We start from the raw sequence: 72,089 nt of genomic DNA on the forward strand, positions 1-72,089 counted from the left end.
TATGACAACACTATTTCACATATGGGCCTGTGTTCCAGCCTCTGTCCTCCACCTACATAACAGGCTTTGTCCATATGACATGCAGTCAGGAGTTGTAATGTAGTGGCCTGTGATTATGTCATGCTCCCATTCCTGCAATCATTCCAGTGCTGTTGTGGCCCCTACACATATTGTGGGGTTGGGTCCATATATATGTGGGCTTCATCTGCACAATACATGTGTGCCCTTCTGCAGTCTGGAGGTCAGTGTATGTAACAGCATTATATGCCCCTGTAAGTCAGTCTATGGGGGGGGGGGTATGCACCATAAATAACCTAGGCTATTACAACATGTGAGGGATATCAGGAGTAAGCTCCCTTAAGGTATATGGATGTACATTACCATACATTTCACCTTGGTAAAATGTTGGCCTACTGCTTCCTGCCATACAGACTGTTCTGTTTGTCAGTGTGATTGTGATGGTTTCAGTTATGCCTTGTTATGTAACAGATACATACCATTGTATCAACTGCAGTCTTTTCCACCTAGGGATTGCATACAGAGTGTAGTTAGAGGCTGCTGGACTATACATCAGCATTACTTACTGTTGATTAATTGTTATCCTGTGGCCAAGTCTGTCTTTACTACTGTACTACTTGAAGACCTTGGCCTGGACAGAAACATATGTTATGCTTTCAGATTACTGTAGTAAATGATCTGTTTGAGAGTTGCATTGATCTGTTTGTATGTATTTCAAAGTCTAAACAGCTATATGACATGGCATATACATCTATAATAGTACACAAATAAACTTTCTCATGTATGCAAACCTGTGTGTGATGTTATATCCTCTGACTTCTCTGTGGGTATATGTTTCAGGCAACAGCTGTCTTTTGTATGGGTGACTCATACACTGTCCATTTGATAAGGTGGCAACTGTAGGAATACCGGCTGTTCAGTATGGTGTATCTTCCTATACATATCTGTGTGTGTTTATGTGTAGTTACATCTCTCTCTCTCTCTCTCTCTATATATATATATATATATATATATATATATATATATATATATGTATCTGCATATATGTGTGTGTGTGTGTATGCATATTAGGAATGTTTATTGCTTCCGCATTGTACATTCCCTATGGTAGCCAGACTATACTGCATGATATGCTATTGATACCAGCCTGATATCATACAGGTGGGATGGATTACTGTTAACGTCTTGTGCCCATGTTGTGTCGGGTCTTGGTTATGGGACTTGCAGCAGTTGGTATTATGTTGCAGGTCAGATCTGCTTGACTGTGGGAGAGGGGGTGATATCAATACATACAAGACGTATTTAGCTTGGGCCCCCTCACCCCCATTAATGGTGTCTATGGTCATATATGTATTTGTTATTTTCTCTTTTATATCTGTAGATATATATCTGTATATACATACATATATACACACACACACACACACACACACACATATATATATATATATATATATATATATATATATATATATATTCCAACAAAAGCAGCAAGCAAATAACTCCAAAAATCCAAAAAGTAAACAAAAGCTGTATCAGTACAAAGAAATTTATTATAATCTAAGCCAATAGTAAGCGCTTTCGTCTCTTATGCAAGAGACTTTTTTCAGACTATGGCTTTACCATAAAAAACATATTCTTTAAATACCACATTAATTAACATTTTAAAACACCATTTAACATTTAAAACCACAGTGACATAAAAAGGAACAGTAACCATGCATACATTAATGCTTCAACCCCTTTCTTTTTAAATACATTACAAACTCTTCCCTGTTAGGTTGGCTAGAATATTGTTGGCAAGTTAAACTAAATGCTTGTTTCCCTCCAGGTTTAAATAACAGGGAAGAGTTTGTAATGTATTTAGAAAGAAAGGGGTTGAAGCATTAATGTATGCATGGTTACTGTGCATTTGTATGTCACTGTGCTTTTAAATGTTAAATGGTGTTTTAAAATGTTAATTAATGTAGTATTTAAAGCATATGTTTTTTTATGGTAAAGCCATAGTCTGAAGAAGTCTCTTGCATACAAGACGAAAGCGCTTACTATTGGCTTGGATTATAATAAATTTCTTCGTACTGACACAGCTTTTGTTTACTTTTTGGATTTTTAGAGTTATTTGCTTGCTGCTTTTGTTGGAGTGTTTGATATTGTTGCAGCGTGTCAGTTATGGAGATTAGTACTGTTCCAGGAACGAGCTTTGCAGCTGTATCAACAGGCTGTGTGGTAAACAATACGCCAAGTGGTTAGTTTATTGTAAATGAAGAAGGGACAGTAAACCCACTCATGAGAAACTATCGCAGAGCTAGTTTCAGTAGTAATTGTGAAGAAGAGATTTTAAATGATTGATTAGCACCTCCGGTTAATCCTTTCAATGTGGAAGGAAGTGTTTTGTGTGAAGGAACAACAAACTCTTCTATTAATATTCAGGAATGTTTTCATTTTTTAGAAAAAGATTTCTTTACATTGAAAAGTCTTCAGTGGGACAATTTATTCTTTGAGAATTGTTTGAAAACAAAACAAGTGCCGAAAGGGCTAAGAATTAAAAATCTACCAGCAGGTAGAGATTTGCCTAAAGTTCTCACAGAGAAATGGCTTGAAATTAATCAAAAGGTGGGGCTTCAGTACATGGAATTGCTTAGTGAAACTATAACATTAAAATCAGTGATTTAACTGCCAAAGTGAAAACTAACTTCAGCGTATTAAAAGACAATACTTTCTTAGAGACTTTTAACAGCAAGATGAGTATTATACAAGAGAATTCACTCAAACTCAATGAAGAGCTATGCCAGAGAAAAACTAAGAAATTTTTCAGAGACTGGAATGAATACGCTGGGGGTGTGGCAGCGGTGTATGGGCTGAAGCTACAAAGTAATAGTGGTATGAAAGAATCCTATGGAGATGGTGCAGTAATAGAGGATGTTAAATTTTTTAAGAAGGTCTGAAAGACTAAATAATAAAACCAATGTGGCTGAAACTTCAAAGACAACTACTGTGAATGAAAGAATGGAACCTAGAGTTGGGCAAGAAATTAAAACAACAGAACAAGCAGTTAGACCAAAAACAAAGGAGGCCAACAAAACCAAACCGACAGTAATGGAACCTCAGCAAAAAGGAAATGTAATAGCGGAAAATAATCAAATTATTGATGTGTATCAAAGAATTGACAATCAAGTGAGATTGTGAGCTCATGTGATGGTAGATGGAAGCAAAGATAAATTTAATTATTCGAATAAACAGCAGCAACGGCCACAGAAAAACTGGTATGGCAGAAAGGGTCCAGGGAAAAACTGGAACAGAAAACAACAATAGTGGAAGACTTAGGTACTGTAAATTTCAAAATGATTAATCTATCCAGTAAAAAACTGTCTTATGGAGATTGTTTTGTGTTAAGTAAAGGGTGGAATTTCGTTCCAGCGCAAAGAGCGAATAAGTTGGTGATGATCAACGAAATTAGAGACTATGTGAGGAAATTTAATTTGAGCATTTTACTTGGTGCACAAATGCAAGGTAATTGTGAAATGCATAAACCGAGTTGCTATAATCCACCGTTAATCAAAGAATTAGAAATGTTCCTTAATGTATGTGAATTTCAGATGCTTGAAATGTTAGATAATGATACGAATTTTAGATATTATAATCTAACAAAAAAAGAAAAGGAATGTTTAGATGCTTTAGTCAAAAATGAAGATGTTTTAATTTTTAAAGCTGACAAGAGTGGTTCAATGGTATTGATGGATAGAAATGAATATGAAAATAAAATGAAAGAAATGTTGTCTGACACAAATTTTTATAGACCTATGAATATGTCAGAAGTAAGAAAGGGATTTTCATTAATTGATTCCTGTGTGGAAGAATGGTTCTACACAGGAAGAATTGATGAGAAAACTAAAATAAATCTATCTAATAACAACCCAAAAATAAGTAGGATCTTTGGTATTCCAAAGATCCATAAAAACCTAGATTCCCCACCATTAAGACCCATAGTGGTGAGTAGAAATAGCAAAACTGAAGAGATGTCAGTGTTTGTTGACAAGCATCTACAGAGGGTAGTACCAAGGGGTAAGACTTATATAAAATATAGTTATGACTGTATAAAAAAACTGGAAGAGATTCAGGTGTTTGATTCACATATACTGGTTACATTAGATATCAATTCTTTGTATACCATGATTCCGAATAAAGAAGGAATGGAGACAGTCAGGGTAGAACTATTAGAATCTAAAGTGTTCTCCCCAAGTACAGTAGGGTTATTAATGGAGATGATTGATTTAGTTTTGAGCCATAATTATTTAGAGTTTTATGATCAAATACATGTCCAAACAAATGGTGTTGTGATGGGTGCTGCTCTAGCCCCTAGTTATGCTAATGTGTTTATGCAAGGTTAGGAAATAGCCAATATTATAGAAAGTGAACATAGTAAACATGTAGTCAAGATGTTAAGATTTATTGACGATGTCCTTGTAGTGTGGGATGGTACAATTAATGAGTTAAATAACTTTTTAAATTACATTAATAATGTTTGTTCCTATATAAAATTTACATATAGTTATAATGCAGATAAAATCAATTTTTTAGATCTGACAATATATAAATATGATAATAAATTAATTTCTAAGATTTATAAGAAAGATTTTCAAAATAATATGTATTTTCATTATTCTAGTTTGCATCCTAAAAGAACTAAAGTTAATATTGTTAAGGGACAACTTAAAAGGATTAGTAATTTAACTAAAGATGATGAATTGTTTGAGCTTGAAGCTTTAGTATGGAGAACATCGATGTCTGTGCAGTGACTGAAACCTGGTTCAAGGCTCCTGAGAACACCTCAGCACTATCAGGTTTTACCTCATATCATGCTTTCCGGCCCCAAAACTTGGACAGAACCACAAAAGGAGGGGGAGTATCCATTTTCATCAAAGATACCCACACCTCCAGGTTAGTGGCAACGCACGAAGCATCGGAGACTATCCAGGTGCAACTAACCATAGGCAAAACCGCCTTACAGTTTGTAGCATGCTACAGACCACCCTCTCAAACTCAGGAACCCCACACAGCCTTCCTGAAGACACTGGAGAGTATGAATGTCTCTCCAAATACCATCATTTTGGGAGACTTCAACTACCCAAACATAGACTGGGAACATTACTCAAGCCCCAACACTCTAGCCCAAAGGTTCTTAGAATTCATAAACTCAAATGCAATGGAACAACTAGTCACCATTCCCACAAGAGGAGACAATATACTAGACCTGATCATCACAAACATGGGGACAAAATGCTCCACACCGAAGTACATCCCTCTTTGGTAAGATCAGACCATAAATTAATCTCACTGGAAATCCACATCCCGCCCACCCCTGCACAAAGACCACAGTGAAGAACTTCTCAAAAGCAAACTTCACACTTCTTAAGACTGAAGTGGTATCTTTCAAGGCCCCTGGGCCAGTGGAAACCACAACCATCACTGCTGAATCCCTTGCAAATGCCTTCTATGGGCACCTTCAAGAATGCATGGATCATGCAATCCCAAATAAAACCAAGACCCATTCCCCCAAAGGCAGGCGACCGGTCTGGTGGACCCCAGCCATAAACAAACTTTACAACAGAAGGAGGAAGCTACTACATGACAGAGCAAAATCCCTAAAAGGAAAGGCATCTCTGATCAGTACTAGCAAAAAACTACGATCACTCATAAAATCATCCAAGGCCAACTTTGAGAGAAAAATCGCAAATGACACAAATGACAATCACAAGGCCTTCTTTAGCTATGTTAGATACCTGGGTGGAAACTCCCAGATATGCTCAGAGTTAGTCCAAAATGACACAAAATACACTGAACCCACTGACATTGCCAACATTCTGGCAGACAGGTTCAGTGCAAATTCTCCCCCAAAAGGAGAAATAACTATCCCAGCAGAGTGTAGCCTCCTAACATCTCAGATGCCCAGGTGAGAGCCGCCTCTCTAAAGCTAAAAACACAGCATCAATGGGACGGATGGTGTCCTGGGCTGTGTGCTACATGAACTCAAGAGGAACTAAACCCACACATAAGGCTGCTGTTTAATCTTAGCCTTACCACAGGATACGTACCCAAAGAGTGGCGACGGCAACAGTGGTCCCACTTCACAAAGGAGGTGCTTCTACGGACCCTGGAAATTACCCCATAAGCCTGACGAGCCTGGTCTGCAAAGCTATGGAGAGGATCATTATGGAACTCATAAACAAAGACATTGGGGACCTACAGACATTGGATCCTACCCAATTTGGCTTTGTCAAGGGCAGATCCTGCCTTCTGAACTTGGTCGACTTTTTGAAACAGTCACTAAGGCCATTGATGAGGGTAAGGCAGTTCACACAGCCTACCTTGACCTTGCAAAAGCCTTTGACACAATACCCCACTCAGGCATCATAGACAAACTCACCAGCTTAAATGTAAACCCATATGTCACAAGATGGGTTGCAAACTGGCTCAAGGACAGAACCCACAGGGTCAGAGTTGCTGGAGCTATGTCAGACTCTAAACCAGTCACAAGCGGTGTCCCACAGGGCTCAGTCCTGGGACCCCTCTTGTTCGGCATTTATTTTTCCGAGGTACAGGCAAACACAGGAGGATTGTGGCTGACAAAGTTCGCAGATGACTGCAAACTGGGCACCATAATTGATACTCCAGCGGACACAAACATCCTTCAGAGAGGCCTCATAGAAATGGATAATTGGTGCCAGAGCCATGGCCTTAAGCTAAACAGCAAAAAATGTATAGTCATACCCTTTGGGAAAAACAAGGTACCGACAAATTACCACATAGGCGGTAATCCATTAAGTACGGAAGAGGTAATCAGGGACCTAGGGACCCAGGTTGACAGTAACCTCTCATTTGACACTCACATTGCCAAAGTGGTTAGGAAGACCTTCTATATTGCCCACCTTATCATGAAGGGCTTCACATCTAGATCAAGAGAGGTCATTGTGCCCTGTACTCTTCTCTTATCAGGCCAATGATTGAGTACAATGCCCCATTTGGGATGTATCTCACCCGACACCTGCAGCAGTTGGAAAGACCCCAAAAGTTCCTCACCAAGAGGATAAAGGGTCTTAAACATATGTCATATGCTGCCCGACTGAAAAAAACTCCAGCTCTATTCAGTCGCATACCGCCTACTCAGAGGTGATCTGTGCCTGATGTACAAGGCCATGTCCAATCCTGAATTAATGGACATGCTCCACCTCAGAAAATCCAAATCCATCAGAGCCACGAGAACAAGTGACTTAAACCTCAACACAGAAATAAATAGAACGTGCTGGAGGGACAGATTCATAACCCAGAGGCTCCCTACACTCTGGAACAGAATCCCAGTCCATGTTAGGCAGAGCCCCTCACTGACTCTATTCAAGAGAAATCTCAACGAGTGGATGGGAGATCGTAGGTTTACCCCGGGGGTCATCTCTTTGTCACTACTAGACAGAGGCATAGTAAACTAAACCCTAAAAGGGTGTAGTATTCTCATACAAAGGGGTGGTGTAAGCCACATACACTCTGGCTAGGCTTATAAATGCCCTAGGGCAGATAGCCTAGTACGAACCTATGAACCTATGAACCTATTTACATTTTTGTAAAAGGATGGAAATAAGAGGATACCCTCAAGATGAAGTACAAAGGTAGTTCACTGATGAATTAATTAAGAGGATTAATATTGAAAATAATGTCAATATGAATGTTGGTGTTAAAACACATTAAAATTATAGTACAGCATTAGCACTACAAAATAGTACAGATTCGGACACTATAAAGAATATAGTGAGGAGAAACTGGGGAATTTTAAAAGGAAATATAGAAATTATGGAGAAAATAGAGAATTAACCCAAGTTTGTACAGAAAAGGGCTAGAAACTTTAAAGATCTTTTTCAAAGTAAACTAAATAAAGTTAAAGAAGCTGAGGTAAGAAAAGGGATGGTTAAATGTTATAATTGTAACTATTGCTAATATTTATTTACTGATAGTAATGAATTATTAGTGGGGAAAACAGTAGTCCAAGCCCCAGGGAGGTTTACTTGTAAATCAAAAAATGTTATTTATTTATTGATGTGTTCAGAATGTAGATCATTTTATGTGGGAAGAACAAAGAGAGAACTATACAAAATAATTTATGAACATAATTATGCTATTAGTAATGGAGATACAAAAAATGCTATGAGCAAACATTATGTTGATAAGAAATGTAAAATTAATTTTAAATGTATAGTTTTGGACACTGTGCATCAAAATATTAAGTCAGTAAATGTTGAAGAAGAACTAGGTTGGCTAGAATATTGTTAGCAAGTTAAACTAAATGCTTGTTTCCCTCCAGGTTTAAATAACAGGGAAGAGTTTGTAATGTATTTAAAAAGAAAGGGGTTGAAGCATTAATGTATGCATGGTTACTGTGCATTTTTATGTCACTGTGCTTTTAAATGTTAAATGATGTTTTAAAATGTTAATTAATGTAGTATTTAAAGCATATGTTTTTTATGGTAAAGCCATAGTCTGAAGAAGTCTCTTGCATAAGAAACGAAAGCGCTTACTATTGGCTTAGATTATAATAAATTTCTTCGTACTGACACAGCTTTTGTTTACTTTTTGGATTTATATATATATATATATATATATATATATATATATATATATATATATATATACATATATACACACACATACTTGCATATATATATTGCTATTTTGCTATATATATATATATATATATATATATATATATATATACATATATATATGTAGACATATATATCTATAGAGTATGCGTGTGTGTGTGTGTATATATATATATATATATATATATATATATATATAGTTATATATCTACTTAGATATAAACACACACACACACACACACACACACACACACACACACACACACACACACACACACACACACACACATACATCTACATGTTTAAATACATTTCCTGTACTGTTGCATGAATGTGCTGGCTGATAGGTTTGTGAAAACATCATGGTTATGTATATCTGACATGGGTTGGTGGTAAATCACTTTGGCTATGGTGCGCAGGGTCCTGTGTTCGAGCATCGCAGAGGCTGTTTATTTTGTTGTTGGGCAGAACAAGGGCCGTTGGATACAGAGTGATTCCAGAACTTTTAAGCAGTTGGAAGCAGGTTTGTGTGGGTTTGTGCAGAGGTAAGCACTGCTAACTTCCAGTTACAGTTTATACACTGATTTAGCTTCTCAATTGCTTAACCTGTCTAGGCATTGCTTACCCCTGTGCAAACAAGGTTAAACCCACTTACTCCTGCTTAAAAGTGCTTACTCCTGCTTATCCCTGCACTAATTTCTTTAAAAGAAATGATAAAGGGTTGATAGGAAAGTGGTGAAAAAGGGGCACAAAGAGGGAAAAACAGTAAGGAAAATAGCTAGGGATGTGCAGGAAGGATGTAGGGAAGGTCCATAGCTGCCCATTTCTTCTACAGCAACAGCTGTGCATATACACTGAATTTGGAGATAGATTTGGACACTCATACCCCTGAGAAAGGGGTGAGTGCAACAATAATATGTTGTTAAGCCGATTAGACCAGATTACATGTAGTGGACACGTGCGCAAAATAGACAGCTATGTATGGGACGAGAATTTTTTTTGGGAACAGATTGCCCTTTTTCTCAGGTGAGAGTGGGATGTTGGGGAGGGATAGCAGGTATATTTGGGGAGGTAGGTTGGGTAGGTTAACAAACAAGACAAAAAAATGCATACAGGGGCAGTATATGACACATGTGGGAGGTAAACACCTTGATGGGGAGGGGTGTTTGGAAATCAGAAGCCCATGAGCCCCCTAGTGGAAACAGTGGGACTGAGGTCCCCACCCATGAGCAGTCACCACTGTGCCTTCACTGCCCCAAAAGTGGCTGTGCTGGGGACTGAGTAGGAGGGCCAGGCCAACCCTCTAGTTGTGACACATGGCCCTCAAGCTGGCATAGCAGATCTCCAAACTCCCTGTGGAGCTTGCTACGTACCATGTCCCAGACCTGGCGATGGGTAACAGTGTCCTGTCTGCACCCACTTCCAGGGTGGTGAGCCCCATCCCCTGAGGTGGTTCCATCTGAAGGTGGTGCAGGACCAATGGATGAGGAGGTCCTGGGTTGGGCCCCAGATGTGCTGATGCCTGGTGCCACTGCCAGCTGAGGTGGGACAGGTTGGTCCGCTGGGACCGGCCTTCCCAAATGTGCTATGGTGTTTAAATTTTATCAACATATGTGGGTTAGTAATAGTCAACACATTCCAGGATTAGGTATAATAGCATGCATAGATATTCCCATTAACCCAAACACCAGATATGGAACAGTTGCATAGCAAACAGAACACATGGATATATGGAACCACAGTGGTCATTACAACAGCATGCAGGTACATTGATGGCAGCATGCCACCAATGTGGGAATATTTCAACATGGCACATGCATAGAAACAAATTTAAGTAATTATCAAACAATTGGACATATGTCCCAACAGTAGATTTAGTGCAGCACATACTGATTGAGTTGTGATTTTGTTTATTGTTGCAGATATGGTGGGGGAGGAAGATCTCAATTAACAACTAGCATATTCCTGTAGTTTGCATTACATTCCTAGTCAGTGCTGTGATCTGTACCTTACAGGTATTAGTACACTACCCTATCACTTTAGTTTGGACAGTGGTATGGATGTAGACAACTATATACATGAACTGAATTTTACCTGCAGTATACACCTCTTACCTGATATACCTGGAGGTATTGTTTGTTAACACTACCTAAATGTTTCTACACATATTCCCAGATTCCAGGTTGATATTATGCACATACCTTTCCATCTCTTATTGCACACACTCTGGCAAGTCTTGAACACATGCAGGTGAACCGGGACATATTTCAACTATTGCCCTCTTAAATATTTAGTGAATTGTACAATGACAGGTTTGTTTTCATTGACATTTTCCAAATATGTACAGGTCTGACAGTTAGTTATATGACATGAAATGCTGCCTACATGTTAGAGATGAGCACACTGATATGTCAGGGGGGCAGGGTAACAGCCGGTAGATATGGGCCGATTAACTGGACATTCTGGACAATTCTGTACACTTGTGGGGTATGATTCTGCACACAGCTTACTACCACTCCCAGGATTCGAACCATAGCTGTGTCTGCTAAAAATAAAACACTGTCCATCACAGTTGAGTGTGCTATATAGATATTGCTGTGCATCTCTTGTCTGATTTCTGTCTATAATTCTCCTGTGGATTTACATTCTGACCTTGTAATTACAAAACTCTTATACAGGATTTCCTAGACAGTTGTATTATGTAGTACAGTGTGGGTGACAGTGATGAGTAATACCTTATTATTCAGAGCAACTGCAACACTAACAATGTCATACAATACCAGAATAAACAGTACCAGTACAGGATATCAGTCTTTTATTTCTAGGCACAGTGCTCGTATCTGACAGACCTGTGGGGACAATGTTTGTTAGCACTACCTGAATGTTGCCACACAAATTACCAGATTGCACATTAGTACTATGCACATACATCTCACTCTGTTACTGTACACACTCTGGTCACAGCTTGACAACATGGGGGTGGTGATGGGACATACCTGGCTAATTACTCTCATAACATTTTGGGGAGTTGCTAGAATGACAGGTTTGTTTTTATAGATGTCTAACAATCAGTTGCATGTCTTGTTTGCTGCCTAAACATCTGGGATCATTCCACTGATTTGCCAGGGGGACAGAGTGACAAGCAGCAGATATGGGCCAATTTACTGAACATTCTGGACATATCTGTACAGTTGTGAGATATAATTCTTTATACAGCCTACTACCACTCCCAGGATTTGAACCATGGCTGTGTGTGCTAAAAATACAGCAGTTCATGTCTCAGTTGAGCATTCTATTTGGATTTTGTTGTCTGTCTTTTCACTGTTTTCTGTCTAACTCTCTCTCAGTTGTACTATATGACCTCTTGGGATTACAACAGTAATATACAGATATTCCTACACATTTTATGTATGTAGCACAGTGTGGGTAACAGTGCTTAATACAACAGTACTATTAAGTGATTGCAACTCTACATTACCATATGATACCAAAGTAAACACATGCAGTCCAGCAGTTAGACCTTTATTGTCAGGCTATTATGCTTTTATTTACATACAACCTATATGAGACTCTTCCTGCCATATTCTCTGGTGTATGCAGTACATACTTTAAACAATACAGGTATTATACAGGTAAATATCTTACTACTACTTTTATATTTATTTCCTATGACAGTACATGCAAGAGTATTACTAACCTGCCTCGCGTTGTAACCACTGCAGTCTACAGGCATGGGCTTCCTGGTTTGCAGCCCACTCATCTGCCACTGTGAAAGACATAAATGGAATATTTAGCCATACCTATCCATAATATACATGAGCTGGCAATTATTAAACAGGTAGTGGACTGATACTTACACATGACTGGGACATCCCCTGTCCTCCTAGCATTTTGTATCCACTGATCCAAGAGATCCTCCTTTCTCCGCTTCAGGTTGGCATAGTGATGACTGACCTGCTCACCAGTTTGAGGTATGCCAGTGGCACTGGTAAGGTCACAGGCAAGACTGTTCCAGGCTTCCAATTTATATTGGGAACCCTGGTACTGGCCCTGCATTAGTCTCTGGTCATAGTCTTTCACAAGAAGTCCTGCCATGACTCTGGACTCCAGGATGCCCCAGCACTTTGCCCAAAAGTGCACAACATCTCCCATATCAGACATAGTGCCTACAGGAGGAAGCTGCAACCAGTTATGAGATGTATTCCCACCTGCTGGGTTTAAATAGGGCTGGTTTCCTGCACTTTGCCATGATTGGACAGTTTTGAAAATGCTAAGCTATGGGAAAACCTGCTTACTTAAGGTTGGCATTGCTTAGAGGGGTATACCAATGGGCAGACTAAGTTAGCAGGCCTACACATTGCTTACACCTCCTAAGCTGGGCTGTGCAATGCTTAGCATTGCTTAATATTGAATTTGCATTATATTTGCTTTTTGGCATTGATTTATTATTTATTACATGTTATATATGTGTTTGGTATCCATGATTCATGAGTATGTACACTGTATGGGTCCTTGTGTTTATTAGGGGATTTCAACACTTTATTGCAATGATACCTCACATCTGGGCTTCCTGCAGTACTCCAGTTCACATATTTATGTTATGTAGTAGGTTATACAACATAAAACTGTATATAGATTCCTTTCACATGTTCTATTTGATTTTCCTATAGTGAGGATCTGTTTGGTGATGCCTCAGTCTTATGTACTGCTGTGATGGCTTAGTGGTTAACTATAGTGTACAGGGTCCTGGATTCAAGACCTGCAAAGGCTGTTTATTTTGTTTCTGACCAGGACAGCGGCTGTTGCATATAGAGTGATTAAGGCACTTTTAAGCAATTGTAAGTGGGTTTGCACAGGTTTGCACGAGGGTAAGCAATGCTAAACTTTGGTTAAATATGCTTACAGAGAGTTAGCCTCAATATTGCCTAACCTGTGTGCGCATTGCTTACTCCCGTGCAAATGGGCTTAACCTAATAGTTCAAATCACTGAAGGTAGATCTTTATTGATCGAACTATTAAAATTTTGAATGTTCATAAAAATAAATTAAAAAAAAAAGAAAATATAAAGGATGTAGGCAGGGGGACAAGCCCCCCTGCACCCCCCACATCCCCCTCTACTTAAATATTCCAACTCCGAGATTTCACTACATTGAAGTAAATGGAAATCTTCCCTTATGGAGATTTCCATTTACCCATTTGATGTTCTGCACTTTCGCTATTCTCGTGTTGACAATGTTGCATTCGACATTGTCGGCTTTTGAGAATATAATATACACCCTGACACCTCACATCTGCATTTAATGCAGTACTCCAGTTCACAAATATATCTTATTTAGTTGGTTATGCAACAAAATAAATTGGTCATAAAGTGATTTGACATGGAAAATGGAATTTATTGGAGTGGGACTCAAACCCGGAATGACTGCTCATAAGGTGAATGCTCTGCCCACTACACTATTGCTGTACTGCTTCATTTGCATATATCTTGCTTTTTATCCTCCTGTGCCATTTAAGCTGCATTAATCGTAGCTAAGAGATGGGCAAACCCACGCACTTACGGTTAAATTTAATCTGTTTCATAAAAAAAATGTCTTTATATTTAATGTTTTAACTATTTCTCTTGTAAACTTGGGGGGGTATTGCTGTTGCTTGGGGTATGCAATCACCTATGAGTGGCCTCACTCATTCTTATTCCTAAACTGCTGTTCTTGATTGCAGGGGCGTGTATATTCTGAGAGCTCTGCTCCCAGACACACTCCCTGCACTTGTACGTGCTCCATGTCTGTTTAGGAGCTCAGGCAGTGTGCCTTCATTGATATGCATGGCGCGCTGCTATCCTGCTCCTAAATGACTGCTTCAGTGCAGGACTAAGCTGGTCCTGCATGGAAGGATAGTGAATCTGGGGAAATGCATGCAGACTAATTTCCAGGAGGAGGTCTAAGGTTTAAGGGAAGTCAGGAATTTTGCAATTTAAGTAATGGAGTAAATGATAATTGATAAAAAGTTAAAGTGTATAGTGCATTAAACATTTTTTTGCTTTGGTTTGTTTATGTGCACCTGTGTCACTGTTTGAGCTGTAATTTAAAAAGAAGTTTATAACAAAAAAAATCTATTACATAGTTCATTTTGAAATGATTGTGACCAGTGCTAGATTAAAATTGGGATAATTCAGGTAGCTGTGCAGGGCTCACACCTTTGTTGGGGGTGGGGGGTGGGGGTGGGTGGTCATGGCCAGCAATGAAATAACTTTATTTTAGAAAGTTGTGTTCTCTCCAGCACTGCTAACTCATTTGCTGAATGTAATAAAAGCTACATAAATATACACTTATTCTTACTTTTAATTAAAAAATAAAGTGCTAAAACAGCCCTGTTTTCACTTCCCTGGGTGAACAGAAAAATGGTTATAACTTTCTAGTACAATAACCAGTGCATCTAATGCAGTCTCCAGTCATGTTGGTAAGTTGCAAGTTTCCACATAAAATATTGAAATGATAGTCAAAATGCATGTAGTTGTGAACAAATGTTTCCGTATAAATTACTATCAATTCACTTCTTAATGCTGTAATTATCTCTGCACTCTCCAAAATAAAGTCAAAAGTGTACAACTCACAAAATAAAGACATAAAATGTCTATGATGGTAGAATGTTGGCATTTTCCCCAACTCCATATTACAGCCATGTCTATTGCATATAACCCCTAGAGGTTGCAGAACTGAATTCCCATAATTTTGGATCTTACAGTTATTTGAAATGCATAACACTTCTCTGTGTCTAAGTGTGTGGGGGTTTAGTTTCTCCATCCAGTCAGTTAAAAAAGTATCTGAACTTGACTCTAAGCATACCTCACAACATTCCTTTTTTCTGCAAATATCTTAGATTTTTTTCTCATTTTTTGCCCTTTTCATGTTTTATTTTGTCTTGTTTTACTGGTTCATCAATGAGAATTAATCAGCCGATGATGCAGATATTAGAGTTTCATACTTATTATTGTTCAGAAAATGCACATTGATGCAAAACCATTTGTTATTTGTATTTTAAGTGAAGTAGAGTACTATTTAAAATAGCTCCTGTTTTTTTGGCCTTTGTTCCCCATTGTTTTTAGCTTTGTACAAATTTTTTTTTGAGCTAAGAAGTTGAGAGGTGCTGCCCCGTGAAATGCATTTCACAGCACAATAGAAAGACAGACGTATATTCTAAGGTAGCTGCCTTTTCTCAGAACTTTTACTTAATAACTTGTATTGCTGACATTTATGCTAGGGTACACTGATATACAAGTTAGTGTTACTGCGATTGATTCGCTGGTTGATTTCCCAGCTAGGATTATATTATTCTTTCCCAGAGTAACCTCGAGTTTTTCATGGGATTTTAGGATTTTTGCCACGTCCAGACATGAAAGGAAATTGCAGCTCACTGGATTGAGTGTATGTCAGAGTGTGTGTGTGTGTGTGTGTGTGTGTGTGTGTGTGTGTGTGTGTGTGTGTGTGTTTAGAGAGCAGGTGAGGTGGGCATAATCTAATTGGTGTACATGTGTGTGTGATAGAGAGAGAAAGACACTGTGTGTGTGTGTGTGTGTGTGTGTGTGTGTGTGTGTGTGTGTGTGTGTGTGTGTGTGTGTGTGTGTATGTGTACATGTGTGTTTGTGTGTGAGTGTGCATTCTAGCATGTGAATTGGCAGGATTGCATTGCACATGCCTGACAGTGATGAACTGAAATACATTACTGTGGCCAGTATTTTATGTGTTTGTTCATTCATTTCATCGTAGTTAGACATCTGAAGTATATGTGATCAGTGAAGTTGCTGCTGTTGGTAAGCATGGACGTCTGTGGATAAAACCGACTCCCACCTGGTGTTATCTGATTACACCTAAATATTCATTGATCTAACTTGGCAATGCTAGTGTGTTCTTGCATAAACCAAGCTGCAATACATCATTGTGTTATTATTATCATTATTATTATTTTATTATAGGTGGGAATCTGATGTGTATGTAGTCAATAAAGTGGATGGAAAAAGCTGTTGTGAGAAGAGATGAGAAATGAGATAGATTGTTGCCAAAGGGCTAATACTTCATATAGACACCACTCCTAATCTCAAGTTGAGGTAGACACTGCTACTTATAAACATTACAGAATGAAAACAAACACATGCAGGGATAGTCTGTTTAAGTGGCATTGACACTACTCACTCTGCCTAACATTCAGTCTTGCACAACATGAGCCCTTGATGCTGCTCAGCTCAGTGTGCTTTGTTTTTATCTATTATTTATATATTTAAGTCAAGAAAAGTTTCTTAACAAATGAGACATGTTGGTGCAATCTAAAGCAGCCACAGGTTTCTGGTTGTTGCCTTCCTATGATTCATCAGGACAGCAACAGGCAGAAAGCCCACCAATATCAAGTGGCAATACATTGTGTAGTGGAAAGTTGTGGACTACCTTTTAAAAGACCAGCAGGAGGTTGCAGTAGCATGGTGAAAGTATTTTTTTTATTGTTACCCACACCCATGGGCATGAAAGAGTACATCTGCACCAGTGAATGGATTAGACAGTAGTTCAAAGAGATGGTCTTTGCTTTCCTTTCATTAATTGTATATCCTTACAGAAACTAGAAATTATTCATAATTCAAACAAGATATTAATGTCTTGTCTGGATAAGAGAGATAACTAGATTATTTGCAGATGTATTGCTTTTTCATCTGTTTCCTGATGGTTTATATCCCTTAATAAGTGAAAGTATTATATGTATTGCTAGCAGTTTTAAATAAGGAGAGAAGGCTGACATATTGGGCATATCTTTCCTGCCACCCTTAATAAGTTTAAGTTATCCAATAACCATCTCCCAGGTTTTTAAATTTATTGATGAGCCTCTGTATGTAGTTAGCATTAATTTTCTCTGGAATGTTTTTTTTACAGTATTTCAGGTTTCCAAACTAATCTGATTAAATGCATTTTCTCCATTAAGTGCTGACAATCAGTATGAATTTGTTTATTTCTAGCCTCCAGTTTTATCAGAATTTTAATAACAAATGCTTTGTCTATTTTTTATGAGCCAGCGTTGCTGTAGATTAAGCCAATTTAAGATACCAGTATTCCTATAAATAGTTTAGTCATGGTTTAAAATTAGTATCAGTCAGTACAGTGAGGGTTTAGTGAAGTTGTTTGGTATTATGAAAACCCACCCTTCTCTAGGATGCAGACATTTTTGCTTCCATAAGTACCTGATTAAACAGAGTAATGAAAACCCTCTGTTAACATTTGCTTCTTTGTTTTCAAAATTCTATAGGTGTGCTATCTTCCCCAGTAGATTTCCATGCATATTTCCTTTGATTATTCTAATTTCTTTTTGTTTTCACTTGCTGGGGTTGAAATGTCCACAGCCTGCTTAAAAACAATTAAATGAGGAGTACACATCATAGTAGCAGTAATTGATGGGCAGTAGGTAGAAGCTGTTTGTGGATGTAAGTAACTTACCCTGTTGTTGTTTGTTCAGTTCAAATAGTTTGTATTTGTAGAAATAGTGTGCATTGGTGTGAAATAATTTGGAATAATTTACTCCCTGACTAATGTCTGTGTGAAATAAATGTGAATTTCTATGCATGTATGTATGTAATTACTATTTATTGATGTATGCCACATTTGGGTCTCTGAGGTGTAACTAGTTAACAATGGGACTATAATTGCTGAGTACAGGCACTGTCTGTAGATTTGAATGTCTGACCCTGCTGTGATGATCAAGTTAAACAATTATTAGTCTGGCTTTGCAGAGGTAGTGTGCATTTGTGTAAAGTAAACTGAAATAAGTTACTATGGCATTTTTGTATCACATTCAGCCATGTACAGTTGACACAGTCAATTGGCTAAAATTAATGAGCACACACATTTGTGCACCATAATGACAGCAGTTCAGGTAGTCTATTGTGGTTAAACTATTATGTAATGGGTAATGTGTTTTATTGGTTAGTAAATTTTGTTTTACTTATTGCTGGAAATGTTCAAGATTTCACAAATTTTAAATAAAAAAAAATTTGCTTTGTTAAACAGTAAAGATAATTAAAAAAACAATATGATTGGTAAGTATACATTTAAAGCAACAAGAAAGGTGAATCCGTAAGAAAATGTACAGTTATGAGAGGTGAAAAAAATGTTGGGAGGTTCATGGTTTGCAAACTGCTCAGGGCACAAGGCATGCTTAATCCACCACTGATTGTGATGAAGCTAGTTTGTATCTCACAGTAATAAAAGTGATACACTGTAGAATGAATACATGATAAAAGTATAGACAATACAGAGTTGCAGAGATGGAATGTTTCTTGGAATATACATTGCTAACAATTCATAAGAGTAATACAATTTTACTCAGATGTTTATGACATGCATCTGTATACACAACTATAAAACATCTTCTTGCAAAGCATACAGGAGGGTAGTAGAGTTAGTGTACAGCCCCATCATGATAATCCCACAGAGACAGCATATTGATTGGAAATTTCTGACTTAAGAGATAAAGAAGCCAAGAGGCAGGAGAGCCTGAAGGTTGTAAAGAAGCTGAAAAGAGGGAGGCAGGACTCTTCTAAGGAAGGAAAGTTGAAAAGTGGGTGGCTTCGCTTGTCTTACATTTGTCTAGGTACCTGTTACATTCCATTTATTTAGAGGTTAAGTATAACTTCCTATTTACTTCCTATTTATATTTACATATTTACAAAGAGTGAGCAGTCATATGAGCATTTCTATACCTGCTACATACATAGATGAGTTGCTAATTTATAGTGAAGGCTAATGCTTGTGGGCAAGGAGCAAAGGAAGACAGCTAGCTTTTGTCCAAGAAACAGAAGCATTTCTAGGTTTCCCTTATGTGCTCCAGAAACTTTTTTATAAAAATGTGATATACTGTTATGCTCCTGAGTTCTGTGAGTAGATGGATCCATTTAGAAGGAACTGTTTTTACTAAAGCCCCTTTCCTTGGTTGAGGTTGCAAAGGGTGGCCTTCATAAGGGCCAAAGCATTATTTAGCTGGTCACTGATATATTAGGATTTATGTACAATTTTAAAGGTAAGTGATGATAAAAGAAGAATAAAATCATCTGCTACTGAAAGTCACTTAGCTTTTTGAGGAGTTAGGTAGTGGTACTCCAACTGAGAGGATAGACTGATAAATCTGTGATACTCCAATTGAGGGGATAGAAAGATAAATCTGCATATAACGTTAAGCAATGTCACTGTGGAAAGCTTTTCATGAAAAATGCTTGGTGCAGGTCACTGCATGCAAAATTTGACATCCTTGACACGATGTATGTTTCAGGAGGAATTTATGATTTACATAAAATGTATATTAATGGAACTGAAATATAATATACATTACCATCAATTTACACTCAATTGTATTTCCTTAGAACTAATGATAATCCTATGGGAAATATATAATTATAGACCATTGTACTGGTTAGGGGTAATTTGAACTAATGGGATAATTGGCTAGACTTGAAATGGCCTGCATGGGCAGTTAGCCTAGTATTCAGCTATAAACCTACAGACATTATTAAAGGCACTTGGTCAATCAGAGTTTAAAAGAGATAAGGGAGATTTATTAGTCATAGGCCTAATTTTGTGAGTACATAACCTGCTAACTTAAATCAGCAGTTATGTTCCAAAGACAGACCCCAGGGTAAATCACTCAATATTACCTCCACAGGTACATACTCCTGCTATTCTTACATATTTTGCATCTACATTTGTGATAACCATGAGTTTTATACCTGTGTAACAGGAAGAATGTTTACTTTGAAAGTACACGCAAGTTGCACTTTAAATAATGTGATTTATTTACAAATTGGTATAAAATGTTATGCTTTCTAAACTGAGAAATAAAACCACAAGTTGACAAACAGAATTTATGAACATTATACAGAAATACAATGCCAAGTCAAGAGAGATACATTACTGAAATGTGTGCATAGCAATGGTGCAGTACATGAATTTGCATTTGTAGTTATTGAGAAAGTTACTGAAAAATCCTCAAGGGTGGATGTTACATCTAGGGCTGATTATTGTAAATATTAATGTATCACACTATTTCAGGATGACAAGCATAAGGACTGAATAGTTTTGTCCAAATTAAACTAGAGAAATCCTGTCCCTTCTCCCCTTGGAGTTCCTACTCCATACGGCAGCTTGCTACAGCTGGGTTAATGCTGCTGGCTATGTGGAGCATGACTACCAACAGCCTCTTGCACAGCTTGTCCCCTCCCCTTGGCAGTGCACTTCATGCAGGCTGAAATTCCATAGATGCCACACCTATTGCTCTCTCTAGGCCAGGGCCACCTCCATCCCCTAGGATGGGTGAACCAACAATGGCTGCTCTCTCTCATTCTCCTTATCCCACCCCATTATGTGCTGTGCTCTTAGGTGAACACAGGTCATCCATAATATAGTTGGGGATTCCCCCTTCTGTTCTATGACAAAAGGAGAAGGGGATGTGATTTCTTAAGTACCCTAGCATAGGAAGTTTTTTTTTTTTTGATAGGTGATATGGTGGTGTGAGGTGAGTGTGGTTGCTGATATCTTGATGGGTAGTTACAATAAGTTAAGATGAGAGCTTAGCCACCATATAGGTATGTACACCTCTGTCATGTAGAATCAAAAGGCATATTTTAGCACTGTTTTATGGTACCTGGTGCTAATAAGTGGGCAATAGCGAGTGTAAGGGCACATGCTTGCCTAATTATATAGTAAGGTGTATGGAGAAAATGCTTAGCAGGTGTGGTGGAGAAATAGCTAGCTAGAGTCTACCTGTATGGAGGACCTGAATTAAAAGTATAATTTTGTGAGGACAGATTATTAATTTATTTGGAGAACCTAACAAAGGAATGCCCAGTTTATCTCTAGCTAGTGTGCAATGGAAATGGGGTATGAGGAGTCTGCTTTGGTAACATAATTTGGTACAGAAGTTGCAGATATCTGCAAAAGTGCCTTGAAGTAACTAATGAAGTAGGAGTGCAATTCTTCTCTAGTGAAAAATGTCTGGTATGAGATTAAATCCAGTAAGGGGGGGAGACAGTGGCACTAATGCTATAATCTGAGTTTACCAGAAATGACCAGCACCAGTGAAGTACACTGTTCCTCACTGCTACACAATAGATATCTGAGCCAAGCCAGTTGGGGTACAGATGTACAGTTAATAGCAATTTAAAATGAGGAAATATAATCAACCAGTTAAGTTAAGTCAAAGTAAACTTTATTGTCATTTAGAACTACACATGCATAGCCTAAACAAAATTTCATGCATCAGCTCAATTCTTGAGATTACAAAGGAAAGGGAAACAACACATACAAGTAGAGGAAAAAACATAAGTAACAAATACAATACTGCTCCCAATACACACAAGAAACAGCAGAGACATTTAAAAACACTCATATATGAAAAGCATCCCCTCCCCTGAGTTAAATTAACTACCTTATTTAAAGTAATACAAAGCATACTACAGATTGAACAATACCGAAGTTATTTGTCTAATATTGCAGTAGAGTGGATTAAATAATACTAATTATTGATATAATAAATAAATATTGCACTTACTTGGAATATTTGTACAAGTAAATAAAAATTGACTTACTATGTGTTCAGACCCCTGGGACTAGTGCCCAAGTTCAGAAGTCTAATCACTGTAGTGTAGAAACTGTTATTGAATCTTGTAATTCTGCAGAAGATGCTGATATAGCTCCTGCCTGATGCCAGATACTTAAAGAGTCCATGCGCAGAATGCATGGTATCCTGTATTATTTTGGTGGCTTTTCGGATGCTTCTTGCAGAATAAAGTTGCTGTATTGATGGAAGACTGGAACCTGTTACCTTCTCTGCAACCCTCACCACTCTTTGCAGCACCTTCCTTTCTGTAACTGTGCAGCTTCCAAACTACACTGAAATTACAGGTGAGGATGCTCTCTATTGCACCTCTTAGAAGGTGGAGAGAATATGAGGAGGAAGCTTAGCTTTTTTAAACCATCTTAAAAAGTGGAGGCATTTGTGTGCTTTCTTGACCAGTTGTCTGGTGTTTCCTGACCACGAGAGATCATCTGGTATGTGTACACTCAGGAATTTCATACTGTTAAACTTCTTCCCACACTTACTATTGATCCTGAGCACTGGGTGCTTTGTTCTCCTTTTCCTGAAGTGGATAATAATCTCCTTGGTCTTGCTGACATTCAGGGCAAGGTTGATCCCATCCCACCAACTGATCAGAAATGCCACCTCTTCTCTGTAAGCCTTTTCATCCTCCTTTGTGATGAGTCCCATGACCGTGGTGTCATCAGCAAACTTATTGATATGGTTGGACTTGTACTTAGCATAGCAGTCATGGATCAAGGTGGTGAATAACAGTGGGCTGAGAACACATCCCTGTGGAATCCCAGTGCTAGTCGTGATGCACTTTGATGTGTTCTTACCTGAACACACCCTCTGTTTTCTCTCAATCAGGAAGTCCAGGATCCAGTTATAAAGATGTTTACTGATTCCTAAATGTGCCAGTTTTTCTATCAGCTGCATTGGTACCATCATATTAAATGCAGAGTTGAAGTCTATGAACAACATCCTCACATAGTTATCTTTGCACTCTAAATGCTCAAGGGAGATGTGTAGTGCTACTGATATGGCATCAGCCATGGATCAGTTAGCTCTGTATGCAAACTGCAGAAGGTCAAAATCAGGAGGTAGGCATGATGAAAGATGCTTTTTGATCAGCCGCTCAAAACATTTCATAACAGTGGATGCCAGAGTGACTGGTCTGTAGTCATTAGGGCTGCAGGGAGTGTTTTTCTTAGATAATGGGATGATGTTAATTTCCTTGCAGCATGAGGGTACTTTTGCCATGGCAAGAGAGGTGTTAAATATTTCTTTGAGCACTGTGCATAGTTGATCAGCACAGCCTTTTAACACCTTGCCCAGTATGTTGTCTGGGCCATCCTGGGGTTCACTCTCCTTAGCTCTCTTCTCACCTCCTCCTCTGTGCTGAGGCTGAGTACTGCATCCTTTGGGTCTATGTCAAGTTAAACGAACGCTTGAAATGTAGAACGTCATATGGTCGAGACCATATGATCGACATTTCAAGTGTTCAAAGGATGACTTTTAACAGTGCTGTACGGTGCAGAATGGGAGAATTTCCCTTTTATGCACTGAAGTGCGGTCTCGGAGTTGGTATATTTAAGTAGGGAGGGTGTGCCCCCCTGCCTGCATTGTTATGGTATGTTTTTTCTTTTTTTTATTAGATATTCAAACTTCCAAATATCGACCATGTGGTCTCGAACATATGGTATTCGACATTTTGGAAGTTCGAATATATAACATAGACCCCATCCTTCTCATCAGTGAGTAGTTTTAGTGCCAGCCCATTGTTTCTTTCCTCAAATCAGCCAAAGAAGTTGTTCAAACTTTCCAGGAATTTGATTTTTGTCCTCACACTTTAAGTTTAATAAACAATTTGCATTTTTGCCTGGGGAATAAGATTTCACCAGAAACAAAGACAAGTTTTTTTCTCTTTCAGAAAGCAACTCAGGCAGCACAAATTAATAGTTTACTCTTGCAGAAAAAAATGGAAAAGACTGGAATAGGTATGTATTAAATACCATAATCAGCCATTTGAGATGCAGCCAAGTTTATTTCTTTCACAAAGCAACTTAGAATGCAGACGCTAGTAATTTAAACTGTAAAGCATATTTATAATAATTCCAAATTCAGTAATTTAGTAGAGTATGCAAAAATTAAATGAGTTGATAAATCACTTTCCTGGTGGCTGAGGCAGAAATCTAGCTAGCTAAGCTGACAAAGTCTTCCCTATCTATGTTCCACAACTCAGAGGTGAGGAGCAAAAAAAATTATTTTTGAAATGTAGTAAACTGACTGCTACATTTGAAACAAGCAGCTGCTATTCTTTAAGCCACAAAAGGAGTGCTAATGCTTTTAAGTTTATACCACAAATGCAGTCAAAAGCAGATAATGTACTTAAGTCTGAATGGCCTGTGATAATCACACCCTGTAACCCTTTGCAGCCAGCGTGGCTACCCCCTTCACCCCACCCTAGCAACATTTCTATTTTGAGGGACTTCAGACCTACTTTGAAACTCTTTGAGTCAAAATGGAGTGCAGGGAAGTGAAGGTCAGATAAATTTAAAACAAGAAAAGGTAATCTGCCAACTAATAGACAGCTAGCACTTCTCCTGAGGAATGGGATTTCACCCTAAATACAGATAAGTTTATTTGTCTTACAAAGCAACTCAGTAGGGAGCACAAACACACAGCAGTTTAGTCTTGCAGAAAGAAAAGAAATAAAAGCGAAAAGCAGTCCAGTAGATATGGATTAAATACCTTACTTAGCCATTCTAGGCACAACCAAGTTTCATTCTCAACCAGAAACGCCACACAATCTAAAATGGTACCAACACCAAAACCAGAAAGGTGAAAAGTACAACGTAGTCAGCCAACCAGCAAGAATAAATAGGAATTAGAGTTCAAAACCTTTATTCACTGCTTTCATCTTCAGACTTCATCAGAATAAAGTCATTCAAAAGAAACACATCTTTTTTATAGAAGCACCATCCAATAAAATAATTAAGCTAACTGACACTAATTAATACAAACTTTCCTAAAGAAACAGTGCATAAAAATGTATGAAAAGCAGATGTAATAAAACCTAATATAATAAAAACTAGTCTAACATTTGATTAAATATAACCTTATTTATTTATTTATTTGACATTTGTTAACTGGGTTTGTCTGACTGGGCGAAAAGCCCATTTTCAGCAGAGACCCGAGGAGAAAAGATCCAAAGCAGATACAAATATGTAAAAACTTATACAGGTATTTCTACAAAGATACAAAACTTAATTACAACAAGAGCTACAGTAACAAGTTAAGACTTATGAACAAAAAGAAACAAAGAGTTGTATTAACACAGATAAATATTTACAATAACTATCTAGGGAATATTCATTCAGTTAAGAAATGAAGTGTACATTATACAATATCTGTTTAACTGAGAAGGCAAACAGGAGAAAAATAGACTGAGGAGTAAGAGGTTAGGTTGGAGAAGGGCAATGGAAGGTCCAATTATTAAGCATATAATCTTTTAGTGTTTTTTTTTTTTAAACAGAGAGTGTCAGTGATCACTCTAAGGTCGGGGGGAGTTTATTCCCAGGAGCAGGCAACGTTGTGACTACATAGAAATTTACCAATTTGCCTGTTGGGCTTACTTCCAGGAGATGCTGGCCTGCACTTTGGAGACATTTGGGGCTATAGGGGAGATTAAGTAGAGAGTGTGGGACAGTGGGAGGAATTAGTTAGTAATGAGTGGGTGAGGTGGAGCTATGGAAGTAGAATTTGGTTATGTATTTCAGGCCATTGTAGGTTTTTTAGGGCAGTGCAATGATGGGGGCAGTAGGGGAGATTTGCTGCAAACCTAGCAATTTTATTGTAGGTGGATTCAAGTTTGGCCATGAGGTTAGATTGGAGATTAGAGAGTATAGGTGCAGCATATAATAAAGTAGGCAGTAGAAAAGCTTGTGCTAATGAACGTTTTGTATCCCTCATCAGGTATTTTTTATTCCTATATAATAGGCCTAGTGTTTGGTGTGTTTTTGATAGATTCATGAATGTAAACATCTAATTTGAGTTGATTGTCAATATAAATGCCAAGACGTTTAGTGTGGGTTTCTACAGAGACAGTGGTGCTCTCAAGAGATGTGTCTAAGAAGGAGTTTGTACAGTGCTGTAGAGATTTAGGGAGGAAAATATATATATTTTTTTGGATTAAGTAAAAGTTCATTGTTAGTTAGCCATTTTTCCACAGACAGAAGTGAGTCTTGGGTAAGGGACAGAAGGTGGGGGAGATTATCAGAACAAGATATGATGGTAGAATCATCAGCATATTGTATTAGGGAGGAGTGGGGGCAAGATGTGTATAGATTATTTGTGAAGACTTGTTGAAAAGGAGGGTGCCAAGAATGGGACCTCGGGATACACCAGTTTGAACAGAAGGAAGGGAGAGGAAGCTGATAGCCATCTAACAGACTGAAATCTATCCGAGAGGTAGCTGTTGAACCAGAGTAAGGTAGACTGAGAGAGATTGAGATGTTTGAATTTAGATAGAAGCAGAGTATGAGAGACAGTGTCAAAAGCTTTAGAGAATTCAAGAAAGAGGAACGAGACTAATTTATTTTCATCACATACTTTGGCAATGGTCTGAGTGAAAGTAATGAGAGCAGTAGTAGTGCTATGGTGGGGATGGAAGTCATGTTATGTGGGAGTTAGGAGGTTTTCCTGTAGAAAGTGTTCAAGTATTTGTTTATGTATCCATTTTTCCATTATTTTTGAGAGGGGAGATAGGATTGCAATGGAACAATAGTTGGAGGGATCTGTGGAGATCCAAATCTTTGTGAAGGGGAATGATATAGAATTTCTTCCAAATTTTGGGTACAGTATTTTCAAGAACGGATCGATTTATGAGAATGGAGATGGGGTAGGCGATGATGTTAGCAGCAATTTTGAGGAATTGTGATGCAAGGTTATCTGCCAATGGAAATCAAGGCTTAGGCTTAGATGGGAGTGATCTGATATAAGCAGTGGCAGTGGGTTTAAGTGAGAAGCTGGGGATAGTGGAGGGGGTAGTGGACTCAGTAGAGAAATGATTTGCATTGTTATTTTTGGTAAGATTTTGATAGTTAATGAAGAAACTATTTAGTTGAGTGGCAGTATCAAGGTCAGAGGAATCAGGATAGGGCCTAGGTGTAGTAGGCCTACCTGGATAGTGAAGCTTATTAATATTGTTCCAAAATAGTTTGGGATTAGCATGAGGATTGTTAAGTGGCTTATAATAATATTGCTTTTTGTCCTTTACAACATTTTTCTTGGTAGTGTTTCTAAGTTCTCTATAAATTTGAAGGCTGATTGTGAGGTTGTTTTTTTTTCCATGTTTGCCAGGCCCTATCTCTCTGTAACATCAGGTTACAAGTGGGTTGTGATAACCAGGGTGTTGAGTTGGCTTTAAGTCTTATTTTTCTGATGGGGCTAGAGAGTTTAAAGTATTAAGGAAAATATCACTTAATTTGGAGGTGGCTTCATCAAGAGGGAGGTTGTGTAAGAAAGCCCAGTTGATGGAGGAAAGTATATTATTGAAAGTATCTGGTTTGAAGGTTGAGAGATTGTGGCAGTTTTTAAAAAAGTGACATCTGTGAAGATGAGGAGAAGTTCTATAAACAAGGGTGAAAATGTGGTCACTGAGAGAATCAGGAAGAATACCGGGATTGTGGTAGAGGTTAGGGTTAGTGGTGAGGATCCAATCAAGAGTAGTATCAGTGTTGGAATGTTTACTACAGTGCATGCAAGAGGCGATGAGCTGCGTGAAGCCATAGAGGTTGATGCAAGTATGAGGAGAGGAGGATTTTACAGCTGACCAGTCAATATTAACATCACCCAGAATAATGGTTCCATAGGTGATGTTGTCAGAGACCAATGAGAGAAAGTGTTCTAAGATAGGAATATTATTTCCAGGGGGGGGGGTAGATGGCAGCAATAGTGAGGTGTTTGCATTTATTAAGTTTACAATTGACCACCAAAATTTCTGAAAGGTAAAAGTTAGGAAGGGGTGTGGGTAGGGTGTAAAGTGACAGCAGTTCTGTGTATAGAATAGTTAGTTACTCCTTCCCCTTTTTGTGATTGATGAGCAAGTTGAAAAAAATATTATAGCCTGGGGAACGTACCTCAGAGTCAAAGATGTGTGGTTGTAGCCAAGTTTCACTGAGGATAAGTAGGTCATGGGCATGTTGAGTGATAAGGGAGTGAAGATGGGACACCTTACTAGTGATACTTTGTATGTTGGGAGAGATAATAGTTTTGTTAGGAGGTGGAGGTTATTGGTGTCAATGGAGGTAGTAAGAGTTGTTAATGTGGGAATATTAGGGGTGGATGGAGAAATATTGGTAGAGACATTACTGCTTTGTTTAGAGATGTTGGTGTGTGGCCCAGGATTGGGGTGTATGTCACCAAAACATAGTAGATTGTAAATGAAGAATATCTTAGTGTTTAAGAGAGTACTGAGAGTAGCATATCTAGGCCTGACTTTATAATACGGGGAGGTATGTGGGAGGATTTTGAGTTTAGGGAAATTCATTAAGAAGTTAGAGAAGAGTGTAGGAGCTATGGAAAAGTTGACAGGGGTTAGAAAAACAGTGTAAATATGTGAGATAGTGGGAGTTGGCTTAGTCAAGAGTAGCAGGTTGAGGTAGGATGTGGAGAGAGTTAGAATAGTTAAGCAGAAAGAAGAGAGGAAAAGAGAGAGTGTAAGTAAAAGGGGTTGATACATTGTAAATAGAGACAGGGTGAATGAGATATAGATGATGGGGAGAATAGGATAATTCATTAGGAAGAGGAAGATAAATATAGGAGAGAAATGTTAATGAAAAAGATGAAGAGGAGGTGGTTGTTGAGTAGATTGTAAAAAGAAGGAGGGCAGGATTGGAGATAGTGAAAATAAAATAAAATTCAATACGGAGAGGTGGGAGTAGGGTTCATGGAGGAGGAGTTTAAGGTGTGGTTAATTTAGGGAGGGTATAAAGGAATTGAAAGTGGGGGTGGGTGAGAATGGGTGTAGAGTAGGGCAGCAGAGTGAGCCCAGAGCGGAGGACAAATGGAGCAAGTAGGAGCGGGTAGGACCGAGATCCCAAGTGTAGCTGCGACTAAATAAAACAATCAGACAGGTAAGTAAGAAGGCTAAAACAATGAAAAAGACCAGGAGAGAAATGGAGACTATAGTAATACCCAAGTTAAAGTCAGATTTGAGAGGAGTGTTGCACTGAGGGACAGTTACAGCATCCAGGAGACTACACTATGTGGTGGGAGGGAGGAGGGTGTGGAATTGACTTATTAGCTCTAGCTTGGTGTGCATGCCACTTACAAAACTTGAATTAATGGCACTACAGTGAATATGGTTTATACAAAAGAACATACATTAAGTAGCAAGTGTGTATAGAGGTCCAGGCAGAATTTCCCTTAAAGTTAGATGTTCCTTGTTTCACTGGACAAGTAGGAATGGCTTGGTGGGGTAGTGCCTGCAGTTTTGGCAGAATTAAGAGGAGAACTAGCCGCTAAGGAAAGGAAAAGGGGGGGAAATATGATTAGACAATGCAATATAAGTGCAAGAATTTTACACACAGCTAGCAACTCATTAGTCTTACAACAAGCAGTGTTGTGTTACTTATTTCACTAATATTGTTTCAACAGTATATTATCAAACCAGTTGTGAATACCAGAACTATTAGGCACAGTTGGATTATACATGCAAACCTACACATACACACATGTGAGAGGAATCCACATTTAAAGCATTCTAGCAGCACACAATAAGGTATCCAGTTTAAGAACCATACATAGCAAATTTGTTTACAGAGGCAAAGCAATTAACAGAATCATTAGCCAGAGTTGGATTACAATGCATGTTAGTAAGTCCTTAAGCACACTAGCAGGGCCTCCATATTTAAAATCCACTAACAACAAACTAGAAGATCTCACCAAGGAGAAACCAGAATACTTAGCGATACATAGTTTGTTACTCTACACAGTCCACTAGGAGAATGCAGTTAGCAAAACACCAACCATGCTGACAGTATAATTAAGAGGAGATCTGTGGACTCCTAAATGGAAGAATACAAGAGCAATTATCAATTACGCCAACAGCAGAATACACCACCCTGGGCCAAAATACGAGTGGCCCATAAGAGACCTAACATCTGATAGTTTAATAAAATACAGTGTGGTAAAAACTGTAAAGGGTATAAACAAAAATAAATGTGCAAGAGCAAGCAAACTGCAGGGTATGTTATGGTGATAAAAATAATATAAAACAATGTAAAAAACTTGACTTATGTGACAAGCACATCTCACTATGGAAGATAAGCAGGTGAGGGAATTGTATTCTAACCTAGGAGGTTAAAAATGGCACCAGAAGCAGTGATTGGAGATATATAACACTTCCGCTTTGTACTGATTGGGGGGGGGGGGGTGAAACAGGCATAGAAAATGTTCCAGTAGAAAACCAGTCCTTAAGGAGCGGGCAGGACTGAGATCCCGAGTGTAGCTGCGACTAAATAAAACAGTCAGATAAGTAAAAATGTTAAAACAATGAAAAAGACCAGGAAAGAAATTAAGACTATATTAATACTTAAGTTAAAGTCAGATTTAAAAGGAGTGTTGTACTGAGGGACAGTTACAGGATCCAGGAGACTACGCTATGTGGTGGAGGGAGGGGGGTTGTGGAACTGACTTATTAGCTGTAGCTTGGTGTGCATGCCACTTACAAAACTTCAAATAATGGAACTACAGTGGATTTGGTTTATACAAAAGAACATATGTTAAGTGCCAAGTGTTTATAGAGATCTGGGCAGAATTTCTCTTAAAATTAAATGTTCTTTGTTTCACTGGCCAAGTAGGAATGGCTTGGTTGGGGTAGAGCCTGCAGTTTTGGCAGAATTAATGGAAGAAATAGCTGATTGTATATAGGTCTGGGCAGAATTTCCCTTAAAGTTATATGTTCCTTGTTTCACTGGCCAGGTAGGAATGACTTGGGGGGGGGGGGTTAGTGCCTGCAGTTTTGGCAAAATTAAGAGGAGAAATAGCCGGTGATGAGCAAACCTCACTACAGAAAATAAGCAGGTGAGAAAACTGGATCCTAACCTAGGAGGTTGAAAAAAACTTCCGTTTAAAAAAAAACACAATATTAATCATGTCAATGAGCCTGGAAGCCCTATCTACACTTAATTTTAACTGCCATATAGCTTCTCTTTGGTCCAAATAAATCTTAAAGTCACCCCCCCATAATCTACATGTCCTTGCTCTATAATAGAGAAAAAAACATTTCTTATATTTATTGCATTCCAAAGTGTGCTTGAAAAGGGCACCCTTAACATCTTTCTTTTTATGCATTCTCTCAGAAAATCAACTTAAAATGCAGTATATAGTTATTTAAATAGCACTACACTTTTTATTATGAATCTAAATGAAGTAATCAAAGTGTATTTACTTCAGATTTTGAACTCCCATGTAAAATAGATCAAAGATCAGAATTATTAAACTGAGCTACACTGAACAAAACAATCCCCAGGATTTAATAAAATATGTGTAGGCACTGTGTAGAGCCTACACTGAATGTTACTGTGTCCACAGTAACAGTTCCCCCTCAGGAGTGCGCCATGCATATTAATGATGGCGCATCACCAAGGGAGAGCTGAGAAACATGGTTATTAAATCAGTGTAGGGAGAGGTGCAGTGCTAACCATGGCTGCAGATGAGTACGAGACTCTATGCAATGCCCTTTTATTTTATTTTTATTTATTTTTTAATAAAAAGCATGTTTGCGTGTTGCAGAACAGAGCACAACAATGCTAAGCTGCACCCACATACAAGATAGTAGACACCTGCCAGACATCTAAAAATAGAAACCGGATGTAATTAATTATTTATTTAAAGGTGTGTTTAAGCGTGTCTGAGCGTGTTTGTGTAGCTTGTCGTGGTGCTCAGCACTGCTTATAGGTAGCTTAGCGGTATATATATATATATATATATATATATATATATATATATATATATATATATATATATATGTGTGTGTGTGTATATATATATTATATATATATATATTTGAAGGTATACTGGCTTTCTTAAGATCCATGTAGCTAAGTGGGTAGAGTTGCGGCTTCATGTGCAGTAGGTTCAGGGTTTGAATACATGAAAGGGAAAATATATGTTTAATTTTGATATACATATTATACAGACTATTTTAAACTATGGCCCCGCTGTGCTCTGCTAAGCTCTGCTCAGCTGTGCTTAGACCGCATAAACATGGTAACAGCTGCCAATGTTTATGCACTGTTTCACTCTGCTTGGCTGATATGCCTGCTGCTAAGCTCTGCTAAGACTATGGTTCTGCAAGTTTTCATGCTTCTCAGTTCAGCTGCACTGGTTTGTGCACTGCTAGATGATGCAGAGCTTTTTTAAATGTTGCCCAATGACGTGTAAGGGCAGGAAAACAGCCTATAATAAGCCCACTAGGTGGGAATACAGCAGAATCCATTGGAGTTCTGCCATTGATGGCATACTATGGCTGGTGGTGCTGGTGAAAGTACATGCTTTCAGGTGCAGTGTTGAGACATTCTGGAGTCCAAGGTCATGGTTGGGCTCCTCATGAAAAAGCATGGTAACAGGCTGCTGCAGGGTGGTTTCCAGGGCTCAGAGTATAAGGTGGAGGCCTGGGACTGGTTGGTCAGAGAACTCACCAGTGTTAGTGTTATCCCACGCACAGGTGACCAGTGTTGTCACCACCATGATGACCTGAAAAGGTGAAAGAGGGGACTCATGGGCTCCTGGGTCCAAGAAGCGAGGGGAGGGAATTCCCTACAGGTATGTAAGTAATTTTACCTCTGTTTTACAAACATGTAATCTGAATGTCTGCAAAACCGGTATGCATAATGGTGTACTTCTTTCCGAACAGCTGCAGCTGAGATGGCTTGCAATGTCAAGTCGCATGTCGGGTGCTCTGCCAAGTTGTGCCATGAGTATGGATGTATTATGCTAACTGTAGTGAAATAAGCAAGAAAGAGTAAAGCATAACATAACATATATACAATAAAGTTTGTAGTGCAATAAATGTGGAATTAGAGCTGTTTTGCAATAAATGAATAATGCCAACTATTGTGCAATGAAAACATGAAACAATACCAATAACTACATTAAAGTATATACAATAAAGTCTGTAGTGCAATAAATGAATAATACCAACTGTAGTTCAATAAAAACATGAAACTATGCCAATAACACCAAAGAAAATGGTGTATATCAGAATTGTGTTGTCGTAACCATTGCAGTAGAGCTGTATGCATTGAGGCTGTAAGGTAAGGTGCTGCAGTCAAGTATAGCACTGTAATAGCTGGAGAATGCAAATCTAATGGTTGCAAATTGTATTGGTTAACTCATGTAAGTACTGTTCAAGGCTGTCTATAGGTCAATATGGGTCACATAATGCTCTGTTATCAGCAGACATCAGGTAATAAAGGTATATGGGTGAGGTAGCCCACTCCCTGAGCTGATACTGTTTGTTGACTTCACAGATATGATACTGAAATATAGCTTGCCTGCAATCTGTGTTATGCTTGTATTTCATGCATCTGCGTTCTACTGTCACTGCAGTCTAGTACAACACTGTAGTAGTCCTACCAGGTCATATTTTGGTTCCAGGTGAGCTCTAGGCAAATATCAGTCAGTCAGTAATCAGCAGTGACTCAGTAGCTCAGTTTGTTAAATGCTCTGTATATAGTACATTTTGCCACACACAGTCCAGTGTTGGACTCCAGTGGTATGTAACAGTAAATATTACAGTAGCAGTCACATAATTCTCACAGATTTTCTCTCCACAGGAACTACAGGTAAATGGGTGACATAGCCCATATTATGAGCAGATAATTGTATGTTTAGATGTCACAGACTGTTAAAATTGTTAGAAAAAATATATTCATCAGCAATGTTCAGTCAGAAATAAAATGTGTAATCCTGGTATAGCTGTATGCCTGGAGAGTCTGTTAAAAGTTTCTGCAGTCAATTAATGCAGTCTATGCAGATGTCGCCTGCAGTCACTGCTATTGGTTTTAGTCCCATGCCTGCCGCTTACTGTCTGTACTGAACACATACATGTCTCTCAAGTGTCACAATTTCACATTATGTAATTAATAGTGCATAATCCATCTGTCACAGGATAACCATGGAAATGATTACCTATATTACAAAGTATCACCAAATCAGCCCGCAGAACACATTGGTAGTCATATAGTTCTACCTGATGTGCAAGTGTTCTGTGCAGTTGTGTACCAGCAGTTGTTACTGCTTGGCCCATAGTGTCCCATGCAAATAGCTTGAGAGGTATGCATGAGCTACATCAGCTATAGGAGACTTGTAGTCACTGTATACATAAAAAAAAATACAGACCTGCAGAGTAGGTAGTAGTACTGTTGTTAAGGAAATAACCTACAATGTTACTAATGGACTAATTTTTCTCTCTCTACCCACCCCTTATCTTATTTCTTATTGTTATTCATTGGTTATGGTTTACTATTAATATATGTTGTTACATTAACTGTATTTTGGGACATGTGTTTTATTATTGTTATGTATAATAATGGCTGCATATTAACATATCTTGTTAAATTACTTATTTTGTTGGCCTTATGCTGTAACTGTTACTGGCATGCTGTTAACATACTGACTGTTCTGTTATTTATTGTTGTGTTTCACATAATATGCATTGATATGTAATTGGGTTATTTCCAATGTTCTGGCATGCTGTTATTCCTAACAATGATTTGTTCAAAACTAATCTATACTTATTGCTATTCCTCCATTGCCACAGCACATCATGGTAGGCCAGTTTTGGCTGATCTGCATAAAAGCCTCAATGGCCATGGCTCTGTGTCCTGGCACATCTGGGACCCAGACTGGTGGTGCCCCCTTTACTGCCTCTGCATCACCTGTGGCATTGGGTGGGACCGCCTCAGGGGATGGGGCTCAGGCTCCCTCTGGGAGGGGTGGTGGAGGGGCCATTGTCACCCAGGATCAACTGCCGGACATGGTGCTCAGGTTTGTTCATCTCGGCTGTGAATGCTGCCTGCACCAGATTGAGAGCACATTGGCTAACCTGGTGGGGCAGCCTCACCCTGGCACCCAGCCTCCAGCACAGCCATCCTCGGGGCAGTGAAGGAGCAGTGCCAACAGCCTCATGGGTGGGAATGTGAGTCACACTACTGCCATCTGGAGGTAAGTGTGACTTGGATTCCACAACACTCTCCCCAACCAAGGTGTTCATCCCCCTCATGTGTCACACACCACCGCCGTCTGCTGTCTTGTCTGTCTTATCTATCTGCAAATGCATCCTTTCCTACACAACTTACCTCCCCACATGTTCCTATGTCCCTTCCCCAACATTCCACTCTCACCTTAATGAAAAAAAAATAGGCACCTGTCCCAAAAATAAAATCACCCCATACATAGCTCTCCATTTTGCACATGTCCATTGGACACAAGTAATTTGGTATAATTGGCTTGACAATGCAGTTATGTTGCCCTCACCACTCTCTCTAGGGTTTGAATGTCCAAATTCATCTACAAAATCTGTCAAAGTGCACAGCTTTTGCTGTACAAGAAATTGATAGCTATGGTTCTTTCCTACACCCTTCCTGCACATGCCTACCTGCTTTTCACTATATTTTCCTCCTGTGTATCCCATTTCACTACTTTCCTGTTACACCCTTTTTCTTTTCTTTATATATTTAAGGGGACATTTGCGTGGAGCTGTGCAAGGTAGTGCATGTACAGCTTGCTGTCCTCCAAAGTGTTCACACTTCCCCCTATGTGCTCTAGGCTGCAACAGCAGCTGCAGCCTGTAGCACACACAGCTGTATGTAAAGGTAGCTGCTACAGACCTACCATGCCCCCCAACCCCCTAGAACAAGGAAACCCGATACAGCCATACGTAATGGGGGGTACAAAGGCCCAGAGATAGGGACATGTTTACAGTTTACTCCTACAAATATAGTAAGTTGATAGAATAAAAGCTATTGCATAAGCAGGCATATTCTGATGGGTATGAAGTCTGACACTCAAATGTCTGTCTTTCATTACTGACCTCAACCCACAATGTGTGCCAGTGAACTGCCAGATGACCACAATGTCATGGGACACTGAGCACACATATGAGGAGAAACTGTGGACATACTGCATAAATCTCTACAGTTGATAGTTATGGTACCTACCCTTTGTGATACTGTAGTCTCCACACCAGAGAAATGTCCATCTTAACATCTAAGACAGGGGCCCAGGTCTACATGAAGGATTTATATATTGCACTGTGGTTGCATGTCATTGGCTCATGACAGTGCAATTCAGCTGTTTTGACTGCAATTAACAAACCTGAGCCACAGATTGGTGCAGAGGCAATTACCTGCTAATGATCAGTACTTTAAAAGGGTAGGCAGCTGGTTATAGGGAATGGGTCTGTATAAAACTTCACATACACAGAGAGAACATATTTTCAAAAGATTACCAGAAGCAAAGTTCAACAAAGGAGTACTGCACTCTACCAGGTATGTAATAGATTTCTCCATATAATAGGATGCAGATGGGAAGATGGAGGTATGGGGAATAGGGATTACAGCAGTAAGCCTGTCTTAGATCTATGGTAATGACATGTCATTGATATTCTGCTGTCCTACACCTACAAACATGCCTCTCATCTGTCCCTGGTTTTCACTCACATCTTAGCTCTGTCTCTATTAATCCCTCCTACAATGGTTGGCTGTTGTAGGAAAGCTAGTGGAGAACACATAATACATAGTGACAATACGTAAGGGTGAATAGTCCTGTAATGTCAAACAATGTACTGTAAGATACCTCCTCTCATTCTGCAATGTCTCACATAAATAGTTCTAACATTTTAACAGTGTCCCTGAATGTCCCTGATGTACTGTGGGTACGTCCCTGATTCTGTTTACATTTGTCCCTATTTGGTTGACAGCTATGCCTAACATACCTGTCAACCTCTTACACCAAGAAATCAGGACAGATCCATACTTAATGGGGGGACAAAGACCCCAGCCTAGCAACATGTTTTAAATATTACACATACAAAATAAGAAAGTGAATAGAATAACAGATATTACAGCAGCATAACTGTGTTCTGAAGGGTATGATGTCTGAAACTCAGATGTATGTCTTTATTTTCTGACAGCAACCATCAATGACTGGCCAACCATTTGTCAGAAATCCACATTTTTGTGTGAAAATGTCCAAAACTATGAGGCAAACATCTTGACATTCTGCAAACATCAATATATTTGAGAGGTATGATACCTATAGGAACATATACTACAGCAGGTTTGCATTGCTTTCTGTCATTGTAGCACACTGGTGTTGCTGGACTGTCCCCATATAGTGGTTGTAATAGCACACTGCTATTTGTCTGACAGTGGCCGTATGACATATTAGTGGGAGTTAGTCTGTAGGGGACACACCACAGTAGACTGTAGTGCTGGGTGTAGGAATATACAGCAGAATCTGTCACAGCACACAGTGACATATCCCAGTATTTCTACTATCTTGGTGGGATCCACACACATAGTGTGTTGCCATACTGTGGGGTATGACTTGTGAGGGAGCAGTGGACAGTGCAGGCCATTATGGGTGTGCTGGATCTGTACCTAGAGGATGTCCATGTATCTGGTCCTGTAATGTGTTCCCCTTTTGTTGTCTTTCAGGAACCATGTACATCAGAAGACATGCCCACTTCTCAGTTGTGGAGAATGACATAATAGTGGATGGACTGAGACAGCACCATAAGATCTTGTTGTTCAGGGGGAGGCATAATCAGGAAGAGCAGGCAGCATTGTGGGCAGACCTTGTGTGGGATGTCAATCAGATTGACCAATAGGACAGGACCTATGAGCAGATCTGACACCGTGGCCACAGACATGCTGAATGCTGCATGAAAAAGGGCAGCTGATATTGCCAGGGATCATGCCACCACCAATGGAGGGCCTGTGATGGAACAACCACTCTCAGCCACAGATGAATTCCTGGCAAACTTAGGAATACATGATAGACCCAGACATCCATCACAGCATACATCGCGGAGGTGGGTGCCACAGAGTCCACAGCAGAGGAGCATCCAGGTAAGCGTACTGTTTTCACCAGTGTAATACTGTATCAGTCATTGTGGCAGGCTTTACATACCTGTACATGGGTGTCAGATCGATCTGCAATGGGGGGGGGGGTTGGGGTTTAAGCTCAGTTGTGCACACATACTCAGTATGTCAGCAATATAGCCAGGATCACAGTAGCTACTGTACATGTGAATATATGTGCATATTACCTTGTAGTGCTGCAACATTTGATGGTGCTGACAATACCTCTCCTTCACCTTCTCATAGGTCTGTCAGGTGTGGACCAAGTCCATGGTCCTGTACCTGGTAAGTATGATACTGTTTTTTATGGATCATATGTACCCTATGAAAGTTAAGGGCTGCCATATTGCTCTATGTACAAATGTAGTTAGCCAGAGTAGAATATTTGTATGTTCCATTCTGAAACAGTTAACTACAGTTTATAGACTGGGTAATCACAGGTGTGTATTTGAATGACCATCAACATATTTGCACATATAGTAATGAGTGGCTACACAGCCTGGTATGCATGAGGCAGTTACTCCAAGATGCCTGTTCAAACACAAAAGGGAGATGGTACATACCTGAGGCTGTGACACTAGTACTGGCATATAATGCTCAATATAGGTATACTGGGTTTTATGTGTAGTTCTATCACGTATAGTGTCATATTGCATACCTTACAGGCAGATTGTACTGGCAACTTTAACTGAATGTGACTGAAGCACATGTTATAAAGGGCTTGACTTGACTGTGTATGTTGTTGTGAGGTTGTCTGTTGTGCATGACAGTGGAGATGAGGAGATGTGGGACTGGTAATGCAGTTGTGGAACCTCATCTGTATGAGTCTGTGTGGATTACCATACATAATAGTGTAGGTAGTAATGTACTGCTTTTGTTTTGCTTCTCACAGGTGAACAGGGATGGTTGGAGTCTGTTCCACTTACAACCTGATGCCAGTGTCTCATTGGACTCTGATGATGATGTTGGCCATAGTGAGGTACAGGTGGGGTTCTCAGGGGCTGAATCTGTCCCAGAGGTTGACATCCCTCTTCTGCCCCTATCGTCACCACACACAGTCAGCATGCCCACACATACTCAGTCCCCAGTGGCCACAGATTTTGGACAGTCAGAGGGTGATGACATTGAACAGGACAGTGTGGCAACTATGGCATCAGTAAGTGTAGACACTGGCCATAGCCAGAGAGCTGGTGAGGTTACACACAAGTGGATTGACAGGGGTGCTCATAGGAGGACTGCTGCCCATCCACCACCTGTTGCTGATGTCACATCATGGGTCACTTGGAGCATGTTTTGGGCCATAATGGAGGCACAGGCATGTTCTGAATGCAACACCAGATGGATGCTTAGGGTTATGGACACAGCACAGTCTGACATCCGTGACTGCCTTCACCGCACTGGAGACACCCTCGATCAGTTCACTGATGCAGTGGACAGACAGTGGGCTGAGACAGTGTCTCTCTTGGACTGCACATTGTCTGTGCTGGGAAATCTGGTTGGAGTTGGGTGTCAGACATGTGGATGTAAGTGACCAACACCATCTGCTGAGTGTCCATGTGGCTGTGCACAGTTGCACTCCTGTAGTGGTAGTACCTCCAGTGCTATAGAGGAAGTGTGCTGACCACACCACAATGTGGCAGGCCATGAACATGTGGTCCTGGATAGTCCTGTGGAGGACACAGCACCCCCAGCAGACAGCAGTCACAGTCAGGTAATAGCACCACATCTGACCTTGGGAGTGGCAGTGCTAGTGCTTCTCCTAGGAGAACCAGTTCCTGTGTCCATTGCTGGAGATGGTGAACTGTTCACTCTACCATGTATTGCCCACAGCTGTCAAAAATACATGTGTGTGGGGCTAATAATGGGCTTGACTATGTACATGCACACACGCAAACACCACTGTGACATGCAGGTCACCAACAGACGCACACAGCACCTCTCCATGACCCATCTAACCCACACCCCTTCCTGAATCACACACATGCTGTCATCTGTTTGGTACAGTCTAGGACTCCAGCACCCCTACACCACACATGTCATGATACCTGTGCCACATCCCTGCCTTCCATGCCATCGATGAAGGGAATGCTATTATGTGTCTGATACACAGGGTGTCTATATTATTTGACAGGTACTTGTGTAGTGTAGTACTGTTTTGCAATACCACTTGTTGGTCACAGCAGGCACTGTTTGCTGGCATGTGTCATGACTATACAAGTACATATTATACTTTGTGTATCTTTGTTGCATGATGTTGGACTGGTGGTAGTGTTACTGAATGACAGGTGTGTCACAGTCCTGTGTATGTTTCTGTTCCAGGATTTTGAGGGGATAAATTATGGACACATCATGGCAATACAATGACACAGGATGGCATAGCAGCACAGGAGAAATATGACATTAACAAGGTATGGCAGTATATGTGCATGACTCCCAAGGTGCATATGTGAAGAACAGTCTAACAGAGGCAATGGGGGCAGTCAGCATAATCATGCATTCATACTTTGTGATAAGGTCTGCTACCCTTGCTACCTGTCACCTGGGTTTTCTGAACTTACAAATCTAGAAAGTGCAGTGATGGCGTTGATACATCTACAAATATTCTGTGTCTGAGTCAGACAGGTGGTGGACATCAGTTATGATTATGTAGAGGAGGGCAGTTTTGGGCCAGCAGCTAGTCACAGGACCATAAAATGCATAACCATTGCACAGATATAGCCCCTATGGGCATGCTTATGGTGCTACAAGGAGATATATGTACACACAGACAGAGTTGGCTGATGTGAGATTAGAACCCCTAACTATCTACTGGTACATACTATAGCTCACAGTACTTATCGCATGTGCCATAGTTACTTCTGCTGTATATGTGATTGCAGGCATAGTACTTGTGGAGTACGCAAAGTAGCCTTGTGTTAGACAGCATGTGTGGCCTGCAGAGTGATATTGCTTGGTACTGTTATACCATTTAGTGTTCTAGGAGTGGGAAACCTGTTAATATCCCTGCTATGTGTGTACAGTTACCAGTATGGCCACGCGTGGCTGGTTGCAGTTAGATAGGCAAACATGTGGCCAGGGACAATATGGCCTGTCCAAGGCATGTATTGAAATGATTGTATATTACAACACCTGCTCACCTGTGTCTGTCTACAAGGTGACATTCTGAAGGCACAGGGGGGCTGTGGGTGAGTGGATTATGTACTGTTGCGGGTTTGGTCTGGTTCCTTCGGACAACTGTTGTGATGTGTAAGTGCAGATAACTTCAGCATTCCAAGGGAATGTGGGGACATTCTTACATCCCCACATATATATCAAAAGGTGCTTCAACAAAGTATTAGTTTAAGGGTCTGCACACTTATGCAATGAGCTTATCATACATTTTTTATTTTTTATATTTTTTCCCCTAAAAGATTTGTTTGTTTTTCAATTGAATTGTACAGGTTATAGATCACATTAAAGGTGGGAAAAGTTTTGAAATTATTTATTGTGGTCTCATTTATTTATATCACAAAACCTGGCGTTTTAAAAGGGGTGTGTAGACTTTTTATATCCACATATATATATATATATATATATATATATATATATATATATATATATATATATATATATAGTTCCCATTCACATTGCCGAAAGTGCAGTTCTCCGAACTACATTTTTCCTATACCATAACTCCGAATTTACACACTTTGTGATCACACTTCAGTATGTATGAAGAAATATACTGTTGTCACTGTGGTGCGATCTTGGAGTTAGTATATATAATTAGCATGGGTGTTGGGAAAATTAGTTAATGTGGTTTAACTGTTTTCCATTTCAGCAAAATGTCATTTCTGAGAAGTGTAAATTCAGAGTTATGGTCTCAGCAAAATGTGGTTCGGAGAACTGTACTTTCAGCAGTGTGAAGAATGTGATCCATAGATATATATATATATATATATATATATATATATATATACACACATATATATGCAAAGCAAAATGAGATAGATTAATCTGAACATCAAAAAGGAAATAGGCTTAAAATGGCCTGTACTTTCAGCAGTGTGAAGAATGTGATCCATATACATATATATATGTATGTATATATATATATATATATATATATATATATATATATATATATATATATATATATATATGCAAAGCAAAATGAGATAGGTTAATCTGAACATCAAAAGGGAAATAGGCTTAAAATGGCCTGAAAGGGCAGCTAGCCTTGTACTTATATATGAGATATTTCCTCTTCATCCAATACCTATTATACAGATGGCCAAGCATCACAGATACAAATAAAGTTCCAATGTTAAACAAAATTCTTTAGTGACTAGCAAAATTAAATTGCTGAGCTTTTTCAGAACCCACTGCATAATAACCAGTCAGGAAGTAAGACTGCAGTAGTTCACATTCTGTACCTAACAAACCCATATTAAACACTATAAAATAATATACATATAAACAACTAAGCCATATTTAAGACAAGACATTAAATCAAATAAAAAATGAAAATATAGACAAAAGATAAACACATACACCTCACACATTAACTGCTTAAATAATCCTTGTTCAGCCCATCACTGGATTATTTCTGTTCTTTATATGCAAAATATAATGGTCAAAAGCTACCATGGGAATGTAAGGTTAGGCTTAAGATCCTCACAGATCAATAGCATGATAACTCCCTATATTAGTAAGTACTTATTCACCTATAAAACATACACACTTTTATCTTCCATTGTTTTCAGTATCTTACATGGCTGGCATTCATTTGCTAAACACGATGAAGTTATACTTAAAGAAATGGTGTAATCATTGTTTTGACAATACAGCGCTATTATACATAAACAAGACTATTTTTTTATCAAAACAAGCAAAAACATATATGAAGACAGACATACACAAAATGCAGCACATAACAACACAATATCAACAAATACAAATGCAGAGGCCAGTTTCTAAGTGCACAGTGCTGGACAGGGTGGCCATTATAGAAAAATAACAGACCTTTCACAGGTGGGGTCACTTGTAGTTTTGGGCATTATATGTTTTTCATTGTTGTATAATATCCAAGAATAAATACGGAGTATTTATGGGAGTCTAGTATTAGATGTGTAATGTCTTGTACAGAAGGTATGCAGACAAGTCATAGAAGACATTCCATGCATATTTAGTCCAACACATTGCTTATATTTAACACCAGACACCCACATATTCCATTTATCCAAATTTTCTTACTATTTTCATAGTACAATTTTAGGTTTTAATTTCACTTTAGGTCTCCTAGCTGGAGAGGAAGTAAGTTAATGAGTTTGAGACTGTATTTTGTGATTTGTTAGACTTTTTTTGTGCCTGATTTTTATTTATTTATTTATTTTTTTGCTTTATGCTATGTATTGGAGTTTGTTGGATTTAAGGGTAGGTCAGGTGGTTAGATTATTGGGAAGATATTTCAGCATTTGGTCAAGTATCAGTAAGTAGTATATTTCATATTGTAGAAATATAGTGGTGCTTGGAAAAAACACAGTTTCTTTGGGTGGGTCGACTATAAATTTAGATAGCTTTACAGAAATTGGTTCTTCTTTTACTTGTGGGATGTACCTTTCCCAGAGATGACACACTTCTCAAATTGGTATAACTTTTAAATGTGAGGAGGTTTTTAACCTTGAAAAGGACTTGGTTCTGACTTTGAGTGTACTGACTAGCGGAAGGGATGGTGTGAATGCTTTCTTTAATTGTATTATTTTTGTGTGTTGTAAATGTGTATCTGATATTTGTTTTGTAGTTTATACTTTCAGGATGAGTGGTGCAGATTGTATTTGGGGTGAACACTTTTTTCCTTTTGTGGTTGAGATTTACTTCATTTTATTCAGTTAGCTTTTCCCGGTTTGTCTTTTCTATGTTTTTTTGACTGGGGTGTCATTTTTTTCTGATTTTGTTTTATATGACCTCATATCGAGATTCAGTAAGCATTCTTTCATGTGTTACTTATTAAATGTTTAAATATTTTGCATGTATGTTTAACATATTTAGTGTATAGAATTCATTTTTTGTAAGTTTTGTGAATTATTTAATTCTGTGTATTTGTATGTTGGGATTGGGAGTATTTGTGTGTTTAGGGGAGGTCTAGTGATAACAAGTCCATTGGTTTTAAAGTATACTTTTTGGATTTAATTGCATTTATTACTTTAGAACTTAATGTGATTTTTATCATTAATAAAACAAAGGAAATTGTTTTAGGTATATTATAGTGTATTGCTTGTGTTTACTGTAGCAGTACAGTGTAGGCATTTGCAGAATTAGTGTGAAACAGTCCAACCATTCATGACACAGGAAGAATTCTGATATTTTTATTGATGATACTTGTAGAGTGATATTTTAGTAATGACATGAGCAGTCTCAGGATATTTATAATATCTTGAAAAATAGACAAGACACATTTAGACTCGCTGTAGTGGGATTTTAACACACCAATCCTATAAAAAAAAATCTGTTTCTTTATGTTATTGGAAATTCATATTCACTGCCTCTGTAATACTGTCTGTCTTAACAACTGTCACACCTTTCTTCTTTGCCTCTAATATTTCTCAGCATTAGTGTCTTCTTTCTTCTTCAGTGAATCTTTTCTTTGAATGATGTGGCCAAAGTATTTCAGCTTTAGTTTTACTGTCAGACCTCCTAGTCAATAGTCTAGGTCTATTTCCTTACTATTTGACTAGCTTGATCTTTTTGCTGTCCACAAGATTCTCAACTATTTTTCCAACACCTTAGTTCAAATCAATCAATTTTCTGGTGTACAACCTTACATATAGTTTAACTCTCACAATCACTTGTTATTAAAACCATAGCTTTGCATACATGCACCTTTGTTGAAAATGTAGAATCATTGTTCGTTAATATCTTAACCAGATTTACCATAGGTTTTCTCCCAAAATCAAGTGCTTTTTCATTTCATTATTATACTCACCATCTGCAGAGATCCTTGAGCACAAGAAAATAAAATCGATCACTGCCAGGACTTCTTCCCCATTTATCTGGAAAACAGTGATAGAAATAGATGCCATATTACTTTTTTGATGCTGAACAGAAAGCTAATTTTTGCTCTTTTTATTTGTATCTTTACTGACAGTGTTTTCAATTCCTCACTTTTAGATATCAATGTGGTATTGTCTATATATTTGAATTTTTAATACTTATCCTCATAATTATTATTTCAGCATTTGATTACTTTAACCTAGCATTTTGCAATATATAGTCAATGTGTAAAGTATATAAGTAGGGTGACAATATACATTCCTGTTGCACTCATTTTCCAACCCTGAGCCAGTCATTTATTTTATATTGTATTCAGTTGTTGCTTTTTGGTCTGCATACAGGCTCCTCAGGTGGTAAACAATGTGACCTGGTATCCACACTTCTCTAAGAACTTGTCACAATTATTTATGGTTCACAGAGTCAAAACACATTGGAATAGTCACTAACTCGGTAGTAACTATTGGTCTGGAGTTCTCCTGATCTCTAAATTATCTAATGGATGTTGTTGATTTGCTCGTCAGTACCAATGCCCCTTGTAAAACAAACATGTACATTTGGTACTTCTCATTCCATCTGTTTCTGGATTGTGGCTTGTAGCTTGCAGGATCTTGACTTTTCCTTGCTATCATATGAAACAAGTGCAATTGTTTACTAACTAGAGTATTCTTTAGCATTGCCCTTTTGAGGGGATTTTAATATAGACTAAACTTTTATAGTTGCATGGCAGCTGTTGTGTTTTCCAAATTTGCTGACAAAATATGTACAACATTGTAACAGCATCATTTTGCAAGATTGAAAACACTTTGGCTGGCATTCCATCACTTTCTACAGCCTTGTTATTAGCAAGGCTTTCTAGGTCCTCTTTAACTTTATTATTCTGGATGTCTGGTTCTGTATCAGAGAATGTACCATTTTATTTATCAGTGATGCTTTCTTCTGCATATTCCTTTCAATTCTACTTAGTATCTACTACTTCTGATAGCCCCCCCCCCCCCATTTTTGTATTTTATCAGGCTTATTTTACCAGTATTATTATGTTCATACAGATATGAAATATTGCCATTATACAATGACATTATTTAAAAAAATCTTTTTTTTTAAATAATATCACTGTAACACAGAGCTTTGTTTGTGTTCTAGCTCCTCTCTCATGATCTTCTTCCTGGGGTAATTTACTGATATACTGGGCATTTTTGCAGACATGTATGTAATGCATTTGTGCAGCTCATTAGTGTTTGTTCAGTCTTTGCATTATACCTGGCGTGTGCATGTGCACTTATGTTAGTGTGTGTGTGTGTGTGTGTGTGTGTGTGTGTGTGTGTGTGTGTGTGTGTGTGTGTGTGTGATTTCGAGTTAGTTGAGATGGAGGGCATTGTTAAATTTGTCTACTAAGCAACACAGACAATATAGACTGTTCACATGTTTTGTTTACAGTTGCAGTCTATTTTAAGATTTTGGAGCTGGATTACTTTCTGCTGATAGTGCTTGAGATAACAACAAGAATTTACTGGTGAAGACCCACCCAGGGATTCAATAAAATCCACGTCGATTTCTTGCAAAGCCTACACAGAGTTTACACGTTTGCATGATGAGCAGCAGTGCTAATTGCAAATACCTAACACTCATTGTGCTTACACAAATACAAGTTTACCTATGGCCAATCTTGCTCTGTCAGATTGCATAGACAGCCACAGTGATTACTAGAGATAAAAATATGGCAACAACTGCAGTATTAACACATTATGGAAAAATGTAATTAGTGCAATATATACTACAAGTATTTGCAGACTGAACTAATAGATGCTGGGGTGATCAGCAAGGGCAAATGCAGTGCAATATAAATGTACACTAGAGAGGGAAAGTGTGCTGATTAAAATGGCCACCGGTATGAAGGGCAGGAATGAAACAAGAGGAAGAGGGCATGTGCAATATGGCAATGTACCCGAGATAGCATATGTCAAGTTATGTACACTGCCAAGACAAGTCAGTAGCATGACATGAAGCACATATGGAGATAGCACAGCATGTACTGCTGTTTACATCTTCTGTGTGAGTATATGTATATCACCATATATGATAGCATATATGTGACTGTCACACAAGGTTACATGTCAATGGAGATAAATGGTTGTGATATAAACATCAATGACATGCTCACTGGAGAGGACATATACCAAGGATGATATATACAATAGGGAGTATGTGCATGTTGTGAAGATGTTTTTAAAATGACTTTCTTGAATATGACTAAAATGCCAGCATGCCTCACAATCAGTCATGGAGACATAGTAACAAATTCATGGACAACTGTTGTCAGAGGCAAGCACAATCAGAAACAATTTAAAAATATCAACATCTGTGACATTGCCAGAATATGTGCGGTTAAGTTATTATTATAATTATTGTCAGTATTCTGTAAGAGGAGTTCACTACCCCTTTTCCAAAAATAAACTGTCTTTGGAGGGGTGAAGTGGGACAGTGTTAAACCTGGAGTTGAATTTAGGGGGAATCCTGGCCATTTGAGAAGTTGACATGACACATAGCCAGTGCAGTAAGAAACATGGCACTCAGAGTGGCTCAGGAAACCATAAATCACTGAATAAATAAATAAACAATGCCATCATGAAACATAAGCCACAAGCCACACATGCAACAATCAAGCCCATGCCATCAATGTTGTCCATGATCTCCATACTTACCAGGTGCAACACAGAAAGATGTGTCACATATGCATCTTACACAACATTTTTAAGGGAAGTTTGCACTGTCAATTCCTAATAGGTATGAATATCAAAGAATAATTCTGTATGGTTGACAAAATGTGTACAAGCTCACTGTGCCAAATGTAATACACTTGACTAAAGCATCCCTGCCTGACATAGGTATTAGCAATAAGGATAACAACACTTACAAGCAGCACGCTATTATGATTGGATTCTTTACACACAACTGTGTATTGCAGTCATCTGCCACATTTAATAGCAATGGATAAATTGGCTGAAGCATCTGCAATTGATGTTTGAATTAAGAACTAGTGTGTTATAATGAATGGTATAGCAGTATGTGACCGATGGCAATGCAGCAACTATGGCCATGTGCACAAAAACTACAGCAGTGCAAAGTCTAGCGTTAATGACCAAGGAAGCTGTCACTGTGGTAATTTGTTCACATACCAAACAAAGCACAGAGCACCCTCTATAAGCACATGTCAAACCTCAAGACATGTGCCACACAATCACTGTTCCCCTAACATTGCCAGTGAAAATGTTATACTGGCATGAAATCCTGACATACATGCATATGTTTTCATGCAAACTATCAAGTGGTAATACTGATCTGATGTGTGTCTGTGATGCATTACAGTCACACCATAGGATACAGTTGGAGTTCATAGGTTCATAGGTTTATAGATTCATAGGTTCATAGAAGAGTACTAGGCTAATGTTCCAAGATGACATAAAAGCCCAACCATATTTACACAAATCTGAGAATTTTGAATATCTTTGTGAGTAAAACAAAGTTCATACAGTTATAAGTCTCTGTTATGTTATTTAGGACCAATTGCCTTTATGCATGAGGGATAGGGGTCCAACACCAGGATTACAATTAACATTAAGCACACACTGATGTAGGTTGCACTTGAATATGGTCAGGAAAGGCCTTTACTTCACACGAACAGGAAACTTGTTCCAGAGAAAGAGTAGAGTCTGTAACACATTTCAATCTCTCCAACATGATTTATTATGTCAGAGGCTAGGTTATCATCCTTTGAACTAATGACCCTCGTGCAGTTTGCTTTATCAATGTGTGACATTTCCATCAGAGCTGGACTGGAGACTGCCCCTTAGGCCAGACACAAATCACCTCTTATTAGTCTGTAGGAGACAATATACAGTGATATGGGTCTCAATCTTTCATGTAGGACTTATCTAGTACACTGTGTATCTTCCTTGTGCAAAATCTCTGGTGTTGCTCCAGTTGTTGTACATGGGGTGAGGTACATGCAAAAGGGTACATTGTTCTCAATTATTGCTGTGATGAGGGCTGAGTACAATTGTAATGTCCTTCAAGCTGGATTCTATGCCCATAATTATAAGTTGTGCTACATAGAAAGGATTGGCCTCCACTGTGGACACATGGCGGGTGAATTTATAATTTCTATCTACCTGAGTACCCAGATCACTTACTACTGAGTGTACTCATTGGGGTGTGCTGACTATATTGTAATTAGGTTAGATGTTTGATGTACAAAGGAAATTAATTATGCTTTTTTGGACATTTAGTGTGTCCTCATGGCTCTGGCTCCATTCATTTGTGTGTGCTAATACTTTCTGCAGCATATCAGTACCATTACTGGATTCAACGATTGTCCACAATTTGCAGTCATCCACAAAACTGGCTGCACAAAGGCTGTATAAGTTTGTCTTGACTTCTGTGAATTAAATAAAAACAGAAAAAGACCTAGAAGAAAGCCCTGTGATGATGCACTGGTCAATGGCCTCTTGCAAGAAGTGAATTCAAACACTTTGACAGTATGTGTCCTGGTGGTGATCCATTGGGTTGTCCATTTGGTGATGTAGGGATTTATGGTCAGTTGAGACAGTTTCTCTGTAACACTTGTGTGTGAAATTGTGTCCAATGCCTTGGGCAGGTCAAGTTATGAGAGAAGCACATTCCATCCCTCATCCATGGCCTTGGTGACCTTCTTGAAGAAATCTACCAGATTTATTAGACATGATCTAGCCTTAACAAATCAAAAATGGGTTGGTTACAGAGTTGGGAGATTACCGATATTCTTGTTGATAAGGTCCATGATGATTCTTTCATTTGGCTTACAGATGAGGCAAGTCAGGCTTATGAGTCTATAGTTCCCTGTGTCGGGTAATATCTCCCCTTGTTCAGACTGTTGCTGTCCACCATTCTCTCAGAAAATAGCCTGTCTGGAGACAGTGGTTAAATAGGGATCCAACTGCACCTGCCAGGTAATGTTTTAATTTATTGGTAAGATAAACTGGGATGTTGTCAGGGCTCACTGATGCCATATTTTTAGCCTTAGAGAGCGCAAAAATGAGCTTCTTTGTTGAGAAAATATGTTGAGTAATGTTTGCATGTATATTTTGGGTGAGTAGCACTGGGGACAGGGGGTTGAACTTTGGTCCAAGTCTGCCAGCTAGCAGGTTGTCTGTTGCCTCTGGTTGAATATTGTTGGTGCCATCCACAACCACCTGTGGGCATAGCTGTGCAATCTCCATAAGATTTTGTACTTACTTAAAAAAAGATTTCTGAGAACACATCCAAATACAACCTTGGGCATGCATCACATGACACACAGTAGAACTTTTAACACAGTCATATAGCACTACCTATTTCATGTCATTACATCACTTGCACACCATATGCCTGTATGTTTGTCATTGGAAAGATGCGTGTGATGGCTTTGATAACATATATAGGCACATTACATATGAGGTGGATGTGGTTCATGCAGAACTATTAATGGCATAAATGCTGAGAGTCCCAAAATGCTGATGCCCAATACCTGAATAATCTTGTAAATAGCAACACAACTGGGCATACAATGATTTCACCACTGTTGGAATTGAATCTGAACTGGTGATATGTTTGTGTATATACTGGCATTACAATATGTGGATGAAACAAGGCAAGTGTGCCCATGCAATTAGTATGATGTAGCATTGTTGTATGCCACATAGCATTTCATGATGGTAGGTATACACGTGCACACACATGCCATATTGCAAATGTCACTGTGATGGTTGAATGAGAAATGTGTAGAATGTTAATATACTTCACTAAAAGAACATGTGCCTTACTAAGGCAACACTATATATAGCATCATCACATGTTGACAGTCATCAGGAGGCATATTACTACAACTTTTATGGAAGGAACATGTAATCAAATGGCAGCAGTGGCCATCAATACATTATGTCAAATCTCAGATTGGAATGCACTGTTGTAGAGCTACCCTACATCCACACCTCAGCACAGTACATGTGGATGACAGCAACATTGACATGTGCAATCTTCATAGGGTTATAGGACATTACTAGTCTAATGACCAACGTCACAAAAAAAATCATAGCCATTATTATAGCTTTTAAACTCAAATCAATACATCTATATGATATAAGATAGTAGTAGGGGTACATGCATATGTGTGTGTGTTTGATTGTATTACATACTGCCTCTGTCCATATGTGACATGTTCATGACCCCATGACAGAAATAGCAGCCATACATCCAGTGGTGTACAGATGGCTTAAAGAGGGTCATGGAAGGGCTGTGCTTCATGATGTGTGTACTCAACTTTGAGACAATGACATCCTCCAGTGTTCTGCCGAAAGGATGTTATATTGGCAGAGGATAAAAGGGGATGTTGCATTCAAGCGGCTATGTTATAAGTTCTCTTGAGTAGGCTTCAAATAAAAAGAGATTCAAAATATCATATACTGACAGTAATATGCCAACAACCCCCCACACACACACACACACACACACACACACACACACACACATACACACACACACACACTTGAATGAGGTCAGGTTTGAACATTAGGTTTCTGTCTGCATAAAAATTGGATTCCATACAACACAGCAGTAGCACCACCACCACAGATGTGTGACTTCACATTGCCACAGTGCTCTTTATAGAGGATGGCAGAATCATTGTATACTGACAAGAAGATGTTGGGATGAGTGTGTGACATAGATGGTGTAAAATTGTCCCCACACCCACATTCAATGAACACACACATAAGTTGTCTGCTGGGAGATTAGAACTACAAGCTATCTAGCTACACAAGCTAGAGCATGCAATAGTTAATCCTCATGCTAATACAGACATCTGAGTGTAATACTGTCAAAGTTCACTTTAGAGGGGATCACATCATCATTGTATATTGAGAAGAAGAAGTGGTTAGGAGTGACTGACACAGCTGTGATCTCATATGCCATTTTAAAATCATGTCCAGGCTGATAGTTAAATGAACACACACACACACACACACACACACACACACACACACACACACACACACACACACACACACACACACACACACACACACACACACACACACACACACACACACACACACACACACAAGTTGACTGCATTGAGATTAGAATCCCTACCTAGCTATAGGGCATAGTACTTAATGGTAGTGCCACAGAACAAGTCTGACTTTTGTATTGTCAGAGAACATTTTATAGTAGATGACATCATCAGTGTCTGGTGAGAAGAAGATGTTAGTAGGAGTATTAGACATGCTTCTCTGAAATCATCTCCAGAATGAAAGTTAACTGAACATACACACACACACACACACACACACACACACACACACACACACACACACACACACACACACACACACACACACACACACAAGTTAACTGCAGTAAGATTAAAACCCCTACCCAACTAGTTACACATGGTAGAGGGCACATTACTTAATGCTAGTGCCATGGCAGAAATCTGGCTTTTATATTGTCAGAGAAGACTTTATAGCAGATGACATCATCAGTGTCTGGTGAGAAGATTATGTTGGTAGGAGTGTCTCACATGCTGCTCTAAAATGCTCTCCAGAATGAGAGCTAACTGAACACATGCACAGACAAGTTGACTGGCGCGAGAATAGAACCTCTACCAACCTAATTACACAAGATAAAAAACATAGCACTTAATGCTAGTGCCGTGGCACAAGTATTGCACTCATGTTTTCAGAGAAGACTTTATAGCAGATGACATCATCAGTGTCAGGTGAGAAGATGTTGGTAGGACTGTCTTGCATGCTGCTTTAAAATAGTCTCCAGAATGAGAGCTAACTGAACGCATACACAAGTTAACTGCAGTGAGATTAGAACCCTGATGTACCAAGTTACATAAGCTAGAAAACACAGTACTTAACACTAGCACCACTGTGCAAACCTGGTTTGATGTTGTTAGAGAAGACTTTATAGCAGATGACATAATCAGTGTTTGGTGAGAAGATGCTAGTAGGAGAACCTCTAAAATTCTCTCCAGAATGAGAACTGACAGGTCACACACAGAAGTAGACTGCCATGAGATTAGAACCCCTAACTACCCAGTTGCACAAGCTGGGGAACACAGTAGTTAACCCTAGCACCACAGCAGGCATCCAATTTTCATATTCTCAGAGAACACTTAGCAGATGACATCAACAGTGTATGTTGGGAAGATGTTAGGAGGGATTTATGAAATTGCCATGTAGTCATGTACCACTGTGAAACTTTGTTTTCAACCAGACTTGAGAAAATTAGGACATAGACTCATGCTCATCTGCCTGTACACACACACAATTACACATGCAGGCACACACACAAACTTGACGGTTGTGCAATTAAAAGCCCTACCTAACTAGCTATTCCAGTTTCAGAACACAGTACTTAACATTCATGCCATCACAGAAGTCTGATATTTTCTTTGTCATGCTGATCTTTATAGAGTATCATATCATCATAATGTTGCAGGTAAGATATACTGTTATAAAGCTTGTTTGCAAAGTCTGGACTTCTGATTTGCTTTTGTGATTGCAGTGTGCAAAAATACTTTAAAAGCCATCTTTTTAACCTTGATGAAAGAACCTGTCATGAATGCATGTTGCAGAACTGAGATATACATGTACCTGTCTTTCAATATGTGTGTACATAACACACACACACACACACACACACACACACACACACACACACACACACACACACTTTGGAAGTGGCAGAAATGCAAATTTAGATTCATGTGTGTGTTCATATTCTGATGAATTGATATCCACAGTACTAGATTTTTCAGACAATATCATTGTGTTCTAATCAGTGATAACCAATGGCTAGTGTAAGTATAAATCCATAACAAATGCAACAATGCAGTTGTGCTCTTTATTTCTGTAGTGCAGTTGACATTGGACTTATTACTGAGATAGCCTTTACAAGTGCACTGTTGCAGGGCACATAGGAATCTGTTTAACTATGTCTTCAGTGAATAACAAGTCCCTTCCCTTCTGTTGTGTTTAAGAGTGCCTTTTGATAAGATGGAGGAAAAGTGGGCAATAACCATAGTAAGACAACCCAAACACCTGTATACATAGCACATCTCCGAGAAACTGATTTGTGTGAACAATGGCAAAGTGTTAACACATGTTAAATTCCCATTTCATGAATACAACTTGAATATGAGAATTTGTTAGGAATATATGTTATGTGAGAAATGGCTGACAGATACTATGCTGTTCATAATTTAGTTTATATTGGAAATGTTTTGTCATAACTTTTATGACATGAAGAACTGTTTCATTGCTTTCACCATTTTAGTTGAGTTAAGCGATGAGCAAATGTGGTTCTTTCTTTAAATGGAAAACAGTAATATGTCTATTGCTTTGTCTTTCTTTGAACAAACAGGCTAAGTGGTGATGTGTGGCCACAAGAACTCTGGGCAATACACAATGCAAAAAAATACACATGCTACCTAGCTGTCCTTGTGGCAGCTGGTGTAAGAGCAATACGCTCAAAGATAACACATGGCTCAAAACCAGTATACCACTTCTTTTACAGATGGTGTCAGCATGGCATTACCTAAGTAAATGTGATAATTACTGCAAATGTAAGAAACAATGGCTACAGTAAAATATGTGTCTTGCACAATTTATATCATTAATGCCTACCTGTATACAGTGTACAACTATTAGCTGCTTTGCAGCCCTCACTAGAAATTACAATTTAATTGTGTGCACAGCTTTATAAAAATGACAAGAGGTGGTACATGTTTTGAAAAGATTATTTCTGACTCAGCAGATATGCTAACTATTTGTGTATTGCCCTATATCTTGAAAAGTGTGTGCAGTATGCTTTGTCACAGTAAGGACAGTCTGCACATCACATTAGATGAAGATTTGATCTGCCATCACTTGAACATGTCAAAACAGAATGGTAGAAAATATTTTAAAACATTGCACAGCACATGAAAAATGATAAACTATTGAATTAAGGTAACATGTTAGTATCAACCATTAGCACAGCCAAGTCATTCTGCAGACACCATCCATTAATCTAATAAATAGACAAATGTAGAGAGGAGTTGGAGTGATGGGATGCATGCAAGGACAGATAAACATACAGATAGTAGTGCTTTTTTAATGACACATTAATGGTCATGTTTTTTCCCTGTTGTCATTATTCACATTGCATGCTGTTTAACATGAAGTGGATGACATAAGGGTAGAGAAGGCTTAAGAGAGGGACAACAGGCTTATGACAAACAGAGCAAGGCTTACTAAATATGTGATAACAATGGGTTTGGATGTCACTTCAGATACTCATTTTTGGGCAGTCATCAATATATCTCCATGGGAAATCATAACTTCTGCAAATTGTAATATGTGTGTGATTAAATATATCATACACATTATCATCACTCTAAGAAATGATGAGAGATGCATCTGGAATTGATGAGTGATTTATGTCAACACTCCACAGCGTAATTTTCATTCTTTTAGCAGTTTAAATAATTGTCAGAGTAAATGCTTCAGGTACTGCCTATACTCTGGATTAACTCTATGTTCCTTTAGAATAGTGAGTTTAAGCAGCATTTTATGGAGATAACTGGACTAATGTGGACAATACCAAAAACACACCAGGTTTTGAGACAGAACCATACACTGCTGCTCAGCATTGGTACATCATACCAAACTCTGTGCAAATGCAGAGGACAACAAAATGAAAGCTTTATTAGGGGCCATTTCTGTCCATGTTTGTGGCGTGTGATTCTATTTTTTTGACCAAATTAAATGTGTGAAAATAGGGTAGATAGGAAAGAAGTGAAATGGGAGGCAGGCAGGGGGAAGACAAAAGGGGAGCGATAAATGAATTTGCAGGAGGAGCTTAGGAAAGAACCATACCTATCCACTTCTTTAACACTGTAATGTGAACATGTATAGAAAATTGCATAAATTTGGACTGTCATCACAACAAAGATGGGTGGCAACAATGCAATCATGTTGTATAGCCATTTGAATCAAATCAGGTGTGTCAAGATGACATATATGTGAAGTGGAGAGCTATGTATGTGGCAGCATTTTTTTTTTGTGGGACAGGTGCCCATTTTTTTTCTTTTTTGTATTTCAAGAAGAGAGGAATGTTGGAGAAGTGACATAAGAATGTGAAGGTTAGGTAGGTAGGGTAGGAAGCAGGTACAGGCAAACAGGACAAACAAGACAAATATAGAGATGGTGATGGACACAAAAGGTTGGGAGACACCATGATTGGGGATAGGTAGTGGACATTGGAGGCACATTTCTGCCAAACATGGAAACAGTGAGAATCCAGTCCTCTCCCACAAATCTGTCATCACCGTCCTTCTTCAGCTGCCTGTGGGATTGTCTGATGTGGAGGTCTTTTTTGCATTCTAAGGAGTAACTTCTCCAGATGGCTGTGGCCTGCACCAGTGCTAGTTTCTAATACCTCATGCACCATCCCTGACAGCTCCTGGTGGGTGATGTAATCCCCACCTCCAGCAATAGTTCCGGAGGGTACCAATGCAAAAGCAGCTGGGGCAATGTACCCAGTGTGGTTTGGCCAGGTAGTGCAGGATCTGCAGAGGCAGTACTGCCAGGTTGTGTCCCAGCAGTGCTGGGTCTTGGTGCAGCAGCTGGTGGGGGATTTGCAGGCTGAGCTGCAGTGTTTGGCCTACCTCCCTGCTGAAAATAATTTTGTTTGTTTGTAGAAAAGTATGACATCAGAACAGTGTGTTCACATATGTGTGTATATATATATATATATATATATATATATATATATATGTATATATATATATACATACACAAGATAAGGGGTGGGGTGAGACAAAAAAAAAACAGATGATTAAAACCATTTGATGTCACATAAATTCTTTATTACAATAAATATACCTTTATTATTATTATGTTTATTATTATATTAGCTATACAGCACAAAATAGGATTGTGAATTGTAACACGTAATCCTTGCAATATGCAGATATTGGATATATGCTTTTGAATATAGTACAGATTAAGTTAACAACCTGACATCAAAGCCAATTTTGCTGTAATTAAAATTAAAAATGATATTTTTGTAATCTGAATTTATTTGTTACTTATAAGAACTGAACCCACCAAATCTGAATACACTATAATACAATTCCCAAGAGCTACAGAAGAAAGTATGCATATTTATGTTTATAGTTAAGATATGCATGCTTACATTGCTAGTAATGTATAGAACAGCAATAATTAAAACAATCATGTTCATGTGTGCTGCATACGTACCACCTCCCTCTCTGAGTCTTTCTAATTTTTCAGTATGCACCTCCCTGTTCGGTGAAATTTTCTGAGCAGCTGTAAAATAAAGAGAGAGGGGAAAAAGAGACATAAAAGCATTATGCATACCAGTTGTGGCTGTCTCCAGCTTTCTACATCAGTTAATATTGCTTTATTCGTATACTTACACAACTGTGGGATGTCAGAAATCCTAAACACATTCAGCCACTAGTCAAGTTGTGCCTGCTTGTGCTGTTACAGGTCATAATAATGGTGCCTGCATTGCTGCCCAGTGTGTGGTATGTCAGTCACACTGGAGACATCCTTGGCCAGACTGTTCCAAGATTCAGCCTTATACTGAGACCCAGTATAATCCCCTGCAGCAGCCTACGGCTGTAGTGCTTTATGAGGAGTGCAATAAATATTGTTGACTCCTCTACACCCCACCTTTGAGCCCTGAATTGGGCACCATCCTTGCCAGCTCCTACCATGTCTGTACAGGTCCTCCAGCAATAGTAAAAGTGTTTTCCCACCAATTCATGACATTGCTTACATATTTAGTACAATGAGTGATCACACAGCCATTTATAAATATGTTTGCACAAATTCAGCTCTGTCTTCTCTTTGTATTGTGCTCATTCTTTCCTTATCTCTGCTGTCATCTCACACTTGCAGTCTATAGTGCATTTTGTATCATTTTCCTTTAAATGTGTTATAAACCTACTTGACAATGAAAAACAATTTTCAGCCAAGGCCAGAGAGTTTTGCTATTAGCGATGAAAATAATAAATGTAGGGTATTTTGTTTAATTTAAAAGCTTCCTGAAGTTAGTTCTACACTTTGTAACTGTATCCTCACTGACACACCCACTGCAGTGAAGGTTGTTTGAATTGCTGTTGTGTTTTCCTTCTCTCTCACACCAATCATTCACAGTTCAAGCCATTAGCAACTAACAATGGAGTAGAGCCTAAATTATGTTTACATGTGCTACATGAAGTCAAAAGTTTGGTATTTAGCAATTCTAATGAGTTCACACCTCATTTGTTTCTTCACCATGCTCAAAGGGCTGAATTTACACTATAAAAAGGAAAACATGTTGCTAGGGAACTTGAAGGCGAGGAGACTTTAGTATTTGGACTAAACAGAAGATTGGCATTCCTTTGAAGGTGATTTCTCTGCAGAGAAGGCTTATAATTTGGCTAAGGTATGCCTCTATTATTCAAGTACATTCTACATTTTGTAAAATGGTACAACTGTATTTATATATCCAGGAGAAAATGAGACTGTTATCTATATGCACTTCCTATACTTCACTATTAGCATAGGCATTTTTGGCAGGCATTTACATTTCAGAGATAGGTTATACATACAGCACAGCTACTATTTTTAGAATTTGATTTTACAACATTCTGTTACTGGATAGAAATGTATGTATCACTGCTTCTGAGCCGATCCAGGGCAACCTCCTTGGGAGTGGTGGGCACAATGAGAAGTGACTGGCACTCATAAATTGACTTTTCTGTTGTAAATGTATATACATCCTGATAATTGTAAAGCATATATACATTACTTCTGTGGTATTCTGCTTTTCTCTCAAAAATGTGTACATATCCTGATATTTAAAAATTACTTATGTGGTATTAGTTGGTTTGTACACACCTTTGTTTGTGTGTGAGGGGTAGGTGGGACAACCATGTAACTTTCAGTTGTACTAAATGAAAAGTGTGTTTCAAGTGCTTAATGTTGGCAAAAGGGTACACAGACTATTTATTTTCTGTAAATAATACATTAGGTATGTGATATTTATCTGTTTTATCCTTCTCTGTTTTATGTCACATAGGATTATGGCACCCAAGTGTACAAATCCATGAAACCTCCCCTTTCAGCAATACAGAAAAAGAGGTGATAATATAGGCTCTGAGGTGCCACGGAGTCTTTCTGCTTAGGACATGGGGATATGGCTGCCAGAAAGGAGATTTGGAACCAGTTAGTCAACAATGTCCACACAGATGTAGGTAAGAGCAGAAATTATGATCAGGTGTGGTATCAGGCCACTGATATGATTTCATCAGCCTGGAGGAAGGCAGCTGCAGTTCCGCAAGAACAGTTGACTATGGGTGGAGGTCCTGTTGTCAAGACTGTGCATGAGGTGATTGATGTTGGTGCTGTATGTCCCAGAAGCAGCTTCCAGGTAGGCCTATATATGGCATTTGCTTGTAGAAGAAAATATCTAATAAGACTACTACTGCCTATGAAATTGTTTTTATCTGTACCTATTGATAAGTATAAAGTTATACAAGAGAGTTGTTCAGTACATGTGGGTGAGGGTGGATGTCTCAGACAAGTTTAAATTTCAACTATTTCTTACAGGACGTATAGGGGTTGTGTATTCACTGTTCCCTTCTGTTATTCCCATTGGGATGCTTAATTACCATCCTTTCCTTCCTTCATTTCTTCCAGGATCATCCTTCCTGCAACGTGTGGAGACATCTACACATGGTAAGCAAATTTTTATTTGCTTATTACTAAGCATCATTTAGATATATAATTATCTGTATGTGTGAGGAGGGTGTAATGAGTGCCTGTATTGCTGCACCATCTGTGATTGTGTGACAAGTGTTACTTTTTTATCATCTATATTAGTTTAATATTTAGTTTAGTAGTTCATTCCTGTGTTTGTTACTTATTGTCACAGGTGATACCGACAGTGGAAATGTAAGACTCCTACAACCTGATGTTGGAGTACTGTAGGCTCTGATGATGGTGATGGCCAAAAGGATGCACAATTGAGGGTGCAGAGGTTGAATCTGACACTGAGGTTGTGACTCACACATCCACTGGATTACCCTTCAGGCAGAATCAGTAGGCCTATGCATACCCATTCCAATAAGACCTCAGTTATTGGACATGTTAAGGGTGACACACTCAAGATGCCCACTCCACCTATCTGCACCTCTTTGAATCTATCAAGATTCAACAATTTACCCTGATCCTGGGCAAATTTAACTATCCAAGCATAGATTGGAAGAATTACTCATGCCAAAACACAAATAACCAGAGATTCCTTGATTTTGTCAATGCAAATGCATTGGACCAGCTGGTTGATACCAGCACAAGAGGTAATATATTGGACTTGGTATTAACCAGCATGAGTAACCACTGCAGCATCCCTACAGTGTCATCCTCCCTGGTAAGTTCTTACCACAAAGTGGTCACTTTTGAAGTCACCATATCCCCTGACCCCCCCCCCCCCCCACAGCTAGGGTCAAACCAAAAAAAAACTTCTCCAAAGCTGATTACAACCTCCTGAGGGAATATATAAATAGTTTCACAGCCCCTCCCCCTCCATAGGAACTTGGCACATATGTCCAAACCTACACCAAAGTGCTATACAAGCATTTCTATAGTTGCATGGAATCATGAATACCCGACAGGACAAAATCCTCCTCCTCAAGGAAAAGTAAACCTGTCTGGTGGACATCTGCGATAAATAAACTCTATAATAAAAGGAAAAAAAATTCTGTCCAAGACCAAGAAGGAGCAGGTTCCTAATTGGAAACCATCTCTCCTTAGCCTGAACAAGCAAATAAGAGCACTAGTAAAATCCTCCAAAGCAAACTGAGTCCAAACTGGCCACATCTACTAAAGACAGTCATAAGGCCTTCTTCACATATTTCCACAATCTCAAAGGAAGAACTCATATCTGCTCAGAACTCATGGTCAAGGACACCACATACACAAATGCCGTAGATATAGCCAACCTGCTGGCAGACAGGTTCAGTGAAAACTTTACCCCTCTGTCCCCCCATCAGTAAATCAGGACATCCCCAGCACCTGCCCCCTCTCCTTATCTCTAGGGAGCAAGTCATCACTGCCCTCTCAAATGCAAAAAAAAATACAGCCTCCATGGTTCCCGATAAACATTTCAGGCTGCATCCTACATGAACTCAGGCAGGAACTTGCAGCACCGGTAGGAACCCTCTTCAACCAAAGCCTGAGTACCGGCTTTATCCCAGCCAAGTGGAGGACAGCCACTGTCATCCCTTTGCACAAAGGTGAGGCATCCATGATCCAGGAAATTAAGTCCCATCAGCCTAACTAGGCTGACTTCACTAACAAGAACATTGATAACCTCCAAACACTCGATCCCACACAGTTTGGTTTTATCAAGGGGAGGTCATGCCTGTTAAATTTGGTTGACTTCTTTGAGACAGTCACCAAAGCCATGAATGAGGGGAAGACAGTACACACCACCTACCTTGACCTGGACAAAGCCTTTGATACTATTCCCTACTCAATATAATAGATTAACTCTCTCAATTAGGCATCAATCCATATACTACCAGATGGGTATTAAACTGGCTCAATGATAGAACTCACCTAGTCAAAATAGGGGAAGCTACCTCATGCTGTAGACCTGTAATGAGCTGTGTACCCCAGGGATTGATCTTGGGGCCTCTGTTGTTTGGGATATAATTTTCTGAGGTGCAGGCCAAAATCAGTGGTCATGTCTGACCAAGTTTGCAGATGACTGCAAGCTGGGTGCTGTCATCAGTTTCTCTAGTTATGTGGACATCCTCCAAGATGGTCTCACTCAAACAAATGACTGGTGCCAGAAACCTGGCCTCAAACTGAATGACAAAAAAATGCATCATCACCCCCTTTGGGGAGAGTGACATCCCCACAAATTATCACATTAATAACAAGGTCCTAAGCATGCAATCAGTTGTGAGGGACTTGGGCACCCAGGTTGATAGCAAACTGACTTTTGACCACCATATTGTCTCCGTTGTACAGAAATCTTTCTACATGGACCACCTCATTAGTAAGGGTATCTCATCCAGGGACAAGGAGGTCATAACATCCCTGTATTCTTCTCTTATAAGACTCATTATTGAGTACAATGCCCCTTTCAGCATGTACCTTACAAAGCACATGCAGCAGGTGGAGAGACCATAAAGGTTCCTCACCAGGAGAATCCAAGCCTATATTACAAAAGACATCCACCTACACAGATAGGAGAAAAGTCCTGTCCCTCTACTCAGTCTTTTCAGATGTGACCTCTGTTTGGCATACAAAGCAATCTCAGACCCCGCCTTGATGGGACTGCTGCATATTTGCAAGTCGAGCTCCACTCGGGTGACCTGCACACGCGACCTCAACTTGGTCTGCGACATCAATAGGATTTGTTGGTGGGACAGATTTGTGTCCCAGAGACTCACCCTTCTGTGGAATAGACTCCCTCTCCACATCAAACAGAGTAACTCATTTACCCTTTTTAAGCGCAACCTGGATAACAGGATGGGGAACAGAAAATACACCCCTGGGATTCCACCTGTGTCCCTGCTGGACAGGGGCATTGGGTGCTGTCTTGTCAGAACATGGGATAAATTCTTGGCTAGGGCTGTAAGGGTATCAGGGCCAATAGCCTAGTAACTTCCTATGATACTATGATCCTATGATCAGGGTACTGTGGTTACTGCAGCTTCATTGACAATTGAATCTGGCCATAGCCAAAGTGTGGGTAAGGTGCCATGCAGGAGGGTTTGTAGAGGTACTCATAGGAGGCCTGTTGCCCACTCTCCACCTGATCCTGGTGTTTAATTATGTGTCACTCAATGCATGTTTATGGCACTCATGGAGGCACAAGCATGTTCCACTAGGGCCTCCAAGGACGTGCTTAGGGTTGCAGATGTGACTGCCTCTCCAGTCTGGCCGATTCAATGAATTGAATGAATGACACAATAGAATGGGTAGTGTCTGTGATGGAACATCTGCTGGTGGGGGGGGGCATCATCCATGTAGCCGTAGGTCCAGAATATCATTTGCTGTTAGCCAATGTGGCCATGCATGGTCCTTCTCCCATAGTGGCACTACATCTACTGCTCCATCAGCAGTTGAGGTGTCCACACCCAGTCTTGGTAGGTCATGGACCTGGGAGAAGTCATGAAGAGAACTTATCCAGCAGACATCACTCATGTTCGGGTAGCACCAGCACATCTGATCATGGGCATGGATGTGCAAGTGCAACTCCTGACAGAGCCAGTTCTCGTGGTTGGGAGCAGTGACAATGAACTGATACCTCTCCCATGCATGATGCATGGCTCACGCCTGTTCAACATGCCAGGAAGTAGAACTAGCACAGAACTTGGCTATATTCATGTAGACACTCGCACATACATTTTATATTGTGTGCCCATAGAGACACACACATAACAGGTACATGAAGAATTCATGAGGCTTCCAGGTCATTCTGTCTCAGTGGCCATTTGATATGATCTACATTTCTGCCTGCTTGTCTTTCTTACTCACACATACTCACTACTTTGGTATCAGCCTTGGCTTCCTGTCCCCAAACTCCACCCTTTTTAAATGATGATATCTGTGTCATTACCTTGTTTCTATCTTTTGGATTCAGGGATAAATATATATTTTCTCTGATGCACATGGTGCATAGCTAACTGAGTGCTTAGTATATGTATTGGTGATGCTATTTTGAAACTTTTACTGATTTCTTACAGCCTTTTTACTGTTGTGATTGCTACCTTGAAACTGTTGATGCATCTGTGAGGCTTATTGCTCTTCTTGTGAAAATACATTTACAAAAGTGATCATGTTAATTGCCCAAAATTATTTTTTATACAACTGCTCTATTCAACATTGTAAATTTTTTTAAGTACATTTGTATTTTTTAACTGTATCTGTATGGAAACTCTAAAGTTTACTTGCCTGTGCAATTTATTTTAATTGTTCAAGATTGTAACATGCACTTGGAACTTTTCTCCCTGGACCTCCACTGAAAATAGGCTCTTACTATCCCGGTAATCAAATGCCAATAAATAATTAAATAAAATAATTTGACTTTGGACTGTTTTTTTATATTGTGTGTATTTTCGATACATGAGGCATGTTAGCTGAGAAACTGCAGAAATCTATCAACATAAGCCAGTCCTGTCACATACCGATATCATTGTTGGACAACTCACACACTTTCTACACAGGTACATTTTCAAGTAACAGTATGCAAGTATCTGCCATTCATTTGTGTTCTTAACCATTTATTTTCCTGTTCCAGGGTCAACACTTAGCTTGATAGCCCTGCAGTTACAACTGCTATAATTTAGGACTGACTCTGTCTGATGCTAGCAGTACATAGGCATTATATGGGTAAGTAAAAGTTGTGAGCATTGCCTGGCATCAGTTTTACTGTATGTATGTGCATAGGAAGAAAATTATACCCTTAGGTGGTCAGCATGTATGCTCTCCATTGTCTCTTGGCCATGGCAAGGGCATACTGTGAACTCCTACATCCATCTACACCCACAGGCTGGTGATTTCCCCCTCTGAGTCCTCACCTGCTTGTGGCTCTGGTGACCTTGCCGATGGTGGTAGAGTGTATGCCCCTTCCCCTTGGTGTTCCTGTTGCAGCTGTTTTCTCATGATAATACTGTGTAAGATAGCACAGACAGTGATAATTTTTGGTACAAGTTCTGGGATTGTACAGCAGGGTCCCCTGATGTATCTAGACACCAAAACCATGACTTCAGCAGCCCAAACACATGCTCTATGATATTTCTTGTTTGAGCATGTGCCTCATTATAGTATTCCTCTGTGAGGATGTGTGTGCATTTCTGATGGTCATCATCAGCCATGGTTTGAGTGCATCCCCAGTAAATGGCCTTGTGGATTATACCCCCCTGGAAAACTTCAGGTACAGCTGTGAGCTGTGCCAGATATGGGACTCATGATAACTGGCAGGGTTGCCAGCACACACATTCAGGATGATTCCCTTAGCTTTGCACACAACCTGGCAGTTAATGGAGTGGAAGCCCTTTCTATTTATGTAGACTCTTTCGTGTTCCCTGGGTGGTACTTTGATCTCAATGTATATGCAGTCTATGGCAGCCAAAACTTCAGGGAAGTGTGCTATGGGGTAGTAATCCTGCATAGCTGTAGCTCTGTCCTTGAGGGTACAGATAAATATATATATATATATATATATATATATATATATATATATATATATATATATATATATATATTCACTGGAATGCTGTAGCATAGCATTTAGGAATTGATGTGGGATCCTGGATGCTGATGCTGATGCCTGTGACACCCCCAGCATGTCCATTATGGATAGAGGCAGTCTGTAAAATTTGTCAAAACCATGCTTGCTGATCCTTGTTATCTTTCCACTAGGGAATGAAAATTGGGTAAAATCTATGTTAACTGGCTTGGCTTGTAAGGGTTTTTGAGTTGTTAGCCTAGTAATCTCCTTTGAACCTGTGGACCTATATCCATCTGCTTTCTAGTACATTACCACTTTCCCCACTAAAGCCATCATATCTTTATCCTCCTTATATCATTCCTATTTTTTTCAGATCTCTACCAAAAGCTCTATACATCCTCTATCCCATTTACTCAAATCTATTTCTGTCATGATTGCAGCAAAATGACATACTACATCGACCACAAAAGCAAGTCTTCTTGTAATTTGTTTTATATCAGCTTTGTTAGCAACCATAATACTATGCTTAACATTGCCCAGTTTATTGATTACAATGGATCATGTAGTATGCAAAATAGATACACATGCATACACAAACAATTGTAGCATACAACATTCATATGCCTATATAGATACTTCCAGTTACTTTCCACTACCCTGAAAAATCTCCATCTATGATTACAAAATCAAAGTACTTTCAAGCTATATTATATAATTAAACCGAGCAGAATGTAAACTCTGATATATATTTATTTTTGAGATAATGATATTATTAATTGCGTTCTGTATCTAACTTTGTTCTGTCCCCTTTATTTCCAATACATTGAATAATTTCAATAACATTTTCTCACACTGCGAAATCCAAACCATTTTTCCTATGAATAGCAGAAGCCTACATTACAAAAGACATCCATCTACTAGCATGGATAAACTAATGTAGCCAGATATATTAGGGATTACTGAAACCTAGATAAACTCCAATATATAAGACTCAGAAATGTGCTCATCTGACTCTCTCTCTCTCTCTATATATATATATATATATATATGTATATATATATATATATATATATATATATATATATATGGGTTCACTTTATAATCTCGAAATACTAAAATACCGAATTTTAGTATCTCGAGACTATAAAGCTGAAAGCCCAAAAAACCGACAACAACAACTGCGAAATTCAAAATCACGATCATTCACATACACACACCACCACACAAACAAGCACACATACACCTACCTCATGACTCTACAACAAACAAAACAAAACACACAAACACAACACAACAAACAAACACATCTACCCTACCTATAAAATTGGGTCAAGCCCCCCTGCACCCCCCATGTGGGGGGCAAGCCCCCCACACCCCTGCTACTTATATATACTAACTCTGAGGTCACACTAAACAAACAAATGCATAAAACTCACCACTACACACACTCACACACACTAAAATCCCTACCCAATACTCTTACAAGAACAACACTTACCTGAATCCCCAGCTAAATCCACAAACTGCACCACACGTCACGAATGCGACAACACAACAGCAGATTCAACATTTCCGCATTTGATATTATGCAGTTTCACGTAACTGCACTTTCAACTTTATGGTCTCGAAATACTAAAATTCGATATTTTAGTATTTCGAGATTATAAAGTGAAACCACACACACACACACACACACACACACACACACACACACACACACACACACACACACACACACACACACACACATATATATATATATATAAAATATTTTTAGAGAGGATTGTATTTAAAACAAAGAGCAAGAGATGCCTGTTTATGTTAAAAGAGTAACATTTCTGCAATATTTCACCTGTACATTAAAACATAACGACAGATGAATCAGTTGTAATCATATTAACAGCAAGAATCTGTGTATAACTTGCCTGTACTTATATCTCAGCACAGCTATCATGCTATTACCTTCTGCCTTAAATTGGTTCCATGACACTTTTGCCAATGAGCTTTTTAAACTTGGCTGACTTTATTACTTGTGGTCTTCACAAACAGAATGACACACTGAATTCAAAATACACACTCTAGGCTTTTCTCAACTAATCAATTTTCAAATAAAAGTAGATACAAGAAGCCAGAAACATTCACAACTGGATCCTCACAAAACACTGCAGTAACTGTCAAATAGCTGACACTAGTGATTATAGCCAATTTTAAAAAACAAGCCCTTCCTACTAAAGCAAATACTGTAATACTGTGAAACTGAAATAAGCTACCAACAGATATTATTCAAATGGAATTATCAACAATAAACTGGTTAATACTGAAAAAAAAAACATAATAATCAACACACTAGGCCATGCTGTATAACTTTTCAATAAAGCTCTGTAATCTACTGTAGATATACTCATATATATTCATACCTACCAGAACTGCAGAAATCAAAAAAACAAACAAAAAAACATGCTAGTTACTTTCCTGGACTTACATTGTAAATCCAAAACTTATGAAAGCAAGGGTCTTGGTAGACCTTACTGATCTACCACTAACTTCCACAAAAAGGATGATGTAGACAAAACACTCCAACCACTGTCAGGAAGCCCTTCACAGTTGTTTTGCTGGACTCTGTCAGAAAAATCTGTGTTATATGCATTCCACCTCCCCTCCCACCTGTCCTCTCCTGCCAGCACTTCAGATACATGAGGAACAAATGGAGCTTCAGATGCCTGAGTTATAGTCAGGGCTCTATCCTACAGTGCTGACATAAATCTAGTAAATTATCAACATACTGCTAATGTTTTTGCATATGCTTTTCAAATCAAACATTAACATATTCAACTAACAACAGTAACATTAGTACGCTACCACCCATAACTCCTACCTCTTCACCAATTACTTTTACATTTACACCCATTACTGTAGAGATACTAGGAAAATTGTTCCAAAAATAAAACCATATAGTTTACCTTCGATGGATATCTTGCCATGGAACTTTCTAAAACATTTAGCAATCATACCTGTATACCAACTAACACAACTTATCAGCAGACACTTTAGAGAAGGGTACTGCCCTACAATTTGCAAAGATTCAGAATGAATCCCTTTATTCAAAGATGGTTATAAAACAGATTAGAGAATGGGCTTACTGTACATCAGTACCCTGACTGGAGAACAAGTGTTCTCCAGCAGGGTATTAATGTACAAGTAATGCCAGCTGAAAAACATGTCCGCCTTTTCACGGCAGCATATCAAACCGCCATGGAGCTCGGACTGAGGAAAACAGAACGGCCGCCATAATTTTACGTGCGCTAAGCAGCACTTCTACTGTTTAGTGAGTGTAAAATATATTTAAAGAAAAAGAAAACGTGTGTTTATGTCTGCATGTGTTACTGTATGTGTGCATGTGAGTGAATGTGAGAATTATTGAGCCATTATTTTACACTTGCTAAGCAGCGCTTTTGCTGTTTAATGAATGTAAAATATAAATTTAAAAGAAAAAAATGTGTGTATGTGTATGTTTCTGTTTCTGTGTGTGTGTTTATGTGTCTGTTTGTGTGTGTGAATGTGTGCATGAAAGCGAGGTGTGTGAGTGATAGTGTGAAGAGTGAGAGTGATCCCACAGCGGCAGCAGCAGCAGCATTCAAGAGGTTTACTTGCTTGTCTTCTCTTACACTAGTTAAATGAATAAAACATAAAATTAAAGGGGAGTGAAGGCTCAAAACAGGAGCGTACACCTATTTAACAAAAAAAAAAAACTGGCTGCAATAATACAACGTGTTAGCATGCATTTTCTGAAGGCAAGGGTGTGTGATTGGGGGAGCAGTGTCTGTGTGACAAAGGGCAAGACAGTAAAATTGATGGAACACTGGCAACAGATAAGAGGTTGGTGCACCTCTTCACCTTTCGCTCAGGAAATGTGGATAAAGCCTGAAATAAAGGGGGAACAAAGGCTCGAAAATAGGAACTGATTTTAAAATAAATAAATAAATAAGTTATATAAAAGGATTTGTCCGACTGAGCTAAGTAGACCTTTCTCAGTGGAGACCCGAGGAGAAAAGCTCCACATGTTCTACAGATTATCATTAAAAAAATAAGAAAACAATCAACTGGTTTACAGAAAATATTGAAAGCAACATATACATGAAAACCAGGATTTACTACAGTAAGCTAATCATTATGTTGTCATATTTAGAACCCTACATCATTCAAAAGGACTAGCAATAGTTTTGCCACCAGACATAAAATCTTACATTATGCAGATAAGAATGTATGTAATGTGCTTAGGATACAGAAGTTAATGTGAGACAAGGTCTAGAGAGTTAGAGAAAGTTACATAGGTTGGGAGCAGATAGAGGTATACAGTTAGGGGTGATAAGCTGTTTAAGGGGGGGGGGGTACAGAGGCAGGTCCATTGGCTTAACAGGTATTCTTTAGTGGCTAGCTTGAATTGACTAAGTTGCTTGAGTGGCCTGATCTCTAGTGGGAGTTTGTTCCAGGCCTTGGAAGGATTATAGGTATAGAGAATACATCCTTTCTTAGTTTTAGGTTTGTGGATTTGTAGCAGATCTAGGTTACAGCTCCAGAGGGATCTAGCAGGTGAATAGTGGAAGGTGACAGATGATAGGGTAGGATAGTAAGAAGGCTGGTAAAGGATAGAGTGGATAATCTGGAGTTGAGGGAGAAGAAGCTGGTGAGGTAGTTCAAGCCAGTTAAGGTATTTGAGTGAGAGACAGTGATGTGACTTGTAAGTTTGATGGGTTGCAAATTTGGCTATCTTGTTGCAGGTAGATTCAAGTTTGGCAAGGATTATGGAGTTGAGGCACGTATGAATTTGAGAGCCATATAATAGACTGGGTAGGAGGTAGGCATGAGAGAGTTATTTTAGCTTCACTGGTGAGAAACGTTTTGTTGCGGTAGAGGAGCCCTAGTTTCTGATGAGTTTTCTTGATACAGTTGTTAATGTGTAGATCGAATTTAAGGAGTTTAGTCCTAGTTCTACCTCTATGTGTGTATTATTGAGGGACAGGATTGTGAAAGTAGATTTAATGTGGTTGTAGTTTTTAGGAAGAAAAAGAAGTAGCTTGTTTTTTTTTTTTGGGTTAAGGATAAGCTGGTTATCAGAGAGACAGTTTTCTACTGAGTTAAAGGAAGTCTGTGTTGTAGAGATGAGTTTGGAGGGAGAGTCAGCAATAGTGATACATCAGCGTATTGGACCAGTGATGACTGAGGACAAGAAGAATAAAGAAGATTAGTGGAGATGTTGAAAAGAAGTGGACCAAGGATGGAACTCTGAGGGACACCCATTTTAACTGGGAGAGGAGGGGAGAGTGCAGATTACCATTTCACTGCTTGAAATCTGTTAGCAAGGTAGCTGGAAAACCATGCGACAGTAGCAGGGGAGAAGTTAAGGTTGGTTAATTCATGCAGAAGGAGAGGGTGAGAGACGGTGTTGAAAGCTTTAGAGACATCTAAGAATAGGCAGGAGACAAGTTTGTTGTTATCTCTGGCAAGAGATATAGTATTAAGGAATGATAGTAGGGCAGTAGTAGTACTATGCCTTGGTCTAAACCCATGTTGGGTAAGTGTGAGCAGATTTTCAGAGTAGGTAGTGCATAACTTGTTTATGTATGCATTTTTCTAGAACTTTAGAGAGAGGAGAGAGGATGGCAATTGGTCTAAAATTATGATGTCTGAGGAGTTACCTTCTTTATGTATTGGTAGAGTGAAGAATTGTTTCCATATGGAAGGGACTTTGGACTCTAGTAATGGCTGGCAGGAAACCATTTTAGCAGTAAGAGACCAAAAAATAAAACAAATTTCTAGATATTTTAAATGATATATTTTGTAGGTAAAATGCTTCCTCTAACACCATTTACATATACTACAGCAACTTAGAAACATTAGGCAGAGGAACTATTTTGCATCCAAAATATATAAAAAATAATATAGTAATAAAAGAAATATAAATAAGTAAGTAAAACACAATGATTTTACAGAGAACCCATTCTCTAAGTGCAATAATACCCTCCAGAGTGTGTGTTAATGTATAATTAATGTCCTTCCAGGAGTGTTACACAGTAACACACAACCTGTCTGGCATTATTGCTTGCTTATTACAGGTCTGCATCTATTTTGAGTCCTCACTTCAAAATCTTCAAAAGAGTAATATACACCTAATTGACAAAGAACCAGAACTAATGTAACAAAATCACTAAAACCCAGAATAGGATTTCACCCAGGTCACAGCAATCATATACCATTGGGCAAAATAATAAATTATTTTGCATAAAAATGTCATAAAGGCAATATTACAACAGCC

This window comes from Protopterus annectens, chromosome 1.part2 (genome assembly GCF_019279795.1).
Source record: "Protopterus annectens isolate FY-2018-M chromosome 1.part2, PAN1.0, whole genome shotgun sequence".
NCBI classification, from domain to species: domain Eukaryota; kingdom Metazoa; phylum Chordata; order Ceratodontiformes; family Protopteridae; genus Protopterus; species Protopterus annectens.